Below are 72,089 nucleotides of genomic sequence, written 5' to 3' on the forward strand. Positions count from 1 at the left end.
GCAGTGTGCTAAAGCAGTGAGTAAAACAAACTTAGGGAGGAGGCTTCTGATGTTGACATGCATGAAACCAAGGCTTTTTCGATCACAGAAGTCAACAAATGAGGGTGCCTGGGGACACACAGGGCCTGGGTTTACCTCCACATCACCCGAGGAAGAGAGGAGGAGTAAGAGGTAAGCCCAGGCACTGAGTGATGATAAGAGAGGTTGTATCTCTGGATAAGCTGGTTATAATGGGTGAGGTCACTGCATGTGTGGGAGGCGGGACAAAGGAGGTATCAGAGGTATAATGAGTGGAACTAGGGGCTCCATTGTAAACTAAAACAATGATAACTAACCTAAACAACAGTATACAAGGCATATTGATATTTGAGAGAGACATGCAGCGAGGCATAAAGTAATCACGTGTTGATTAGGAGAGCTAGCTAAGACAACAATGGGTGAGCCAACAACAGCTAGTCAGCTAAAACAACAACAGGTAAAATGGCGATGAATGGGCAGAGAGGGTCGGTTTACTACACACAGGGCCTGAGTTCGCGGCTTGGGTCGACAGATAAACAAAAAAATAAACAGAATGGAGTACCGTGATTAATGGACAGTCCAGCAGGCATCAACTATGTAGCCAAGTGATCATAGGGTCCAGGGGGCAGCAGTAGATGGAACAGGGAAGCCGCGGAGTAGTCTCTACTACGCTAGCACGCGGGCAACACGGCGTTTAAAGTTAGTAGCCCGGGGCTAGTAGACATGTCTGCTCCGACGTCCGACGGAGGCCGGTTGAAGGCACAGCGGATGGAGACCAGTCGTAGTGGTGCGGCGGGGCGCCGTGCCGACTAACGATCCAAGCCAGATGGCGAAAGAGGTATTGTAGTTGTAGTACTTTTGTTTTCTAGCCGGGAGATGCGCCTGGCTCACTGCCAACTGGTGCTAGCTTCGGGGCAGGGTCGTTAGCTACTATAGCCACTCGGTAGCAGTGGTGATCCGGTGCCAAGGTCCAGAGCTTACGCCAAGGATCCGGTGGAGTAGTGTGTTCTAGCCGTGTTTGGGTGGAGTTCGGGTGAACAACTGAGTAGGCCGGGAGGTAGGCCTGAGGGATAGCTTCTGTACTGGGTAACTCGGTGGGTGCTAGCTAGCTGTGAAGATCAGGAGTAATGCTCCAGGGATTACTGCAGGAATCTGGCGTTGTAGTGGAGAGACAGTCTGTTACTGGTAGGCTGGCGAGTATTATCCAGGCTAAAAAAGGGCTGGTATCTGTGCAGAAGGTAAAGGCTGCTAGTAGTGGCTAACAATGACTAAATAGCATATAGCTAATTAGCTGGTTAGGTGGTTCTTGTTATAAGGTCTAAAAATTTAAAATAATAGCGGTTCCGTATCACATTGGGTGAGGCAGGTTACCAGAAGGTATAATTGAACTAAAATGGAGAAGAGATTGAAATTCAAATTGAAATATATACAAAAAATACAAAAGTACACGAGAGGACGAACAAAACACGTCTGCACTGCTACGCCATCTTGGAAAACCTCCCCCCACTGCTCAGGTTTGACTGGGCGGCCAGCTCGAGGAAGAGTCTTGGTGGTTCCAAACTTCTTCCATTTAAGATTGGTGGAGGCCACTGTGTTCTTGGGGACCTTCAATGCTGCAGAAATGTTTTTGTACCCTTCCTCAGATCTGTGCCTCAACACAATCCTGTCTCGGAGCTCTAAGGACATTTCTTCGACCTCATGATTTGGTTTTTGCTTTTCCAAATTATGTCCAATCAATTGAATGTTCCACAGGTGGACTACAATCAAGTTATATAAACATCTCAAGGATGATCGATGGGAGCAGAATGCACCTGAGCTCATTTTCCAGTCTCCTAGCAAAGGATCTGAAACATAAAACATAAATAAGTTATTTCTGTTTTTTCTTTTTAATACATTTGAAAAAATGTCTTAAAACCTGTTTTCGCTTTGTCATAATGAGGCATTGTGTGTAGATGAGGGGAAAAAAATATTTTAGCAATTTTAGAATAAGGCTGTAACATAACAAATTGGGGAAAATGTGAAGGGGTCTGAATACTTTCCGAATACACTGTATAAATTTGTGTGTGTGTGTGTGTGTGTGTGTGTGTGTGTGTGTGTGTGTGTGTGTGTGTGTGTGTGTGTGTGTGTGTGTGTGTGTATGTATTAGCATGAGTGTGTGTATTTAAATGAGTGTGTGTATTTAAATGAGCCTGTGTGTATGAGCATGACCATGTTTGTGTGTATTGTGGTGTTGCTGTTCTGGCAGGCAGCTGGGCTGGGCCTCTCTCTCCTGTCCTCCTGCTCTGTTATTTACCCCGTCATGTTGTGACCCGCTGGCCCACAGGGCGGGGCCGGCCAATGTGACATCTGCCTGCTAGGGGAGCTCCCATATGGAGCATCAAACCTCCCTCCCTCCATCCCTCCCTGACCCGCTGGCCCACAGGGCGGGGCCAACCAATGTGACATCTGCCTGTTTGCACAGAGATGGCGAGTAAGGGTAAGGGAGCTCCCATATGGAGCATCAAACCTCCCTCCATCCCTTTCTCCCAGTCCCCCCCCCCCACGTCACATCGCTGTACTCTCCTGCTGCATCTTTTGTCCCTTTGTGTTGCCACTGTCTGGCTCATTCCTACAGACCCTTTTGGAGATTGGGGGAGGGGTGTTTGTGTGCATGCGTGCATGCGTTTGGTGTTTGTGTGTGTGTGCGTGTGTACGTGCGTGTGTTTGGTGTGTTTGCATGTGTGTGCGCTCATGAAGGAGTGTGTGTGTGTGTGTGCTTCATGCAGAGAACAGAGTGTCTGATCTGGGGTGCATCCATGCAACAGGCTGCAGCAGGGCAGGGCCATAACATCAGACACCCCTCTTCCCTCTCTCTCTCCATCCATCCCTCCAAACCCAACCCCCTCCGGGTCTCCTCCCCTGATCTCCCAGCCTGTGAAGGGAATACCGCAGCAGGCTGGAGGGCTGGTGGACTGGAGAGGGTTGGAGAGAGCCTGATGGTATGGGGCTGTGGAGCTCCCTCCCAGTGAAGGGTCAAACCCCCCTCTCCCTACACATGTTCTGGGGTCTGTGGGGGTTTCTGTCTCCTGACCTGGCCCAGCTGGACACCCTGGATCTGTCTGTGTTTGCGTGCGTGCTTGGATGCATGAAATATGGGCTGCTGAACCCAAGGACACTCAGCTCGGCAACAACACAACATCAACACAGTTTGGAGTTTCTTCATGAGCTAGTCTCTCATTTCAGACTGTGTTCCAAGACCTGGTGCCAGGATTAGGTATAACATGTATTAGTCCTGATGCTGGATGCCAGGATTAGGTATAACATGTATTAGTCCTGATGCTGGATGCCAGGATTAGGTATAACATGTATTAGACCGACGCTGGATGCCAGGATTAGGTATAACATGTATTAGACCGATGCTGGATGCCAGGATTAGGTATAACATGTATTAGACCGATGCTGGATGCCAGGATTAGGTATAACATGTATTAGTCCTGATGCTGGATGCCAGGATTAGGTATAACATGTATTAGACCGACGCTGGATGCCAGGATTAGGTATAACATGTATTAGTCCGATGCTGGATGCCAGGATTAGGTATAACATGTATTAGTCCTGATGCTGGATGCCAGGATTAGGTATAACATGTATTAGTCCTGATGCTGGATGCCAGGATTAGGTATAACATGTATTAGACCGATGCTGGATGCCAGGATTAGGTATAACATGTATTAGACCGACGCTGGATGCCAGGATTAGGTATAACATGTATTAGTCCGATGCTGGATGCCAGGATTAGGTATAACATGTATTAGTCCTGATGCTGGATGCCAGGATTAGGTATAACATGTATTAGACCGATGCTGGATGCCAGGATTAGGTATAACATGTATTAGTCCTGATGCTGGATGCCCGGATTAGGTATAACATGTATTAGTCCTGATGCTGGATGCCAGGACTTGTTTTTTTAACAAACAACATAAAAGTATGCAATTTTTCTGCACCCTGCGATATATTGAACCACAATCTACGCCCGCCTTTCCTGCGTTGCGTGACATTCACAGCCTACCCTACCAATAAGTATGCACGTATAATACAGCGAAACACTGATTCTTTCTGTGTACTTTGTAAGCGTACACAATGACTGCTGCCCCACCACAACACATCAGCTTTAGGCAACAGCCTACAAGAAAGATCTCAATGTAGGTTAACGAGCTCCGTAGAGTTTAAATGGACCGCTTGCAACAACACTGATGAATAATATGGACGGTACTGTGTTGTCGTCTACTTCGTAAACTAATGCACACACTATTCAATTAAATGTGGATCGTCAGATAGTCATATTTTTTCATTTGTAATAATGTTGTATGGTGATATTATACATTTTGTATTGTAGATATGTAGTGGTGTAATATTGTTGTATGGTGATATTATACATTTTGTATTGTAGATATGTAGTGGTGTAATATTGTTGTATGGTGATATTATACATTTTGTATTGTAGATATGTAGTGGTGTAATAATGTTGTATGGTGATATTATACATTTTGTATTGTAGATATGTAGTGGTGTAATAATATTATGTAACATATTGTTGTATATGTTGTTCATTACTGTATGTAATGTAAGTGCCTTAATGTGTTTGGACCCTAGGAAGAGAAGCTGCTGCCTTGGCACAGCTAATGGGGATCCCTAATAAATACTAAGGGCTCCCGAGTGGCGCAGCGTCACTACACACCCCGGTTCGATACCAGGTTGTATCACAAACAGCCGTGATTGGGAGTCCCATAGGGTGGCGCACAATTGACCCAGCGTTATCCGGGTTAGGGTTTTGTCGGGTAGGCTGTCATTGTAAATAAGAATTTGTTCTTGGCTGACTTGCCTAGTTAAATAAAGGTTAAATAAAAAATACAAATATTTTCATCTCAGTATATATTGCATGTACATATATAGCTATCATATAGAGTTTAAATAATAATGAATAATGTGGATGATATTTTGTACTGTGTAGTTTATGACTATGTCATAAACACTAGGTATTAAATACAGATTACAGTTATAATTACAGACAGATATTGCATACTACTAGGCTACCCATTGTGTTGGTATGCGTCTCACCATTCTTGCACTTCTTTATGTGTGCGTGTGCGTGTGTGTGTGTGTGCGTGCGTGTGCACGCGTATGTGTGTGTTGGAGAGTAATCACAGAATATAAAGAGCTAGTTGTACAGAGTGAAACTGGGTTTGAAGTGAGAGGGGAGATGTTTTCTGTTTGGCTGGCCACACTGAATAGCCCTATTCACCAGGCCCTCTTACTGCAAGCTCCATTATCCCCATTGTCATCCCCCCTCAGTCCCCTGGCCCCCCTCCCCCTTAACACTGCTGGGGCAGGGTGAGGGGGGGGGAGCCTGAAGGAAAAGAGAGGGGAAGAGGGAGGGACAGAGAGGTTGAATGAGAGGATTGGGGGAGGTGTGGAGAAGGAGAAGAATGAGGATCCAAGAGAGGATAGAGGGGGAAGAGGGGTGAGAAGAAGCCTCCCCATCTCCTCTCGCCCTCCCCATCTTCTCCCTCCCTCCCCGTCTCCTCCCTCTCTCCCCATCTCCTCCCTCCCTCTTTCCCATCTCCTCCCTCCCTCCGCATCTTCCCTCCTCCCCTTCCCCCTTCTCCTCCCCCTCCCCATCTCCCCATCTCCTCCCTCCCTCCCCATCTCCTCATCTCCTCCCACCCCATCTCCTCCCTCCCTCTTTCCCATCTCCTCCCTCCCTCCGCATCTTCTCCTTCCCCTTCTCCTCCCTATCTCGTCCTCCCTCCCCATCTCCTCATCTCCTCCCACCCCATCCCCTCCCTCCCTCTTTCCCATCTCCTCCCTCCCTCCGCCCCATCTTCTCCTTCCCCTTCCTCCTCCCCCATATCTCGTCCTCCCTCCCCCCCATCTCCTCATCTCCTCCCCTTCCCCATCTCCTCCCTCCCTCCACATCTTCTCCCTCCCCCCATCTCCTCCCTATCTCGTCCTCCCCTCCCCATCTCCTCATCTCCTCCCACCCCATCCCCTCCCTCCCTCTCCATATCCTCCCTCCCCATCTCCACCCTCTCCATCTCCTCCCCCATCCCCATCCTCCCCCTCTCCATCTCCTCCTCCCTCCCCATCCTCCCCATCCCCTCCTTCCCAATCTCCCTCGCTTTAATAATTCCACATATATGTTTAGGCCAACTCATTTTCCTTCAACATGAAGGACATCAACCCTTATATTCCCCAGTTGTTTTCTGTGATTGTTATATATATGGCATCTAAAGCATTTACGTATGATAAAAGCCATGTAAACATACAGTAAAATAATTGTGTCACAAAATGTATTAGTTTGAATGCAAATCTAGTGTCCTTGTTTTCACAGACGGTTTTACAGAGACCACGGAGAGCAATAAAGCGTGACTGTAAACTCTGCCATCAGCCTGTGTTTCCCCCTGATAAACCCCAGACACAATTCACAATGAAGTAAATTAGGGTTTAAGAAGTGACGCTGTATCTGTTTTTTCTCAAGCAATATCCAGTGTCTCCCAGGCCGCCCTGCAGCTCTCGCAGTTCAAATATTGTGTGTGTATGTGCGTATGTGTGTGTGTATGTGCATGTGTGTGTGTGTGTGTGTGCGTGCGTGTGCATGTGTGTGTATGCATGTGCGTGTGCGTGTGTGTGCGTGTGTGTGTGTGTGTGTGTGTGTGTGTGTGTGTGTGTGTGTGTGTGTGTGTGTGTGTGTGTGTGTGTGTGTGTGTGTGTGTGTGTGTGTGTGTGTGTGTGTGTGTGTGTGTGTGTGTGTGTGTGTGTGTGTGTGTGTGTGTGGGAGAGTTAAATCATCAGACCTGTCAGACATCCTCAACACCACTATATGAAACTCAACAAGAAAGAACAACAGGACACAGTGGGGTAATGGGGCTATAAAGCCTATAATAGTACACAAAACCAGCACAGGCTAAATGATTTGCCATTGATTAGAGTACCCCACACCAGGGATATCTCTGAGGAGATGTGAGAGATGTGGCTTGCTGCTGGGACTGGGCAGACCATTGTGTTGTTCTTTCACAAGTACTAGTGTCAAAGAGCGTGTTCACACGCAAGCACACACACACACACAGTTGAGATGTAGAGCTCTGAGAAAAGGGGAGGAGGGGAGGAGAAATGGGAGAGGGGAGAGAATAAAAGAGGTCTGGTAGTTAGATATATAATCAGATAGTTAGTCATATAATCTGGTAGTTAGTTTGCCATATAATCTGGTAGTTCGTTAGCCGTGTAATCTGATAGTTAGTTAGTCATATAATCAGGTAGTGAGATGGCCATATAATTTGGTAGTTAGCCATATAATCTGGTAGTTAGTTAGCCATATAATCTAGCTAGCCATATTATCTGGTAGTTAGCCATATAATCTGGTAGTTAGTTAGCCATATAATCTGGTAGTTAGTTAGGAGAAAATGGGAGAGGGGAGGAGAAAAGGGGTGAGAGAATGAGTGGTAAAGCATCTGGTAGTTAATTAGCCATATCATCTGGTAGTTAATTAGCCATATAATCTGGTAGTTAGTTAGGAGAAAATGGGAGAGGGGAGGAGAAAAGGGGTGAGAGAATGAGTGGTAAAGCATCTGGTAGTTAATTAGCCATATAATCTAGTAGTTAATTAACCATATAATCTGGTAGTTAATTAGCCATATAATCTGGTAGTTAATTAGCCATATCATCTGGTAGTTAATTAGCCATATAATCTGGTAGTTAATTAGCCATATAATCTGGTAGTTAATTAGCCATATAATCTGGTAGTTAGTTAGCCATATAATCTGGTAGTAAGGAGAAATGGGAGATGGAATGAGAAAAGGGGAGAGAGAATCAGAGGTAAAGCATCTCATATTACATCTCTCCCTATCCATCCCAAGCTGCTTCCTCAGAGGATGTACAGACCAGCTGGCTGGAGTGTTTACGGACATATTACATCTCTCCCTATCCATCCCAAGCTGCTTCCTCAGAGGATGTACAGAGCTGGTGGCTGGAGTGTTTACGGACATATTACATCTCTCCCTATCCATCCCTAGCAGAGTCCTCAGAGGATGTACAGACCAGCTGGCTGGAGTGTTTACGGACATATTACATCTCTCCCTATCCATCCCAAGCTGCTTCCTCAGAGGATGTACAGAGCTGGTGGCTGGAGTGTTTACGGACATATTACATCTCTCCCTATCCATCCCAAGCTGCTTCCTCAGAGGATGTACAGAGCTGGTGGCTGGAGTGTTTACGGACATATTACATCTCTCCCTATCCATCCCTAGCAGACTCCTCAGAGGATGTACAGAGCTGGTGGCTGGAGTGTTTACGGACATATTACATCTCTCCCTATCCATCCTTAGCAGAGTCCTCAGAGGATGTACAGAGCAGCTGGCTGGAGTGTTTACGGACATATTACATCTCTCCCTATCCATCCCTAGCAGAGTCCTCAGAGCATGTACAGAGCAGCTGGCTGGAGTGTTTACGGACATATTACATCTCTCCCTATCCCAGTCTGCTGTCCCCACTTGCTTCAAGATGTCCACCATTGTTCCTGTACCCAAGAAAGAGAAGGTAGTGCTTTGAGAGGCTAGTTAAAGGATAATGTCACTTCCACCTTACCTGATACCCTAGACCAACTACAATTTGCATACAGCCCCAACAGATCCATGGAAGATGCAATCACCATTGTACTGCACACTACCCTATCCCATCTGGACAAGAGGAATATCTATGTAAGAATGCTGTTCATTGACTATAGCTCAGCTTTTAACACCATAGTACCCTCCAAGCTCATAACTAAGCTCGGGGCACTGGGTCTGAACCCTGCCCTGTGCAACTGGGTCCTGAACTTCCTGACGGGCTGACCCCCAGGTGGAGAAGGTAGGCAGCAACACCTCCGTCATGCTGATCCTCAACATGGTGGCCCCACAAGTCTGCGTGCTCAGCCCCCTCCTGTACTCCCTGTTAACCCTTGACGGGGTCGCCACGCACAACTCCAACACCATCATCAAGTTTGCTGATGACACAACAGTGCTCGGCCTGATTACCATCAACGATGAAACAGCTTACAGGGAGGAGGTGAGGGCCCTGGCGGAGTGGTGCCAGGACAACAACATCTCCTTCAACGTCAGCAAGACAAAGGAGCTGATTGTGGTTTACAGGAAACGGAGGGCCGAGCACGCCCCCATTCACATCGATGGGGCTGAAGTGGAGCGGGTCCAGAGTTTTGAGTTCTTCGGAGTCCACATCACTAAGGATCTACCATGGTCCAAACATATCAACACAGTTGTGAATAGTCGTCTACTATTTGACTGCAGTTTCCTTCCAGTTCCCAGACTGCATCAAATCGAACTTTATTTGTCACATGCGCCGAATACAATAGGTGTAGACCTTACCGTGAAATGCTGAATACAATAGGTGTAGACCTTACCGTAAAATGCTGAATACAATAGGTGTAGACCTTACCGTGAAATGCTGAATACAATAGGTGTAGACCTTACCGTGAAATGCTGAATACAATAGGTGTAGACCTTACCGTAAAATGCTGAATACAATAGGTGTAGACCTTACCGTGAAATGCTGAATACAATAGGTGTAGACCTTACCGTGAAATGCTGAATACAATAGGTGTAGACCTTACCGTGAAATGTTTACTGACGAGCTCTTAACCAACAATGCAGTTCAAGAAAGAGTTTAAGAAAATATTTACCAAATAATTAAAAGTAACCCAATAAAATAACAATAGCGAGGCTATATACAGGGGTTACCGTTACCGAGGTGGTAGCAGTCTTTTGGCTTGGGGATAGGAGTGGTTAAGGAGTCTTTTGGTCCTGAACTTGGCACTCCGGTGCCGCATATCGTGCGGTAGCAGAGAGAACAGTCTATGACTTGGGTCACTGCATATAGAGTAGAGCTCCAACAAACCCAAACCTGCTGGACTTAACCGACAACACTTATGTGATTCACTCAGTGCAGACTGTCAGACACTTAAGCCTCTGTGAGAAAGCAAGAGTGTGTGTGTGTGTGTGTGTGTGTGTGTGTGTGTGTGTGTGTGTGTGTGTGTGTGTGTGTGTGTGTGTGTGTGTGTGTGTGTGTGTGTGTGTGTGTGTGTGTGTGTGTGTGTGTGTGTGTGTGTGTGTGTCAGTCTCTCATTAGTAACAGTCTGCTGTAACAGAAAGGGATATTGCACTTCCTTTTCATTTGAAAGACTATACTGAAACGGTGTTAAAAAAAATAGGGCAAACTACAATTAAATAGCCAACTTCAATGCCAACTACACTGAAACTTCAACTACAATAGCAAACACTGAAATAGTGTTATAAAAGAGGCATATATCAGCATTGAGTGACTGTTTTCATTTCCTCACATGTAAAGGGGGTCGGTGCATTAACTCCTGGTTGAAAAGGCTGCAGGTCTATGTTTGCTCACTATGTACACTGAACAAAAATATAAATGCAACATGTAAAGTGTTGGTTCCATGTTTCATGAGCTGAAATAAAAAGATCTCAGAAATGTTCCATATGCACAAAACATATTATTTATCTCAAATTATGTGCACAAATTTGTTTACATCCCTTTTAATGATTATTTCTCTTTTGCCAAGATAATCCATTCCCCTGACAGGGGTGGCATGTTAAGAAGCTGATTTAACAGCATGATCATTACACAGGTGCACCTTGTGCTGGGGACATTAAAAGGCCACTCTAAAAAGTGCAGTTTTGTCACACAACACAATGCCACAGATATCTCAAGTTTTGAGGGAACGTGCAATTGTCATGCTGACTGCAGGAATGTCCACCAAAGCTGCCAGATAATTGAATGTTCATTTCTCTACCATAAGCCACCTCCAACGTTCTTTTATAGAATTTGGCAGTACATCCAACTGGCCTCACAGCCGCAGACCACGTACGTGTATAGCGTCATGTGGGCGAGCGATTTGCTGATGTCAATGTTGTGAACAGTGCCCCATTGTAGTGTTGGGGAATGGTATTGGCAGGCATAAGCTACGGACAACCAGCACAATAGCATTTTATCGATGGCAATTTGAATGCACAGAAATACCGTGACGAGATCCTGAGGCCCATTGTGAGATCCATTTATTTTAAGGTATCTGTGACCAACAGATGCATATCTGTATTCCCAGTCATGTGAGATCCATAGATCTATGATGAATTTATTCAATTTCCTCATATGAAATGTAACTCAGGAAATATTTTGCATGTTTCATTTATATTTTTTGTTCAGTATATGTTTATGTATGTGTGCTCTGTGTGAGTAGATCTCAGCAGCATATTTGGTCAGTCTGTAAGACTTCTCTCTCTCTCTCTCTGTCTCTCTCTCTGCCTCTCTCTGTCTCTCTGTGCATGTGTGTGTGCGTTTACGTACACTGAATGCATGCTTGCGTGAGAAAGTGAAAAATTCTAGGAAACTCACCGACTGATCACTTTTTGGTGAATATATCATTGTGTATGACTCTAAGAGGCAATGTGTATTGCATTTTATTTCTGTCTGAAAGTTCAACTGTATGGTCTACTGAGCCATGTGTACGTGCTACTATTTGTGTGAGAGTTGTCCGTGCTAAAGTCCCTAGCTGGCCCAGTGGTGTATTTGTTTGCCACCTCTCTCTCCGTCTGACCAGGTGGTGTGTGCTCTTGTACAGATGGTCCCTCCATGCTGTCAGTTCCCTTTTCCTCTCCGGATATTCCCAGCATTCTACGGCCAGCGGAACGCAGCGCAGAGAGCAGCCGGGAACTCTGGGAACAGGAGCAGGAAGCTAGCACCGATCCAGTCGTTACTTGGTTGGGCCAAGCAGAGCAGAGATTTAGGAGACGGCTGTCACTGTAAATGGAGCAACATCGCCCTCTGCTGGTTACTTATACACTGGTCATCAGATCCCACCATAATACACATTACAAGAAATACAGTATATTGTATATCTTCGGCTGAACAATAACTTTCCCTAATATATACCTTTATATTACATCTATGAATGGGTGTATCATCTGCATTCGGTTGGTGGCGGTTAACCAAACATACTATAAACTCAACAGCACAAAGTCAGGATCAAGTTTACATAAGACATGATGCCAAGCAGGTTCATCCATAATTTTATTGTGCTCTATGGTAATGTATGATATCCATAGTGTGTTACTGTTGATCAACATATTGATCTGATCTGTGCTGTACGTTCTGTGGTTGATCTGTGCTGTACGTTCTGTGGTTGATCTGTGCTGTACGTTCTGTGGTTGATCTGTGCTGTACGTTCTGTGTTCTCATCTCCTTTAGTTTGTTTTGAGGAACTCCCCTTCTCCTGTAATACAAAGGCACATTCACATCAGATAAGCAGACTAAAACCAGGTAAATAATGCCTTTTTGTGTGGTCACTAAAAATATGTTGAAAAACCCTAATTTCACAATCAGTACAACTTGACCATGTAATCCCAAAAGATATCAGAATGACATGGCAGTGTTGCCCTAGGCCTAGGGAAACAACCTTGTTATAACAGACAATATGTGTGTGTCTCTTACCTGGATCCTTCATCACCCCACAGTACTCCTCACACTCCCTCTTGGAGTAGAACTTGTTACTGTTGACCTGGCAATAGTCCTTTTTATTATCCAGACAAAGACCAGAGTTTGAGTGGAAGACCCAGATCTTGGGCTGTCCAGTGCAGGGCAGAGAATCCATGGGCAGTCTACAGGCAGCTGTAGAGAGACACACACACCAGACAGGACTAAAGACATGAGGGACAATCTTGTCTCACACATAGTCTATGGGCATGAATATCATGTTGGTTCTTGAAGTGGGTTGAGCATTGTCACATCATCAACTAGGTTAGAAGTCAAGCCTGTGTCTCCTACGCACCACAAGACTGTATAAGCCCACTGAGCTAAAGTGAAGGCATTAGCTCTGTGGAGCTAACGCAAGTTTCAAGCTCTTAGACAAGATGACCCGTAACACGAGTGTGGTTCACCAACAGAAAAAACACCAGTGTTACACTCTATCCACTCACCCTCATTGCGACAGCTCTGGAGACACTCCCTCTCGGTCACAAAGTTGTTCTGGTTGCCCATGCAGCCTCCGTAGGAGAACAGCTGACAGGCCATACTGGTAGAGTTGTAGAAGTACCTCTGCACCATCCCGAAACAGGGACCTGCGTCCGGCTCGGCGCTACAGGACTCTGAAGAGAGATGTATAGCGGTGCATTGTGTGTTTTAGCCATAGACATACAGTGGGGTCTGAAATGATTGACACCCTTGATAAAGATGAGCAAAAATAACTGTATAAAATAAATAATTCAAATACCGAGCTATACTGTATGCTACATTTCTTTGGTAAATTATATTATTTTATACATAATACAATTGCTCAGAGAAAGAGATTTACTAATAATAAGTAATAATTATTTTCTCAAAAATCTAGCGGTCAAAATTGACACCCCTTTCAATACCTCACCTAGCGAGGATAATGGCACCCACCACTGGTGTGCATGGCCAAATAACTATATTTTCATGTCATCTGACCAAGCACTGGTTTCAATCCAAATGCGAATGCACACGGATGACATAAAAATAGAGGTCTTTGGCCACGCACACCAGTGGTGGGTTTGGCATCGAAATGAGAACGCATGAGCAGAAAATAACTCCCACCTACTAAATAAATATGGTAATGGATATTTGATGTTAAGGGGCAATTTTGCTTTATTTAATTATTATCATTTTTTTTCTCCCCAATTGGTAGTTACAGTCTCATTGCTGCAACTCCCCGTACGGACTAGGGAGAGGCGAAGGTCGAGAGGCGAAGGTCGAGAGGCGAAGGTCGAGAGGCGAAGGTCGAGAGGCGAAGGTCGAGAGGCGAAGGTCGAGAGGCGAAGGTCGAGAGCCATGCGTCCTCAGAAACACAACCCAACCAAGCCACACTGCTTCTTGACAAAATGCCCACTTAACCCGGAAGCCAGCCATACCAATGTGCCGGAGGAAACACCGTACACCTGGTGACTGTGTCAGCGTGCAATGCGCCCGGCCCGCCACAGGAGTCGTTGCTGCGCATCGGGACAAGGACATCCCTGCCGGCCAAATCCTCCCCTAACCCGGACGACGCTGGGCCAATTGTGCGCCGCCCCATTGGCCTCCCGGTCGTGGGTGGCTGTGACAGAGCCTGGACTCAAACCAAGAATCTCTAGTGGTACAGCTTGCATTGTAATGCAGTGGCTTAGACCACTGAGCCACTAGGGAGGCCCGTTGGACCCTTGTTAAGGTCAACGGCATCATCAACTTTACTCAGTACCCAATAATATTTGCCCAAAACCTGGTTGCCTCTGCCAGGAGGTTGAAACTTGGCCTCAAGTGGATTTTCCTCAAGACAATAACCCCAAGCACACATCAAAATCCACCCTATCAGTCCCGAGACCCCATCAAAAATCACCTTTTTATTTATCTGACTTTCGTTGTTCTGCATGTCCAGATCTATTTAGCCTCACGATGAAGCGTTTTACCATTTTCCTTTCAGGACAACTGGGGCTACAAGTAGAACATGCATTTGACATGAACAGTTTGATCAATGAGTTTTCTTGACAAATGTTTAAGTCTGGCAAAGCAGAAACCTGATAAAAATGAATTTCTATGAATGGTGTAAGTACAGAAATTGTTTGCTTAGTGGGAAATGAATATCCAACTAGTCAGTGACAATTGTGTGGAGTTAATAGTTTGTGACAGCACCTATGTGAGCTTATAACAGTATTATAGACACTATGTCCTGGGATGTCCTATGACCTTCTCTGTAGAATAACCCTTTACAATAATTATAGACACTATGTCGGCAGGGTAGCCTAGTGGTTAGCGTGTTGGACTAGAAGGTTGCAACCAGAAGGTTGCAAGTTCAAATCCCCAAGCTGAGAAGGTACAAATCTGTCGTTCTGCCCCTGAACAGGCAGTTAACCCACTGTTCCTAGGCTGTCATTGAAAATAAGAATTTGTTCTTAACTGACTTGCCTGGTTAAATAAAGGTAAAAAAAATATCCTGGGATTTACTATGATCTTCTATGTAGAAGAACCCCTTACCTTCTAACGACGCTTGTGAGGTCATAGAGCAAAACATGTTACACGTGCATATTCATGAGACTTTTGTAGCTGAAAACATTCAGATTCTACAGAGGCTTTGGTAAAAAGACTAGGTTCCAGGCCCCTTCGGGATCCGGCCTTGTTCTGCAAACAACGCTCTAGCTCAGCCCCTGTTAATCACACAGACTAATGGTTGGTATCTACGAGTGCAGAAAAAATAGATTAATTGAATGGTATAAACAATTCTGTATGGAGGATTGGTCTAAGACCGCTCCCAGTGTGGTCTCCAACTCATAAAACATTTTAGAAAAAGGCTCATTGCCGTTATCCTCGCAAGGTGAGGTATTGAAAGGTATTGAAAACAGGAGTGTCAATAATTTTCACCCCCTACTTCTTAAGGATAGGGGGCACTATTTTCACGTCCGGATGAATAGTGTGTCCAAAGTAAACTGCCTGCTATTCCAGAAGCTAGGATTTGCATATAATTGGTAGATTTGGATAGAAAACACTCTAAAGTTTCTAAAACTGTTATAATTATGTCTGTGAGTAAAACAGAACTTATTTACGAAACCCAGAGGACAAACCATCCAGTATTTTTTGTTTTTAGGTCACTCTCTTTTCAACGGGTTTCTATGTGGATCTAGATTTCTAAGGCACTTGCTTGCAGTTCCTATCGCTTCCACTAGATGTCAACAGTCTTTAGAAATCGGTTAATGTTTTTCCTTTGAGAAATGAAGAAGAAGGAGCCATTTCCTATCCGGGTGGATAGCCAAGTGTACTGTTGTGTTTGGGGCGGGCGACCTGAAAGCTTTCTCTACTTTGTTTTCGTCCAGATACCCGCCAGCATCACCACCCTGGATGGTTCCGACCTTGAATATGTGGACATCTATAAGTACCTAGGTGTCTGGCTAGACTGTAAACACTCCTTCCAGACTCATATCAAACATCTCCAATCGAAAATCAAATCAAGAGTCGGCTTTCTATTCCGCAACAAAGCCTCCTTCACTCACGTCGCCAAACTTACCCTAGTAAAACTGACTATCCTACCGATCCTCGACTTTGGCGATGTCATCTACAAAATTGCTTCCAACACTCTACTCAGCAAACTGGATGCAGTTTATCACAGTTCCATCCGTTTTGTCACTAAAGCACCTTATACCACCCACTACTGCGACCTGTATGCTCTAGTCGGCTGGCCCTTGCTACATATTCGTCGCCAGACCCACTGGCTCCAGGTCATCTACAAGTCCATGCTAGGTAAAGCTCCGCCTTATCTCAGTTCACTGGTCACGATGGCAACACCCACCCGTAACACGCGCTCCAGCAGGTGTATCTCACTGATTATCCCTAAAGCCAACACCTCATTTGGCCGCCTTTCGTTACAGTTCTCTGCTGCCTGTGACTGGAACGAATTGCAAAAATCGCTGAAGTTGGAGACTTTTATCTCCCTCACCAACTTCAAACATCTGCTTTCTGAGCAGCTAACCGATCGCTGCCGCTATCTATCGGTAAATAGCCCACCCATTTTTACCTACCTCATCCCCATACTGTTTTAATTTATTTTATTTTATGCTCTTTTGCCCACCAATATCTCTACCTGTACATGACCATCTGATCATTTATCACTTCATTTATCACTCCAGTGTTAATCTGCAAAATTGTAATTATTTGCCTACCTCCTCATGCGTTTTGCACACAATGTATATAGACTCTCCTTTTTTCTACTGTATTATTGACTTGTTAATTGTTTACTCCATGTGTAACTCTGTGTTGTCTATTCACACTGCTATGCTTTATCTTGGCCAGGTCGCAGTTGCAAATGAGAACTTGTTCTCAACTAGCCTACCTGGTTAAATGAAGGTGAAATAAAAAATAAAAATAAAAAAATGTTGTGGAGTCAACAGAAGTCAGAAATAGCATTATAAATATTCACTTACCTTTGATGATCTTCATCAGAATGCACTCCCAGGAATCCCAGTTCTACAATAAATGTTTGTTTTGTTCGATAAAGTCCATAATTTATGTCCAAATACTTCCCTTTTGTTCGCACGTTTAGTATACACATCCAAACTCAGGAGGAGCGGGTACAGGCAAAAATTCTGACAAAAAGTCATATTATAGTTTGTAGAAACATGTCAAACAAAGTATAGAATCAATCTTTAGGATGTTTTTATCATAAATCTTCAGTAATGTTTCAACCGGTGAATTATTTTCTCTGTAGAAATGCAATGGAACGCAGTTATCTCTCGATAGGCAATGACTTGAAAAACTACAAACCTCAGATTTCCCACTTCCTGGTTGGATTTTTTTCCAGGTTTTTGCCTGCCATATGAGTTATGTTATACTCACAGACATCATTCAAACAGTTTTAGAAACTTCAGAGTGTTTTCTATTCAAATCTACTAATCTATTAATATGCATATTATAGCTTTTAGGCCTGGGTAGCAGGTAGTTTACTCTGGGCACCTTTTTATCCAAGCTACTCAATACTGCCACCCAGTCCCAAAGAAGTTAAACAAAATCTATTTTTCTGAGCAATTGTATTAGTATAAATAAAATAATTTCCCAATTTATTTGAGCATATGATATAGCTCAGTATTTTGAATTATTTATTTTATACAGTCATTTTTGCTTGTCATTATCAATAGTGGGAATAATTTCGGACTCCACCGTACACTGTAATTACATGTAATATACATGAGTGTTACTCAACTTCAATCCTCCAGTATCCCTAACAGTACACACTTCTATTGTAGGCCTGGACAAGAACACCTGATTCTTGAATGAGTTTAATTAGCTATGTTTGTCCGGAGCTACACCAAAAATGTGTTCTAGCAGCTTCTAGCCATTCAATGACTAGACCCACACAGAGCTGATGCTAAAACGTACCTTCAATGTAGAGGTCAAGGGCCTAGCAGGCCCACCATGCACTCTCACCTTCATTCCTGACCATCACGATTCCGGCACCAGAACCCTCCTCAGCGGGCAACTCAGGGAGGACTATGTTCCTCTTGGCTCTCTGGGGACAGACAGACAGGTGAGTACTCAGCAGGGTTGGTGTAAATTCCATTTGAATTCCAATCAATTCAGGAAGTATACTGAAATTCCAATTCCAATTATCTTCAATGCTTTTCATTGAGGAAAATGTTGATTTACTTTCTGTAATGCCTTTAACCAAAGCCACGTTTTGATATAATCCCAGACTCTGTCACACGGTACAACTTCAACATTGAATAATTTAATACAGGAAGTACCGGTGCTGTGATCTCAGGCTGAGGCTCTGATGCTACAGGCTCTGTTCCTGGTACACACTCCCCTGTGGACAGAGACAGGAGTTCAAAGGTCAAACAATGTCCAGACACATAGTGGATGTATTTGTGCATGTGTGTGCAGGGGCGGACTGGCTGGTCCATATTTTGCCCAGTGGGCCTGTTTAGCTTTGTTTTTTTATGCAAAATTATAAATATTCGGCAAATAATGGAGGCCTGAAGGAAAATGCCAAGGCCGATTTAGAAATGCCAAGGCCGAATTCTGGTCCCAGTCCGCCTCGGTGTGTGTGCCTCTACCTTTGTTCTGTTTGATGATGATTGTGTTGTCAGCCATGCCCTGCTCCCTCACCAGCCTCCTGAAGTCCTCCAGGATAGTGGGTGACAGTTCCATGGTGCGACCTGAAGGAGGCAGCATTTTAATGGACTTTTACTGCTTAATATAATTAACACTATAGCTGTGTCTGAGAGGCCTGGTCTCAGATCTGTTTGTGGACATGCCAACTCCTATAGTCATTATCATATTTGTGTTTGTGCTGCTCTATAGCCAAATCAATTGGTTTTGATTGACTGTATAGCCAAATCCTATGGCTGTTGTCGTGACAATCATAATTACAACCAAAGGAGTTGGCAAGACAGCACAAACAGATCTGGTACCAGGCTCCTGTCTCAGTGGTGTGAAGTTAAATAAAAGACACTGGAGTGAAACTCACTGTATAGCTTGGCAGACTTTGTGTTCTCGCCTTCTGTTTTTTGTTTACTGAACATGACGATGGCGTACTCATCATAGTTAGTGTCAACCACATAGGCATCAACATCAGCCCCCCACTCTGCATGAAAGAAACATGGACGTATATGGTAGGAGAGTACGAGCATAAATATAGTACACAATGCCCATTACCTCTCATCGTTGACCTCTCATCGATTACAAAAATACACAGGCTGTGTATGGAAACATTACTAGTTGTCACATCCTTGCTTCCTCCGTTACTAGCTGTCTTTGTTTCCTTAATTCCTCTCAAAGCGCATTGTAAGAGAGGATCCAAGGTACCTCCCTTGAACATTCTCCTCCAATTAGCTTTGAGAGGACTTAAGAGAACAAGGACAGGGAAGGTCAAGTTTTCAGACATGGTTGAGGAGAGGAAGTGACAAACAGACTTACTGGCGATGTGGTAGGTGAATCTTCCAGGTGTGTCGGTCAGCTTGTAATCACCAGAGATCTGCTGACATGTCCCGTGCCTGCACATGCACACACACACACGCACACGCACACGCACACACACACACACACACACACACACACACACACACACACACACACACACACACACACACACACACACACACACACACACACACAGCATATATTGAATTAAAGGCCAATGCAGACGTTTTAATCTCAATATCTGCTTAACAATTAAGTACCTTACTGTTTTTAATTCAAATCTAAAAAACTATTCCTCAAACAATAATTATGTAGTACTGTCTGGGAGTGGTCTGAGTGAGGGGCCTAATTGGAGGGATATGTAACCTGAAACCTAGCTGTTATTGGCAGAGATTTGGAACTCTTTGTTATGGGTCTAATAACTTATACTGCCTGGTGATGTCACCAGGCAAGCCTAAACTCCACCCATACAAAACCTGCTGATTAGAACGTCATGTGTAATTGCATTTTATTTAACCAACAACTATGTAATAACACTGATTTTTTACAAAAGAATCTCACTTTTACAGCGGTCGTCTCAAACAGAAGTTTGACTGCATTGGGTCTTTAAAGCTATGGTGAATCCAGTTCCATTATTAGGTACAGTTCAGAGACACGAACGTGTGTGTGTGTGTGTGTGTGTAACCTCACTTATTCATGCTCCTTGTCATGCTGACTTTGTCTTCGGTGCCGCTGGCCTGCAGCTCCAGGATTCCGATGGCCGCATCTCCCTTGTGGTGCTGCATCCAGGGCCAGGTGGACGCTACCGCAATATCATGCCACTTCCCCATGAACTGACCAATAGAGAGACAGATGGAAAGGGTTTAACAACCTGTAATACTGTACTGGGAACAGCAAGTATTTAGACACCTGAGGCGTATAAACACACTAAAATCACAAAATCTGCATAGCTTGACAACTCAACCGAATCAGTCTATTGGCCATTTGGCCATCAAGTAACGTTACGAAGAATTTTCAAACCAATTACTCTCCTGATTATGACTAATAGATCAGATAAGGCGAGAGACAGATCCATGGTCTGAGAAACAGAAGACACTCTGACCTTAGTCAGGTCGAAGTTCTCCTGTGTGGAGAAGAGAGGTTCGGGAAGCAAGGGCACGCCATGGAGGAGGCGAACGAGGCCCAAGAGGAGCGCGAGTACGACAACCTGCTGCATTCTGTCTTCCTGTCTCTGATACCAATCTCTGACTGAGGCTACCCTGAGCTCTTGGAACTGCTGGGAGAGCTAATCTCCCCACCCCTCCAACCTTTACCCCTCCAACCCTCAACCTCAACCCCCTCCACTGGATTAGGCTAGCAAGCCAATGGCCAATGACCATGTGTGTCTACCCCTTCCTGTACCCTCTCAAACTCCAGCAGAAAACAAACCGCAAACAGAGCAAAGTACTCCTTATCTCTCTGTTTGTCGCTGTAACATTGGACTTCTAATTTAAATTTAATAGGAAAAAATATCTAAAATTTAAGCACAACCGAGCAGTAGCATGCATAGCTAAAACAATATTGGCCCAATGATTCCCCCCCCCCCCACACACACACACACATTTCCTCGGGAGTTGCAGCGATGGGGCAAGACTGTAATTGCCCAATTGGATACCACGAAATTGGGGAGAAAAATAGGTACAAAATTAAATAAAGAATAAAAACATTTTAAAAACATGCCCTTTGGACCTACACTTGGCGCTCTGGTACCGCTTGCCTTGCGGTAGCAGAGAGAACAGTCTATGACTAGGGTGGCTGGAGTCTTTGACCATATTTTTGCACCTTCCTCTGACACCGCCTGGTATAGAGGTCCTGGATGGAGGGAAATCTGACCCCAGTGATGTACTGGACCGTACACACTACCCTCTGTAGTGCCTTGTGGTCAGAGGCCGAGCAGTTGCCATACCAGGCAGTGATGCAACCAGTCAGGATGCTCTTACCGGTGCAGGATCTGAGGACCCATGCCAAATCTTTTCAGTCTCCTGAGGGGGAATAGGCTTTGTTGTGCCCTCTTCACGACTGTCTTGGTGTGTTTGGACCATGATAGTTAGTTGGTGATGTGGACACCAAGGAACTTGAAGCTCTCAACCTGCTCCACTACAGCCCCATCGATGAGAATGGGGACGCACTCGGTCCTCCTTTTCCTGTAGTCCACAATCATATCCTTTGTCTTGATCACGTTCAGGGAGAGGTTGTTATCCTGGCACAACATGGCCAGATCTCTGACCTCCTCCCTATAGGCTCACTTATCGTTGTCGGTGTTGTCAGCAAACTTAATGATGATGTTGATGAGTCATGCCTGGCCATGCAATCATGGGCGAACAGGGGGCTAACACTGTCTTTTGGTGCCGGGAGACCAGTTTCAAACCTGGTTGTTCACACCTCCACCTGAACAGCAGAACAGATAGACTCACCATAGAGGGACACCTGTGTCTACAGGGGTTGAATGGGGGGAACCCGGATTCTGGGATTTCCTGGGATTTACCACCACAAACCACTTGCTTTTTCCGGGATAATTAACTGTGAGAACCCAGTAAATTATAATAACTTATTTAAATGAACAGCATGGCGTGAAATGGAACTGTTATATGTGATGTCTACATCTTCTCTACGGCCTCTGCATGATCAACGCTCAGAGTAGGGACAGGCAGCCCATCTCAGATTAGAGTGCAGTTCACAATGCATGTAGATCTATCATCTCATCATGGTAACTTTTTTACTTGTGACAAGTAAGCCTATATTTGCTGTAGTCTATAATATATAGACTGAATGCGTGTCTAATTGACCCATCTCCATCTGACTTTCGCAGGTCACCTGATGTTTTATTTATTTATTGCAGCTGAAGAGTTTTAAAGCAGCCTATCACTCGAACATCATTGTTTTAAATCATTGCACTCTCTTGCAGTCTTTCTCCATCAATTCCATAAAAATATATCCAAAATAGATAATCCTGTTCTAGATTGATATATAGCCCTACATATACAGTGCCTTGCGAAAGTATTCGGCCCCCTTGAACTTTGCGACCTTTTGCCACATTTCAGGCTTCAAACATAAAGATATAAAACTGTATTTTTTTGTGAAGAATCAACAACAAGTGGGACACAATCATGAAGTGGAACGACATTTATTGGATATTTCAAACTTTTTTAACAAATCAAAACTGAAAAATTGGGCGTGCAAAATTATTACTACTACAACTAACGACACCTGCCTCTGATTGAGAACCATACTAGGCCGAACACAGAAAACCAACCTAGAAACACAAAACATAGAATGCCCACCCAACTCACGTCCTGATCAACTAAAACAAACAAATAACACAAGAACTAGGGTCAGAACGTGACACTCAGGTAGCATCAGGTTTGAATGTTTTTAATCAAGCTCTAATCAAATCCATACATAGGCCTATTTATAAGCTTTATCGTGCTTTTGAATGACACTTCGGGTTTTGGTGGGGCATACCGGGTTACCCGGGAGAAAAGGGATTTATTCTCGGGATGGAACATTTTTGTAAAATACTGGGAAAATATTAAACACCCAGTGTGTACTCTCCGTCCATCTTCTTGTGCTTCAGGACCACTGCATATTCATTGTAGTTGGTTGGTCGCCTCTACCGTAATGTCCTTCACCTGGTTATAGTCTGGAAAGAACGATGATGTTCAAAGGACTTTTAATATTGTAATCCTTTGATTATCAACTAGATTCAACCACAGGATGATTTGGATGGGTGGATTGTCAGGGTGCCGGAACATAATGACAAATAATTTGTAGACTGCAAATCGACCGCAAGAAGCCCAAACAGATATAATATTTGACGAAAACATAATAATCTCAAACTTTGCTCATGTTTGTATACGGTCACATACACTCACCGGCCAGTTTATTAGGTACATCATTCTAGTACTGGGTCGAACCCCCCTTTGCCTCCAGAACAGCCTGAATTCTTCAGGGCATTCTACATGTTGGACCATGCTGACGTGATGGTATCATGCAGTTGCTGCAGATTGGACAGCAGTACATTCAGCCTGTTCTAGCTCATCCCAAAGATGCTCTATTGGGTTGAGGTCATGTTCCAGGCCATGTTTTTCCACTCCTCAATTGTACAGTGTTGGGGAATTCTCTCTCTCTTTCACTATGTTTAGAAACACAACAGTTCCCAGATGAAACCAAGATCACCAACTTTGAACAGATATGCTGGTTTGTTATGAAGATGCTGAGAGAAGGCTCTTCTCTTGTTAGGGCAAGCATAAAGCATATAACTTATCTTGCAAGAACAAGCAGAGGCCTTCTCTTAATAGAACAAGCAGAGGACTTCTCTCGTTAGGGCAAGCAGAGGATTTCTGTTGTTAGAACAAGCAGAGGATTTCTGTTGTTAGGGCAAGCAGAGGACTTCTCTCGTTAGGGCAAGCAGAGGACTTCTCTTAATAGAACAAGCAGAGGACTTCTCTCGTTAGGGCAAGCAGAGGACTTCTGTTGTTAGGGCAAGCAGAGGACTTCTCTCGTTAGGACAAGCAGAGGACTTCTCTCGTTAGGGCAAGCAGAGGACTTCTCTTGTTATGGCAAGCAGAGGACTTCTCTTAATAGAACAAGCAGAGGACTTCTCTCGTTAGGGCAAGCAGAGGACTTCTCTCGTTAGGGCAAGCAGAGGACTTCTGTTGTTAGGGCAAGCAGAGGACTTCTGTTGTTAGGGCAAGCAGAGGACTTCTGTTGTAAGGGCAAGCAGAGGACTTCTCTTGTTAGGGCAAGCAGAGGACTTCTCTTGTTAGGGCAAGCAGAGGACTTCTCTCGTTAGGGCAAGCAGAGGACTTCTGTTGTAAGGGCAAGCAGAGGCCTTCTGTTGTTAGGGCAAGCAGAGGCCTTCTGTTGTTAGGGCAAGCAGAGGCCTTCTCTTGTTAGGGCAAGCAGAGGACTTCTCTTGTTAGGGCAAGCAGAGGCCTTCTCTTGTTAGGGCAAGCAGAGAACTTCTCTTGTAAGGGCAAGCAGAGGACTTATTTTGTAAGGGCAGGCAGAGGACCTCTCTTGTAAGGGCAGGCAGTGGACCTCTCTTGTCAGGGCAGGAAGAGGACTAGAGCAGTGGAGGATCCTCAGAGGAGGAAGTGGAGGACCATCTTTATCAGTGGAGAAGGTGAAATAGATATTTTTTATGAAACTTTTTAGATAAAACTACACTAAATACAGTATATTCACATCATCAAATAATTGATTAAAACACACTGTTTTGCAATAGTCTACAGTAGCCTCAGTAGCACTCTGTTGGGTAGCACCATGGTGTAGCTGGAAGACAGCTAGTTTCCGTCCTCCTCTGGGTACATTGAATTCATTATAAAACTGAGAGAAAGCGAGCTTGCTATATTTTGTTCTATTAATTTTCACTTTTATCTTTCACTTAGCTAGCAAATGCAGCTAGCTAGTTTAGCCTACTCAAACACCATGCTCAAACAGAGAGGGATGCTATGTTAGCTAGCCAGCTATGGCTATCCAACACTGGAACTCTTCCAAGTCAAGGTAAGCTTTTGGTTTTATTAATTTATTGCCACCTTGGCTGCCGGTGTAACTGCTAAACTGCCTGCTGACTGTACACGGTACTGCATGATTGCAGTGGGTTTACTAACACGTTAGCTCTAGTAACTATGTTGACTGACGTTAGCGAATATGGGGAAAATGATGTAGTCTCTGTGTAGTGCTTAACGGTTATGATATCAAGGTTTGGCTTGGAAAGGTTTTTGCCTGGTCACAGACAGCTAATGTGCACTGAAGTCGACAAGTGAAGGGAAGATGTGAGAGGAGGAGATTGCGTAAATGCGAGAAGGATGAGAAAAGTGATCATGTTATTTTTATGTGGCTCCTATGAGGACCATCTTTATCAGTGTGTGATCAGGGTTCCATCTATGTGCGATCAGGGGTGCATTCATTCCGTCTATTCTGGTGAAAACATTTCTTAAGGGTAAGAAAATGGAATGAAACGAATAAATTGCAGGCAAAGGCTAGACAACCTAGCCAATGAATGAAAGTATACAGATTTAGCGAAAAAGGGAAAATTCAAGTATCATGTAGTAGCCTACATTGAACTGGGTGAACTGGGTGAATGGAATATGAATGACAATCATCCAATATGCTGTAATAGAAATAAGGCAATGCTCCCCCAAAAAATTGGATGAATTCACCATGTATCACTGTCTTTTCGTATGCGTAGAGCTTACTGTGGCATCATGACGATCTTCACACAAGGAGAAAGAACATATGATACAGTAGGAATATGCATCCATCTTAGTACATCCTCAATACCCTAACCAAGGTGGCTGTCCTTTAGTTAGGTTGCCTGGATGCCAATTCCCATTCTAGTGTTGTATATCATTCTGTTATCCTCTGGGCCGACTTGGTGAGGTTGACATTGACGTTAGTCTGTGGAGTCAGGAGATTGATGTTGTCATTGGTTTGTGGAGTCAGGAGGTTGACACTGACGTTGGTCTGTGGAGTCAGGAGATTGACGTTGCTTGTTGGTCTGTGGAGTCAGGATGTTGACATTGCCATTGGTTTGTGGAATCAGGATGTTAGCGTTGGTCTGTGGAGTCAGGATGCCCATGGATACTCTAAGCTTGTCTTTGTAGGGGGCGAAGACTGGGGAGTACACCAGGCTCACAATGTATCATTTCCCTGCATACACACAGAGGGACTCAATCAAGCCTACCAGAGTAACCCTATAAGAGTAACACCTAGCCAGTCATACCCCAGCCTCTTCCCTGCAAGCTGAACATAACATACAGACAGTAGGCTACACATAGAGTCAAACCTACACTTTAAATAGAGATCAAATCAGCAATTTGACTCTTTCAACAGTGTCAACAACAGGAAGAGTCTGTAAATCAGGCAGCAAGACATGTATCTCATAACGCAGTTGTATCTCCGTGGTTGTCCAGTGTGTGTCCCCCATGGGCGGAGGGAACTTGGCGTGCTAGTCATCCTATCAGTGTTGCAACCCTTTGACCCCTAGCACTGTTTGCTTTGGGCTCAGCCTCTGTCCTAATGCTACCCTGTCCCCACCATCACTGGGACACACCATTCCCTTCCCTATCAGACAGCCAATAACAAACAGAGTACTGAACATGTGGGGTAGGGTAACATGTCGATTACTAAGAACTTATTTAAATAAAAGACTCACAGACTACAGGTCAAAGTGACCAACTAATTCCTTGGAAAACTGCTTGTGTTTTGATATGAGTCAGAAGCATTTATTCTAGAGTCAAAATGTACTACAAAATGTAAGTAGGATAATTTTGGCCATAAAGTCAGTTTTGTCTAAAACAGAGTTTTCAAGCTCAGTGCGTCACAGCGAGTAGGTTGGGTTTGGATTACAATTATGTCAACAAATCATACCCCCTTTATGCCAAGTTCACATGCAAATCGCCCCTCTGTCCACTTCGCTTTCCTTCATTGAATTGGCCTCCGTTGTTTCATCGCCCCCAATGCGGTCAAAGGATCACGGCCATTTGAGACGGACCATGAAATACATGGTTCCAGCACGTTGCACAGCCAACAACCGTGGTTTACGTGGCCTTCCTGAAGGACACTATTGTGCAGAAAAGGTGGTTGGCAGCCTAGCGGTTAAGAACGTTGGGCCAGTAACTGAAAGGTTACAGGTTCAAATGTCTGAGCTGACTAGGTGAAAAATCTGTTTATGTGCCCTTGAGCAAGGTACTTAACCCTAATTGTTCCAGGGTCACTGTCAGAAATGGCTGATCCCTGGCCATGACCCCACTCTCTGAGGGTCTCTCGGGGGGAGTGGGATGACTAATTCCCCAGCCAAGAAGATGCCACTAACATAGTTATTTTGGCAAAGACCTCACCTCCAGCCTGCTCACTGATGGTCGTCGATGACAACAGAATTAGGTAGGTTTAGTCTGACCTGTTCAAACCTCAACGTGGTACCTGTTTGTTTGTCCGATATCACCTATCCATTACTGCCATTGGTAATAGAACAGTAACTGTGTGTTTTTACAGATGCAGAGTCCAGCAATAGCAACACCCTTTTGATTCCATGTGTCACTGATGAACTCTGCCTATTTTTACAGATGGACTACAGATGGTTTTGCTAGCCGGCGTCCTCAGTCACTTGATGGGTAGACCATAATAGGGTAGGTTTGATCTGACTTGTTCATACTTCAACATAGTACCTGTTTATGTGTCAGATATGACCTATCCTAACTGCCTTTGGTAATAGAACAGTGACTGTGTGTGTATGCATTCACAGAAACATGTTTAGAGCCAGCACATGGAGACAGACGGGCTTGATACTGATGTCTCTGAATGGAGAGAGACCTGGTACTCGGCCTTAAAATTTACTAGGCACAAATTTTACTTGTATTGTCTATTTGTATTATTGAATTGAATGTTATCAGTCAAAATGAGGAGGGAAAACCCTGTGTATTCTGCACCAGGATCAGGGAACTCTTGTTGTATATGAGGGGGACAGCTGCAGACAAGGTTCTGACAGATGGGTGTGTCTTGGTGGTGGCAAGGACACACCCAAAAAACACCTACCTCAAACCACACCCCCAACCCAACTCACATTTTGCTTCTGTTATGGTCACCAGCATTTCTTGAGGAGCCAAAAAAATGAGGCCAAATCAGCGGTTGCTGTTCCCCGTCAAAGTTACTCGCCACCTACTGCAAAACTACACGCCACCTACTGCAAAACTACACGCCACCTACTGACAACAGACTGACTGGCAGGCAAAGAGGGTTCCCTCTTAAAATGAAGTTAATCGTTTCCGCTCAAAGATCAGTTAACACTGATGGAGATACCCAGATGGTGTGATGTGAAATGCCTTGTTGAATCAGAGCAGGCCCTTCTCTGATGCACCCTGGGTAATGAAAGCAAGCAGATGAAAGAATGGAGAAAGCGGCATGATGACATGTATGAGTCTGGTCTCTCAACCTTCTGCAGGTCAATGTCTCTCTGAGGCTGTACTTCCTCACGGACACCCATCATCATGGCCACTGTCACCAAGGTGATCCTCATTGTTGCAGAGGAAGAGGAAGAAAAAAACTGAGAGGACGACAAGTACCCTGTTCTGGAACCACAATGAAGTCATAGTCATAGATTAAGAAACGTTTGTGCTTTTTTTTTAAACAATTATTCAATTCACTGTTTGTTTTTCTACCAACCAAGGAGTCATACACTGGGCAACATTGTCAGTCAGAAGAGCAACATGTCCTTTTACAATACAACAATACAACAATTTAAATAATTTTTATTAATATGGATTTGCCGTTGGCAATGTTTTTTTTTAAATGCATGATTTACAGCCAGCTAGTCTTTTAGATACAAGATGACATCAGTGTGTTGCAGACAACACACACCTCACACACCTCCTCCACACACACTCTGTATGACATACTAAGCATGGCAGCCTGTCCAACAAAGGAACACACACCTTCACTTCTCTGCCATTGCTCATTGTTCCTGAGTACCACAACAGAACAGAAAAACAAGACAAATTAAATGTGCATCATGTGGCCAGGTCAGTGAGAAGAACAGGTTATTATTATTACTGAACTGGAGTGATTCTTTCTGACCAGAGATACAGAATTATGGCCCAATCAATCATCAGTTAGATGTTTTGGTCCCCACACTACCCCATGATAGGTTTAGGTGTCTGATGCAGTGTCCTTGACAGATCAAAGGGCTAGAGTGCATTGCCAAAAAGGAGTAAAACACCCCACAAAAAACTAATTATTCAATGCAGGCTTCTAGTGCTATATCTTACTTCCTGTTTCTCGTAGCATCAGGCCTCACGATTAGCTCAAGCATACCATATAACTGATGTGAATGATGATCAAAAGCATGGTATAGACCATTACTTACTGACCCTTGGACTCTTCAATACAACACAGTGGATAAGCATACTGTTTCCATTCATCATTCTGTTTTATTCATTAGCCATAATCCCAGTACTATAGAAGAGCAATGCATTGATTTTACAAATACATCAGACATTCTTTAATAAACTTAGTTAGGGACATAATGGTTACTCTTATGGAATGAAGGTTCACTGGTATGGTAGCACTAGAGCAGTGGACACCAACCGGTCGATCGTGATGGACAATTCGATCTCCAAGGCATTTCTATTCGATCACCAAACATTTCTGTTAAAAACCCAACGATAAAGCCTTGCGTTCCTACTGTTTGGTTTTATTTAGTGCTGTTGGCGGGAGGTGCAGTTGATTCAGCAGCCCTGGCGCTGGGAAGGCCAGGTGTTTTTAACCACTTCATGTGTCTGAAGGTAATACTCCGCCTACCCGGTCGTCCCAGAGAGCAAATCAAGGGCACCTATAGGCCTACCACTGGTCAATCAGATAGCCCAGATCACCATGACTGCACAGTGATCTGAGCCATCTGTGAGATTTCAAAACCATGACCAGAGAGATGCAATTTGTTAAAACACACATGCAGCTGTACCGCAGCTGTAATGAATGAGTATAGCAAAGTGTTTCAATAAGTGTTTCAATAAGCTTGCGTTATTATTAGCAGCTTGTCTTTTTTAATATAAAGGAATATTTCACTTTCTCTGGTCATAGGAGTAACAACATGAATTGGTGCATGAGACAGAGATAATGCAGTGCTACTTGAGTTTCAGCTGGACTGTGTCACTCACCTCAGACTGACCATCAGATGCAGGTCATGAGCCTGAGCTGTGCCTCACAATGAATACAACAATTACCAGTGTGATCATATACCACATTTAAAAAATATATAATTTCAAAATGGTCTGAGAAGAACAACATTGGCAGGATAAGTCAAGCGTAGCCAATATACAGTGAGTGTCTTCGGCCCATAACCTACTGCACAAACCTCATTGCTACAGAACAGTTTTTAATTGGTTAATGTTGCATAGGCTTACATTTAAAAAATAAATATGAGCGGTAAATCTCAGCTTGCATTTTGAATCAGAAAGTGATCTTGACTCAGAAAAGGTTGGTGACCACTGTACTAGAGAATGATACAGGCCTCTAGTGGCCAAAAGGCCATGTTAGCATGGGCAGCGCCATTGAAGGCTTCCACAATTTGAAAGTAGTCAACTGGGTGGGACTTCAAACTTCATTGACTGATCCATCCTGGAGACCCTGTTGGAGTTATGTCCAACCGGGTCATCAGGAGGGATCGGCCAATCGTGAATAAGAAAATTGACTACTTCCTAATGGAGACTACTCCATGCTGCCATAGGCATTATAATGGCGCAGATACAAAGATGAGTCCTTTATCTATCTCTATGGGTAGCAGTAGGCAGCAGCAATGAGGATTTTTCTGGGAAACAAAGCCTCCCTGTGGTTAAAGATGTGACCAACACCCTGTCACTCTCTCACACTACTATAGCTCCCATTGGTTTGACAGACATAGGGGGTTGGTTTCCCTAAAAAGCATATTCAATGGAGACATGTTTCAGTCCAGGACTAAACTTAATCTGTGTCCAGAAAACCATCCCAAAGACACATAACCTCAGAGAGCCTGTGACAGAAGACAGTCTGTCTCTATTCAGTGTCATAAGATAGTGGGCTGGTGCCGTCATAGGTTTAGGTTCTGGTTACAGTCAAACAGGTAGACATATAAACTCACGGAAACCCTTCACTCACTTCCAGAACCCTGCGACATCAAAGCTTTGATTTCACACACAGAAAATAACTAACAAATGCAATGCATAGCCGCGACACAGTCAATGCACAATCAGATCAAGAATACTTTATAAAATAATAATTTAAAATTACAAAAAAGTGGGAATGGAAACATCTGGGGCAGAGAGGAGGTGAATCTCAATAGTCTAAAACAGATTCCTCTCCTCGTCTCCTCTGCTTCAACACAACAGCATAGGTGTAAACAATATGGCTATTTTTCACCTCCACTCCTTTCAGATCAGTGCAGATGGAGGAAAGGAGACAAGGAAAGGAAGCCACTTCAGAATATTGCCCAATGCCCATTTGGACTCCTGTGGGGCTGCCCAGTCAGGCGCCACCTTGTGGTCATACTATCATTTGACACCCCAGGATCACAAGAGTCAAAGCAGCATTCTCATATAACCCCAAAATGTATATACTCTTCTTTGCAACATTCCCCCCCCTTAATTAAACATTTTTCTTCCTCAAACATTTGACAAATGAAACGATCATCAAGGGGTAATAAATACACTGATACTGATGGGTGGAGCTGGAGAACTATGTTGTCACTTCCTCTTCCTCATCAGCGAGGTGTGCACGTGTAACACGACAAGAGACACACCAGACAAGGAGAATCATTGTGCCTCGGTCTCCACCTTCCATTTCACACAGACAGGATATTTGGTTGACGAAACCGGCTCATAATTTGTTTGTTTTGAGAGGACACGGTGACACATCACGTAGAGTACTGCCGACGGTACGAGAGCTGGGGAGGTGACTGTCGTTAGTCACACGCCATGTCCTCGGAGCGGCGGGAATAACATCATGACCGACCGAGAGGAATGTCTAGCCATAACAAGAGAAGCAAGGATCAAACAGAGGTGCCTGGGAAGGGTGAGCGTTTGAGGGACTGGGTGAGAGACTGGGTGAGAGGTTGGGAGACTAGGTGAGAGGTTGGGAGACATGCCTAACAGGAGTGACCATGGGTTAGGGTACAACAGAATTGGGGTGCTGAATAAAAGTGAATGGGAAATGTGGGTTAATACCTGATGATAGGGACAGAGGACAGACAAGGGAGCGATAGGAGAGTGAGGGAGTAGGGTGCTATGGGACTGTAGGGAGTGAAGTGTTAGGGTAGGGGGTGATGGGACTGAAGGGTTAGGGTAGGGGGTGATGGGACTCTAGGGAGTGAAGGGTTAGGGTAGGGGGTGATGGGACTGTAGGGAGTGAAGGGTTAAGGGGTGATGGGACTGTAGGGAGTGAAGGGTTAAGGGGTGATGGGACTGTAGGGAGTGAAGGGTTAGGGGGTGATGGGACTGTAGGGAGTGAAGGGTTAAGGGGTGATGGGACTGTAGGGAGTGAAGGGTTAGGGGTGATGGGACTGTAGGGAGTGAAGGGTTAGGGGTGATGGGACTGTAGGGAGTGAAGGGTTAGGGTAGGGGTGATGGGACTGTAGGGAGTGAAGGGTTAGGGTAGGGGGTGATGGGACTGTAGGGAGTGAAGGGTTAGGGTAGGGGGTGATGGGACTCTAGGGAGTGAAGGGTTAAGGGGTGATGGGACTGTAGGGAGTGAAGGGTTAGGGTAGGGGGTGATGGGACTCTAGGGAGTGAAGGGTTAAGGGGTGATGGGACTGTAGGGAGTGAAGGGTTAAGGGGTGATGGGACTGTAGGGAGTGAAGGGTTAAGGGGTGATGGGACTGTAGGGAGTGAAGGGTTAGGGTAGGGGGTGATGGGACTGTAGGGAGTGAAGGGTTAGGGTAAGGGGGTGATGGGACTGAAGGGTTAGGGTAGGGGGTGATGGGACTGTAGGGAGTGAAGGGTTAAGGGGTGATGGGACTGTAGGGAGTGAAGGGTTAAGGGGTGATGGGACTGTAGGGAGTGAAGGGTTAGGGTAGGGGGTGATGGGACTGTAGGGAGTGAAGGGTTAAGGGGTGATGGGACTGTAGGGAGTGAAGGGTTAAGGGGTGATGGGACTGTAGGGAGTGAAGGGTTAGGGGGTGATGGGACTGTAGGGAGTGAAGGGTTAGGGGGTGATGGGACTGTAGGGAGTGAAGGGTTAGGGTAGGGGGCGATGGGACTGTAGGGAGTGAAGGGTTAGGGTAGGGGGTGATGGGACTGTAGGGAGTGAAGGGTTAGGGTAGGGGGTGATGGGGACAGGGTCTGTGAATCTGAGGGTAAACTCACAGTAAAGGCACAGTACTCTGTTGATCATTCATGCTGCTGAGAAGATGAAGCAAGAAAGTAGAAGAACAAACAATAACGAAAATAAGAATATTTTCTCTTCTCCTCTCCTCTTCCCCCTTTGAGCAAGGGCCATCTTTAGATCAGGTCTCCCAAACCCTGTTCCTGGAGAGTTACCCTCCTGTAGGTTTTTGTTCCAACCCCAGTTTTAACTGACCTGATTCAGCTTATCAATTATTAGAATCAGGTGTGCTAGATTATGGTTGGAGTGAAACCCTACAGGACGGTAACTCTCCAGGAACAGGGTTGGAGAGGCCTGGTTTAGATCATTTGGCTTGCTGCACCAGAGTCAGTCTCCTTCTGTCCGTAGCACCAGAGTATTATCCTCAACAACACCTCAGAGACAGAGGAGGTTAGTGCTTCTCACTTCAGCACGCTCTCCGGCAAGCTTAAAAATGTCTACTGTGCCATACAAGACAAAGCCAATCCATTGGGCCCAACCTGCACAATGTTGACACAGACAAAAAAACAACAACGAATTTACCTAGAATCAGGACATTCTGAATCTTCTACCCAGAATCAGAACAGAACATTCTGAATCTGAATCTTCTACCCAGAATCAGAACAGAACATTCAGAACCAGGTTTGAAACTAAGAGTTATTGGTGCTCCAGCAGCTGGGAGTTGGTCTGTAGATTCTATAGTTGAAGACTAGGAGGACCACCCCTAGTGGGTGAGGTCAGGAGAAAGCCGAGCACAATTGTGGATATAGTAAAACATGATTAGAATTGGTATATTATCAGGAACTTGAACATACAATCATCCTTTTGTTTTCAAACGTGTAAAGACTATTCTACAAATTAAATATATTTGGTATAATGCAGACATTTCAATATATTAGAGAGCTTCTTCACAGCTGTACACTGCCACTGCTGGAGCCCTATTGCACTTAAATCCATCAGTTTCAGGTTAGCTGTACTGTATGTCTAACATGGATGTGCCGAGTCAACACCACTAAAACCAAATCGGCCATTTTGTGTCACAACAGAAGCCACTGGTCACTGACTGGGCAGTGTGCAGGTTGGACCTATGAGAGAATGACCTCAACATGAGACGGACAAACCGACAGACCAACAGGACTGTTTCCTTCAATCAATTCAAGTTCTTTCACTGTGTCAAGTTCCTATAGCTAGGACTCTTACATTTGGAGTAAGTTACTATGTTTTTGCATTCTGGACATGCCACACGCCCCTCTCAGCCAGCGAGCTGTGTCCTTCCAGCGAGCGTTCCTATAGCTCCAGGGCAGGTCAAGGTCAAGCTCTGGGAGGGAGGTGCCTTTAGAGGTCAAAGGTCACTCTAGGTCTATCGTGGGATATGGTGTCAGATTGGCTTGTCATATGACCTGGATGAGCCAGCTGCCCCTCACTGTGGTCACTGAAGTAATGAGGGGTGTGGGCTTAGAGAGCAGAGAGGTGGGTTGTAAGAGTTAAGAGTTTCTCTGGGGGAGGGAGAGTGACTTCAGGAATAGGGTGTGTGTGTGTGTGTGTGGATGGGGTGATTTCTTTTTTTTTGGGGGGGGGGGGGGTGGCAAGAGTGATCAGATCTCACAGTTACAGTTTCTGCTTCCCTGAGATGATGCTGCTGTAGAGCTCCTGATGCAGCTCCACATAGCGCCCCCTGGTGGGGTCCAGGAAGTACAGTTTGTCTGATACCATGCTGGGGTCAAAACCGTCCCGCCGCATGTCTGTCTTCTGGAACTTATAGGTGCCTGGAGGAGGAGCAAGGGGGAGGGGGGGGGGTTGAATTAGAGACTCAAGTAGAACAGCTAATACATGATCAGTTTTGTATTTTTAGTTCAATATGAATAAGATTATATGGACAGAAGGGACCTGATCCTAGATCCACAGTCCTACTTCATCACTTCTTGAATACAGTCCCTGACCTCCCCCTGAGGAGATGATACAACATACACTGAGTGTACAAAACATTAGGAACACCTGTTCTTTCCATGACAAACTGACTAGGTGACTCCAGGTGAAAGCGATGATCCCTTATTATTTATACATTTTTCGTATTTTTTTTACCCCAAATTTAACTCCTCTGAAACACGGCCCTGCCAAGCCACACTGCTTCTTGACACACTGCTCACTTAACCCGGAAGCCAGCCGTACCAATGTGACGGAGGAAACACCGTACAACTGGCGACCGTAGTCAGCCTGCATGCGCCGGGCCTGCCACAGGAGTCGCTAGAGCGCGATGGGACAAGGACATCCCGGCCGGCCAAACCCTCCCCTACCCCGGACAATGCTGGGCCAATTGTGCGCCGCCTCATGGGTCTCCCAGTCGCGCCACAGCCTGGGATCGAACCCGGGTCTGTAGTGACGCTGCACCACTTGGGAGGCCCCTTATAATCCCTTATTGATGTCACTTGTTAAATCCACTTCAAATCAGTGTAGATGAAGGGGAGGAGACAGGTTAAAGAAGGATTTTTAAGCCTTGAGACATGGATTGTGTATGTGTGCCATTGAGGGTGAATGGGCAAGACAAATGATTTAAGTGCCTTTTAACAGGGTATGATAGTAGGTACCAGGCGCACTGGTTTTGTGTCAAGAACTACAACGCTGCTGGGTTTTTCATGTTCAACAGTTTCCCGTGTGTATTAAGGTCCACCACCCAAAGGATATCCAGCCGACTTGACAACTGGAGTCAACATGGGCCAGCATCCCTGTGGAACGCTTTGATAACTTGTAGAGTCTGTTCCCAGACGAATTGAGGCTCTTCTGAGAGCAAAAGGGGGGGGGTGCAACTCAATATTAGGAAGGTGTTCCTAATGTTTTATATACTCAGTGTATAACATAAGTAACAGATACTGTATACATGACCAACTGCACCCACCTGTCTTGTTGACCTCTTTGAGGAAGCGTAGGAAGACGGGTCGTGCGTAGGGTGGCAGAGCTTTCTCTAGATCCTTCCCAAACTTCTCCAGGTCTGTAGATCTCTCTGGATCTGCTACGGCGGCCATCCCAGCCTTCCCCTCAGCCCCTGAGACATGCAAAGGAAACATTTGATTGTATAAAGCATCAGCCTGCTACAGGGGTCTGAGTTAAAAAGTCCCAGTCCCCTCTGCCCCAGACACATGCATCAGAAAACAGTGATTTCAGAAAGTATTCACACCGACTTTTTCCACATTTAGTTCTTTATTTCACCTTTAATTTAACCAGGTAGGCCAGCTGAGAACAAGTTCTCATTTACAACTGCGTCCTGGCCAAGATAAAGCAAAATGACAAAAACAACAGTTACATACAAACATACAGTCAATAATACAATATAAAAATCTATATACAGTGAATAAAAGTAGTGAGATTAGGGAGGTAAGGTGATAAATAGGCCATAGTGGCAAAATAATTACAATTTAGCATTAACACTGGAGTGATAGATGTGCAGATGAAAGTAGAAATACTGGTGTGCAAAAGAGCAAAAAAATAACAATATGGGGATGAGGTAGTTGGGTGGGCTATTTACAGATGGGCTGTGTACAGGTGCAGTGCTGCTCTGACAGCTGATGCTTATAGTTAGTGAGGGAGATATAAGCCTCCAGCTTGAACTTCTTCCACTTTCTAATAATTGCACCAACAGTTGTTGCCTTCTCACCAAGCTGCTTGCCTATTGTCCTGTAGCCCATCCCAGCCTTGTGCAGGTCTACAATTTTATCCCTGATGTCCTTACACAGCTCTGGTCTTGGCCATTGTGGAGAGGTTGGAGTCTATTTGGTTGAGTGTGTGGACAGGTGTCTTTTATACAGGTAACGAGTTCAAACAGGTGCAGTTAATACAGGTAATGAGTGGAGAACAGGAAGGCTTCTTAAAGAAAACCTAACAGGTCTGTGAGAGCCGGAATTCTTACTGGTTGGTAGGTGATCAAATACTTATGTCATGCAATACAATGCGATTTTCTGGATTTTTGTTTTAGATTCCATCTCTCACAGTGTACCTATGATAAAAATGACAGACCTCTACATGCTTTGTAAGTAGGAAAACCTGCAAAATCGGCAGTGTATCAAATACTTGTTCTCCCCACTGTAGATGGTCCAAATATTCAAGCTCTGTCAAGTTGGTTTTTGATCATTGCTAAACAGACTTGCCAGAGATTTTCAAACCAATTTAAGTAAAAACTATAACAAGGCCACTCCGGAAGATTCAATGTCATCTTGGTAAGCGACTCCAGTGTATATTTTGCCTTGTGTTTTAAGTAATTGTCCTACTGAAAGGTGAAGGTCTCTGTGTCTATTGGAAAGCAGACTGAACCAGGTTTACCTGTAGGATTTTGCCTGTGCTTTGCTCTATTCCATTTATTTTTTTATCTTAAACTCCCTACTCCTTGCCGATGGCAAGCATACCCATAACATGATGCAACCACCACCATGCTTGAAAATATGAAGAGTGGTACTCAGTGATGCGTTTGCCCCAAACATAACGTGTTGTATTCAGAACAAAAAGTTAATTTCTTTGCCACATTTCTTGCAGTTTTACTTTAGTGCCTTATTGTCAACAGGGCACATGTTTTGGAATATTTGTATTCTGTACAAGCTTCCTTTTGACTGTTATTTATGTTAGCATTGTGGAGTAACTACAATGTTGTTGATCCATCCTCAGTTATCTCCTATAACAGCAATTAAACTCTGTTTTAAAATCACTTATGGCTTTATGGTAGAGTCAAATTAACATGAAATGATCTGGCAACAGATCTGACTTTGCTGCAGTCAGTATGCAAATTGCAGGCTCCCTCAACTGCTCCCTCAACTTGAGACATCTTTGGCATTGTGTTGTGACAAAACTGCACATTTTAGAGTGCCCTTTTATTGTCCCGAGCCCAAGGTGCACTTGTGTAATGATCATGGTGTTTAATTAGCTTCTTGATATGCCACACCTGTCAGGTGGATGGATTATCTTGGCAAAGAATAAATGCTCACTAACAGGGGGGGTGTAAACAAATTTGTACACAATTTTTGTGCATATGGACAATTTCTGCGATGTTTTATTTCAGATCATGAAACCAACACTTTACATGTTGCGTTTATATTTTTGTTCAGTGTAAGGTGGTGGTATAGTCCCCTCAGCGCCTGATGCACCATAAAACATGTTAAGATTATTTTTATCACTGACAATTAATTGATGGTAACAGGCATCTGCATTCATCAAGTATTTCACAACTGCTGTAAGGACCAAGGAGCCTGTTGGAATTGCCTTGAAAACATGCTGCAGTGATGACGTCATGGGCCACACAGCCCAAACCCAGTTCGCTGCTGCTTAGTTCACATTACGACCAGCAGGCTACACAGTTCACAACATCCTTCAAATAGAAAGTGCAAAGCAAAGCACACACCTTTGATAATCCATTGAAATTCAGAGCACTATCCCCACTGGGCACACACTGGTTGAATCAACGTTGTTTTCACGTCCTTTCAATGAAATTACGTTGAACCAACACGGAACAGACGTTGAATAGACGTTCTTTTTAGGCACTTTCTTCTCCTCCTTTCACCAAAACTGGGGATCTGGGGTGGGTTTCCCTTAAGCTTTGTAGCTAACATGGTACTTTATCTATCTCGACCACGCCGTCCCACACCACTCGTAGAACAGCAAAACGCTTCATTTTGCGCATTTCGTTTGTTCACACAGAAGAAACATCAATGGTCACCCTCTCTTGGCTGTGCAGCGGAGTTGTCAGACAGAAAGTAGGTGCCAGGCTAGCTAAGAACCTTTCTTTGGGGAAACTATAATACTCTGTATGAGAACTGTTGTACCAGTTTGGGCAGTGGAGGCCCAGTTGTATGATTGGTTTTGGTGTCATGATAACAAAGACAATGTCCCCATTGTTGTAAATTGAAAATCAATACAGACAATGGTGGAAAAAGAGCTGTGTGGTGGTTTGGAGTGGTTACTGTACCTGGCACCTCCACTCCGTAGACTACCACGTCCATCATGTCGAGCAGACGGCTCAGGGTTCCCTCCACCTCTGTGGTCGACACGTTCTCTCCCTTCCAACGGAACGTGTCCCCTGTACGATCCTTAAAGTACATGTAGCCATACTGGTCCATGACTAGGACGTCGCCTGGAGAGAGAAAGCAAACAGATCAGTAACAAAGCTGTACGATCCTTAAAGTACATGTAGCCATACTGGTCCATGACTAGGAAAGACACCTGGAGAGAGAAAGCAAACAGATCAGTAACAAAGCTGTGCGTTTGTAAAAGTACATGTAACCATATGGGTCCATGATGAGGACCGCCATTTTTATTTAGCCAGGACAGTCCACTCAGTAACAAATACCACTTATCCAGACAGAGACTTGTGAAATGCAGTCATCTTTGACTGGGCCAAGGTTAACTTCTTCGATATAGGGGGCACTCTTAATTTTTGGATAAAAAAAAGGTTCCCATTTTAAACAAGATATTTTGTCACGAAAAGATGCTCGACTATGCATATAATTGACAGCTTTGGAAAGAAAACACTCTGACGTTTCCAAAACTGCAAAGATATTATCTGTGAGTGCCGCAGAACTGATGCTACAGGTGAAACCAAGATGAAATTTCAAACAGGAAATGGCCCAGATTCTGAAGGCGCTGTGTTCCAATGTCTCCTTATATGGCTGTGAATGCGCCAGGAATGAGCCTACACTTTCTGTCGTTTCCCCAAGGTGTCTGCAGCATTGTGATGTATTTGTAGGCATATCATTGGAAGATTGACCATAAGAGACTACATTTACCAGGTGCCCGCTTGGTGTCCTCCGTCAAAATTATTGCATAATCTCCAGCTGCGTGCATTTTTCCATTTTCTTCAGAGGAGAAACACAACTGCCACGAATGATTTATCATCGAATAGATATGTGAAAAACACCTTGAGGATTGATTCTAAACAACGTTTGCCATGTTTCTGTCAATATTATGGAGTTAATTTGGAAAAAAGTTTGGCGTTGTAATGACTGAATTTTCAGTTTTTTTTCTTAGCCAAACGTGATGAACAAAACGGAGCGATTTCTCCTACACAAATAATATTTTGGAAAAACGGAACATTTGCTATCTAGCTGAGACTCCTCATTGAAAACATCCGAAGTTCTTCAAAGGTAAATTATTTTATTTGAATGCTTTTCTTGTTTTTGTGAAAATGTTGCCTGCTGAATGCTAGGCTAATGCTATGCTAGCTATCAATACCTCTTACACAAATGCTTGTGTAGCGATGGTTGAAAAGCATATTTTGAAAATCTGAGATGACAGTGTTGTTAATTCGGAAAACGTTTGACGTTTTGGTGACTGAATTTTCGGTTCGGTAGCCAAATGTGATGTACAAAACGGAGCGATTTCTCCTACACAAAGATTCTTTCAGGAAAAACTGAACATTTGCTATGTAACTGAGAGTCTCCTCATTGAAAACATCCGAAGCTCTTCAAAGGTAAATTATTTTATTTATTTGGTTATCTGGTTTTTGTGAAAATGTTGCGTGCTAAATGCTACTCAAAATACTAAGCTAGCTTAGCATACTCTTACACAAATTAGTGATTTGCTATGGTTCAAAAGCATATTTTGAAAATCTGAGATGACAGTGTTGTTAAGAAAAGGCTAAGCTTGAGAGCAGGTGCATCATTTTCATTTTATTTGCGATTTTCAGAAATCGTTAACGTTGCGTTATGCTAATGAGCCTGAGGCTTTATTCACGATCCTGGATCCGGGGTGGGGAGTATCAAGAGGTTAACAAAAGGCTAAGCTTGTGAGTGAATATATTTCTTTCATTTATTTGAGATTTTCATGAATAGTTAACGTTGCATTATGCTAATGAGCTTGAAGCTATGATTACGCTCCCGGATACGGGATTGCTCAATGCTAGAGGTTAAGCTCTGTAGTAGATACCTCAACACCTCAGTCAGAATGTGTGCGTGAGGGAGAGAAAGACAGACAAATAAAGTCTCTCTCAGTCTATAAAGTTAAATAGCTTCTCACCTGAGAGATAGGCAGTGTCTCCCTTCTTGAAGACACTGTTAGCAGTCTTCTTGCTGTTGGCTCCTTCGTTCACGTAGCCGTCAAACCTTCTCAGGGGGTCTTTCTGATTGATCCTGCCTACCAACTGGCCGGGCTCACCTAGAGAGAGAGCGAGAGAGATAGATAAATTTGGATTTTTCCACAAGGACATATACAGGATACTACCCTCCACAACAACTTTCACTCCAAATCAAAACTCCAAACCTACAACATGATTTTGGACAAAATTACATGGAAGGATTCCTACTACCAAAGATTCTTATTCCCAAGGACTATACAGCAAGTGCCAACAACCAAGAAAAGAAGCACAACGGAAACCTGAAAACTCCATCCAACCTGGAACTGAGTGACTAATGTTTAGTCTGAAGCTACTTTTAAAGCCTAGACATTACGGCAGGGTAGCCTAGTGGTTAGAGCGTTGGACTAGTAACTGAAAGGTTGCAAGTTCAAACCCCCGAGCTGACAAGGTACAAATATGTCATTCTGCCCCTGAACAGGCAGTTAACCCACTGTTCCTAGGCCTTCATTGACAATAAGAGTTTGTTCTTAACTGACTTGCCTAGTTAAATAAAGGTAAAAAAAATAAAAGAATTACAAAAAGATGTATTGAATTTGAGCGCTCCCTCTACTCTACCGTGCCCTAATTGTATTACTGCTGATGATATCTGGAAATGTACAGGTACACATTGGCCCATCTACTGTTGTTTGTCCATGTTTTATGCTGCTACCATGTTGAAGTCATGTGGTGTTGAACAGATCCGTCTGCAACTTCAATTAGCAGTGAGGTTTGTGAGAGGTGTCAAAGCTTCACCCATCCAATTGCAGAGGCCTTTGAAGCCCCCTCCCTCTGTGCAGAGGTCATTACAATACAGTACCCCCTGGATGTAAAAAATGAGAAGCCATGGAAAGAGGACAAAATAAGCTCCTTATGGACCATAAAGAGACTTTTTGTTGACTGCTATAAAAATGGTCCCCTGATGCAGGCGCTGAACGTAAGCAACTTAATTTTCCACACAGACCATCCCCTGGCATGGCACAGAGCTATATTAACACACTACCCCTCTGTTAACAGGGGGGTGTTCACAAAGGGTAGAAACTCAGGAAAATATTAAATAATGACCGAGTCAGCCAATGTCAACCTGTACAAGTCTGGAACAGTATTGGTACAGGGCAATCCCAAAACAGTTTCAGCTGGACTTTCTCATAATCATAGAGGGAGTGCAGCAGGAGAAGCTCTCTTATGAGAAAGATACCGAGCGTGTCAGACCTCTTCATTACTCAACCCCACAGATGAGTAACCCCAAGAGGAAAGTTAACCTCCCAGCACAGAGCACTAGTCCCTCATTGAAATGAAGGATAAAATTCACCCAGCTAGAAGTAAGGCAGGTGGAGCTGGAACAGCAGGTGAAAACACTCCAGCCAACACAAAAGAATTTGTCCAGCTCAACAACATCCCCTCAACCAGAACTGGCGAGCCATGTCTGCACTCTGGACTGTGGTGAGACAACATTAACAGGAGAAAGAGCAGAACACTAGAGGAGAAGGTGGGAACGATGACGTGTGACAAAACAACCCATTAGAGACAGGCCACCCCCGCAGAGAAGTCAGCAGAACAGCCCCCCTCAGACCCTGACCATAGCCTCAACATCACAGCAGGATAGACAAATGAAGAAGCCCACACACACTCTGTGGCTTGTGTTCCTTATGGACTCGAATGGGAAATATATACAAGAAAATAAACTGTGGTGTCCAAACACCTAGCACGCCCTAGACCTTCTGTCTGAGGACCAACTAGGGTCACCCAGCCACATAATAATACACACATGCACAAACGACCTGAGAGCCGAGCAGGAAAGGGTGGCCACAGCACTCAAGGGAGTGATTGGAAAAGCTTATTCTACTTTTCTCAATGCACAAGTGGTTATCTCCACCCTGCAACCATAGGGCGGGTAAACACAAGTATTTCCCGTGACTGTGCCTCAAAACCAAATGTATACCTAACCCACCACTCCCCCCTGGACTTGAACTGCCTTTAAGACCAGGTCCATCTGTACAAGGCAGCAGAGCCCACCTTTGCCAGAACCCTAAAGGACATTGCCCTCAACCGCAGCCCCAACACCTCACACAGGAGCCACAGATCAACAGACCACCTGCCAAGACCACATCCAATCAGTACCCCCCTGCCCCCCAAACCAACCATGCCCCACCCCGTATAGGCCCCTTCAGATCAGACCTATGCCCCCACCTGCCCACCCCATACCCCCCACTCCCGCAAAGAGGGCCTAAATATGAAAAGTCACACATACGCCCAGGCCGTGAGCAGGCAAACAGGCCCACTCTTACACTAACATGTACCAGATGCTCATCAGCCTCTTCTCACACTTACTGGTCTGAGGCCAAACCACACAATTAACATTGGACACTTTTGGAACACAAAGCCTTCCATCTCATCCTGGAATATCCAAGGCCTGAGGTCATCTGCCTTTGGCCTAAAGAGCAGGAACCTGGACTTCACCAAAGAACTCAGAAATACAGACATTGTCATCCTACAATAAACATGGTATAGAGGAGATGGACCCACTGGTTGCCCTCTAGGTTACAGAGAGCTGGTAGTCCCATCCACCAAACTACCAGGTGTGAAACAGGGAAGGGACTCAGGGGGTATGCTAATTTAGTATAGAGCTGACCTAACTCACTCCATTAAATTAATCAAAACAGGAACATTTTACGTTTGGCTAGAAATGCAAAAGGAAATGGTCTTAACAGAGAAAAATGTCCTCCTGTGTGCTACCTACAGTGGGGAGAACAAGTATTTTATAACCTGCAAAATCGGCAGTGTTTCCTACTTAAAAAATTAGACATCTACATGCTTTGTATCATAGGTACACTTCAACTGTGAGAGACGGAATCTAAAACAAAAATCCAGAAAATCACATATGAGACCAATGTCATTGGTCTCATATATTAAAATAGCATACAAAAACAAATGGATAGCGTACAATCATAGATACAATTAGGCTACATAAGCCTACAAACGTTTAAAACAGCACAATCACAGTCATCACAAGAATGGCTTCAGATCAACGTCTACGTTGAGACCGAAGGGAACAAGAGTCTTTAAACTATCCCCAATATTGAATCTCCTCTCCCTGAAAATACTTTGTTAGTTACTTTTGATGTTGAGTCGTTATACACAAATATTCCACATGAGGGCGGTATTGAAGCCATGGAACATGTTCTTCTGCAACGTGACCCTAATGAACTACCTTCCAGTGCATGCATAACATTGGCTGAAATGGTACTCACACACAACTACTTCATGTTTCTAAATGATTTCTTTATTCAGACAAAGGGTACTTCTATGGGGTCCCCCATGGCTCCGAACTATGCTCATTTGTATGTGGGTTACATGGAGAAACAGTCTAAAAACAGTTTATTTTTTAAGTGTCCCACTCCATCTTTGCCAATCCATGTCAGTTAGTGCCATCTTTGCCCACAATGGAAATAACCTTTTAAGATGTATTTTGTTATCCTTGATGATTGTCTTCAATTGTATGTGGAGGCGTCACCAGCTGGCGCCCTTGTGTCTGTATTTAAATGTTAAAAACGAAATCATTAATCAAACCCTATCATTGAAGTCTCAAGGAATGACTAGTCATCTAGCTCTGAGTAGAACTGCTCTTTCACATTGTCAGGGCTTGGTTATTGTCAGGGCTTGGTAATGTAGGGCTTGGTTATTGTCAGGGCTTGGTAATGTAGGGCTTGGTTATTGTCAGGGCTTGGTTATTGTCAGGGCTTGGTAATGGTCAGGGCTTGGTTATTGTCAGGGCTTGGTAATGTAGGGCTTGGTTATTGTCAGGGCTTGGTTATTGTCAGGGCTTGGTTAGGGCTTGGTTATTGTCAGGGCTTGGTTATTGTCAGGGCTTGGTTATTGTCAGGGCTTGGTTATTGTCAGGGCTTGGTAATGTAGGGCTTGGTTATTGTCAGGGCTTGGTAATGTAGGGCTTGGTTATTGTCAGGGCTTGGTTATTGTCAGGGCTTGGTTATTGTCAGGGCTTGGTTATTGTCAGGGCTTGGTTATTGTCAGGGCTTGGTAATGTAGGGCTTGGTTATTTGTAATGTCAGGGCAGGGCTTGGTTAATTGTAGGGCTTGGTTATTGTCAGGGCTTGGTAAGGGCTTGTAATGGGGCTTGGTTATTGTCAGGGCTTGGTTAGGGCTTGGTAATGTAGGGCTTGGTTATTGTCAGGGCTTGGTAATGTAGGGCTTGGTTATTGTCAGGGCTTGGTAATGTAGGGCTTGGTTATTGTCAGGGCTTGGTAATGTAGGGCTTGGTTATTGTCAGGGCTTGGTAATGTAGGGCTTGGTTATTGTCAGGGCTTGGTTATTGTCAGGGCTTGGTTATTGTCAGGGCTTGGTTGTAGGGTCTTGTCAGGGCTTGGTGTATTGTCAGGGCTTGGTAATGTAGGGCTTGGTTATTGTCAGGGCTTGGTTATTGTCAGGGCTTGGTTATTGTCAGGGCTTGTCAGGGCTTGGTATGTCAGGGCTTGGTTATTGTCAGGGCTTGGTTATTGTCAGGGCTTGGTTATTGTCAGGGCTTTGTAGTATGGGGCTTGGTTATGTAGGGCTTGGTTATTGTCTTGTTATTGTCAGGGCTTGGTTGGTTATTGTCAGGGCTTGGTAATGTTAGGGCTTGGTTATTGTCAGGGCTTGGTAATGTATTGTCAGGGCTTGGTTATTGTCAGGGCTTGGTTATTGTCAGGGCTTGGTTATTGTCAGGGCTTAGTTATTGTCAGGGCTTGGTTATTGTCAGGGCTTGGTTATTGTCAGGGCTTGGTTATTGTCAGGGCTTTGTAATGTAGGGCTTGGTTATTGCCAGGGCTTGGTTATGTAGGTGCGTAGGCACTAATTATTGTGGCATGCCTGGTCTTGTTGAGAGGAATCCTGATTTTCACAAGGCTCATTTCTGCCAGAAGGTGTCATGCAGATGTGTGAAGGTTGGTCTACCCCATGTACTCTGTCCTTGTCGTTTTGTTTCCCTTTCCACCTATAGCCACCTACTGGCTCAATGATGGTGCCATCGTCAGCTAACCTCGTTTCACTCAGAGCTGCTATGTCAATCTCACATCTGCTCAGTTCCCTGGACAGCAAGGCAGCTTTTTTGGTGTTTTATTAGGATCCCCATTAGCTGTTGCAAAAGCAGCAGCTACTCTTCCTGGGGTCCAGGCACGCCGCTTTGCGTCGTGCCTAAGAACAGCCCTTAGCCAGGGTATATTGGCCATATACCACACCCCCTTGTGCCTCATGTGTTAATTAACCCATAGGTGGGGTAGTGGTTGACGGATGCCAGGGTGGGCCGGCACACCTCGTTTCTGGGGCCCACAACTGCTCAGAGATCTCCTGTAGTTTAGCCTGGAGTCTCTTGATACATGTTTCTTAGAGCCCCCAAAGACTAGGCCCGGCTCTGACTGCATGTGTAGGTACAGATGTGGGTAGACATGTGGGTACGGATGTGGGTAGGCAGGTGGGTACGATGTGGATAGGCAGACACACAAGAAACTGCGGACCCTCATGATGAGTTCAGATGTTTTTCTGGGGCGGCCCCCACCCACATCAAAGTTGCCCATCTCACCCATACCAGGCTTGCACAGCATTCAGAATGTCAGGGTTAAGGTCTGCTATACTAAAACCATCCAGGCCTGAGAGAGTAATACTATATAGCTATACTAGTAGTGACGTACCAGGCCCACAGGGAATGCAGACGCCATCGGGGCCTCTGATGAGCTCCATGGTCTCCTCATCTACCTTCACCAGTCTGATGGGGTAGATGAAGGGGAGGATCTGGCTGTTGAAACCACATGCTCCTGTCTGTAACAGAGACAATACCATACTGTTACCGTCAACCTATCTGAAACCACTGAACCTCTGTTCAGCTTTACAGCAACACACCATAGCTATGATTCAGCAAATCAATGGGAGAATGGAGACAGACAGCATGCAGTCCAAATTCAATACAAAGTGACAGAGGCCATCACTGACCACTATACCCTCATCTTTACTTTGAGGATGAAATACCATGTGTTTTTATGTGCATTGAGATGTGAAGTGAGAGCCATAATAAAGATCAACACTACACAGAAGATGTTCATTCCCTGGGACCACACACTATAGAAAAAGCAGGCCCTCAGAGCCAAAATGTCTGCCAATACCATAAAATAACTATGAGAGTATCATCATTTGCTTTCAGCTCTTTGCTGTGAGATCCAAAATGTCCTCCTAGCGCCTCACCATGTTGTCGAAGTTTCCCAGGCTACAGTTGCACTCTGTGGCTCCGTAGAACTCTGCTATCTGTGGTACGTTGAAGCGAGAGGTGAACTCTTCCCAGATGGACTGGCGCAGGCCGTTACCGAGCGCCATACGGACCTTGTGTTTACCCTCTATGTCCTTTACCGGCTGGTTCAACAGGTACCGGCAGATCTCCCCGATGTACTGGACAATCTGGAGATCAGAGAGACGAACAGTCAGTGAGTCAGTCACCAGCACAATGAGACGAGTGCAGATAAGTGAAGAACCCACACCAATCTACAGATCAAAATATTATTTTATTATTCCCCAAATCTTCTGAGTTTGTTGTCTTTGGGTACTTCTGTAGAACAACAGTCTTATAATGCTGTCTACACACATGACTTCCTGTTTATTTACATTTTACTACTTTGACCACCTGAACAGATTTTTCCCTAAACCCTAATGGTAAATCCAAAATATCCTTGAGCTATCGCTGTAGATAAACATCAACACAGTTGAACAGAGCAGTAACACAAAACATGCATCTTCTCTCTACTGGTCTCCTATTCTGTACATATGTGTCATACAGTCTCTGAGCTACTGGCAGTCAGCTAGCAGCGTGTCTCTGTCTCACCGTGCAGTTGTACTTGGCACAGTCGTCCCAGAACCGGGAGGCAGAGAACTTCTTCTTGATGACCACCGTCATGCCGTGGATCAGGCACTGCCCCACGCCAACAATGTTTCCTGGAGAAGACATGCACACGTGTTTCAGAAACAATTACAATGGACGGACCACACACACACACACACACACACACACACACACACACACACACACACACACACACACACACACACACACACACACACACACACACACACACACACACACACACACACACACACACACACACACACACACACACACACACACACACACACACACACACACACACACACACACACACACACACACGTTACCTGCGGAGTGGTAGAGTGGAAGGCAATCGTACAACACATCATCAGACGTCATACCGAAGCCGTAGTATACCAAGGCTGCCATGCGGTAGTACCTATCAAACACACAGGTGAGAGAAAGAGTGAATTAGAAGACGGGATAAGATGGGAAAGAGGGAGAAAAGAGAGCTCCAGAGAGTGAGAAAAGAGAGCTCCAGAGAATGAGAAAAGAAAGCTCCAGAGAGTGAGAAAAGAAAGCTCCAGAGAGTGAGAAAAGAGAGCTCCAGAGAGTGAGAAAAGAGAGCTCCAGAGAGTGAGAAAAGAGAGCTCCAGAGAGTGAGAAAAGAGAGCTCCAGAGAGTGAGCGAGAGAGAGCGAGTGAGCGAGAGAGAGCAAGAGCACGGGAGCTCCAGAAAGAAAGTGAGTGAGAGAGCGAGCTCCACAGAGAGCGAGAGAGAGCGAGCGCCACAGAGAGCGAGCGCCACAGAGCGAGCGCCACAGAGAGCGAGCGCCAAAGATCGAGAGAGAGCCACAGAGAGCGAGAGAGATAGCGAGCGCCACAGAGAGCGAGAGAGATAGCGAGCGCCACAGAGAGCGAGAGAGATAGCGAGCGCCACAGAGAGCGAGAGAGATAGCGAGCGCCACAGAGAGCGAGAGAGATAGCGAGCGCCACAGAGAGCGAGAGAGATAGCGAGCGCCACAGAGAGTGAGAGCCACAGAGAAGAGCGCCACAGAGAGCGAGAGAGCGAGCGCCACAGAGAGCGAGAGAGCGAGCGCCACAGAGAGCGAGAGAGCGAGCGCCACAGAGAGAGAGCGACAGAGAGCGAGCGAGCGCCACAGAGCGTGCGCCACACAGAGCGAGAGAGAGCGTGCCCCACAGAGAGCGAGAGAGAGCGTGCCCCACAGAGAGCGAGAGAGAGCGTGCCCCACAGAGAGCGAGAGAGAGCGTGCCCCACAGAGAGCGAGAGAGAGCGTGCCCCACAGAGAGCGAGAGAGAGCGTGCGCCACAGAGAGCGAGAGAGAGCGTGCCCCACAGAGAGCGAGAGAGAGCGTGCCCCACAGAGAGCGAGAGAGAGCGTGCCCCACAGAGAGCGAGAGCCACAGAGAACGAGAGAGAGCGTTCGCCACAGAGTGACAGAGAGCGAGAGAGAGCGTGCGCCACAGAGAGCGAGAGAGAGCGCGCCCCACAGAGAGCGAGAGAGAGCGCGCGCCACAGAGAGCGAGAGAGAGCGCGCGCCACAGAGAGCGAGAGAGAGCGCGCGCCACAGAGAGCGAGAGAGAGCCTGCGCCACAGAGAGCGAGAGAGAGCCTGCGCCACAGAGAGCGAGAGAGAGCCTGCGCCACAGAGAGCGAGAGAGAGCCTGCGCCACAGAGAGCGAGAGAGAGCCTGCGCCACAGAGAGCGAGAGCCTGACAGAGAGCGAGAGAGCTGCGCCACAGAGAGCGAGAGAGAGCCTGCGCCACAGAGAGCGAGAGAGAGCCTGCGCCACAGAGAGCGAGAGAGAGCGTGCGCCACAGAGAGCGAGAGAGAGCGTGCGCCACAGAGAGCGAGAGAGCGTGCGCCACAGAGAGCGAGAGAGCGTGCGCCACAGAGAGAGAGAGCGTGCGCCACCGAGAGAGAGAGAGAGCGTGCGCCACAGAGAGAGAGAGAGAGAGCGTGCGCCACAGAGAGCGAGAGCCACAGAGAGCGTGAGCCACAGAGAGCGTGAGCCACAGAGAGCGAGAGAGAGCGAGCGCCACAGAGAGCGAGAGAGAGCGAGCGCCACAGAGAGCGAGAGCCACAGAGAGCGAGAGAGAGCGTTCGCCACAGAGCGACAGAGAGCGAGAGAGAGCGTGCGCCACAGAGAGTGAGAGAGAGCGCGCCCCACAGAGAGCGAGAGAGAGCGTGCACCACAGAGAGCGAGCGCCACAGAGAGCGAGAGAGAGCGTGCGCCACAGAGAGCGAGAGAGAGCGTGCGCCACAGAGAGCGAGAGAGAGCGTGCGCCACAAAGAGTGTGCGCCACAGAGAGCGAGAGAGAGTGTGCGCCACAGAGAGCGAGCGCCACAGAGAGCGAGAGAGCGTGAGCCACAGAGAGCGTGCGAGAACGTGCGCCACAGAGAGCGCGAGCGCGACACAGAGAGAGAGAAAGATATATACATATATATATCTAAGATCCAGAGTGCATACCTGCTGTGCACCACGATGGCAGCTTTGGGCATCCCGGTGGTCCCAGATGTGTAGATGTAGAACAGACGATCTGGAAGACCGACATATGGGGAGAAATCAATAAAAACATACAACAGACCTACAATAGAAAACAGTGGAGAAAGCAGTAAAACTCGGGGCTTGATTGATCTTGCCTGGAATACTCCAGAAATTGCAAACACTGCACTTTAGACAGGTTCAATCAAACATTGCACTTTAGACAGGTTCAATCAAACACTGCACTTTAGACAGGTTCAATCAAACACTGCACTTTAGACAGGTTCAATCAAACACTGCAGTTTAGACAGGTTCAATCAAACACTGCACTTTAGACAGGTTCAATCAAACACTACACTTTAGACAGGTTCAATCAAACACTGCACTTTAGACAGGTTCAATCAAACACTACACTTTAGACAGGTTCAATCAAACACTGCACTTCAGACAGGTTCAATCAAACACTGCACTTCAGACAGGTTCAATCAAACGCTAAAACGTATTGGAAAGAAAAATACTAACCGAGTCCAGGTTTGGCTCCTTCTAAACTGACTGAGTGTGATTGGACAGATTGATTAACTGACCAGTGAAGCAGCGGTCTGGGCGGATGGGCAGGTGGGTCGGGGCGGCATCCAGTAGAGGCTCCAGGCACTCTGTCCCTGAGGGGACACGTTTGGGGTCCCAGTCCCCTGAACACAGCATCTGTACCGTCTTCCCCATGGAACTGTGGACCTCACACACAGCTGTAGGACAGAGGGAGGGAGGACGGGGAAGAGGGAGAGAAAGGGAGTGGGAGGTAGAGAGAGCAAGGGAGAGAAAGGGAGTGGGAGGTAGAGAGAGAACGAAAGGGGGCGATAGGGAGAGAGAGATGGAGAGTGAGACAAGACAGGAAAGTGATCTTAAAGTTAATGTCACAGAAACAGAGAATCAAATAAAACCCTTGGTTTCCCAGACTCAGACTAAGCCTGGTCCTAGACTAAAAAGAATGTAGTCCAGCACTAGTCCAAATCTACAGTATGTCCAGGAATGGGCCTTTAGCATGTACAATTTACTTAAATAAAGATTTATAGCCCCCTGTCCATCTCTCCATCCACTTCCTCCCTCCATCCGTCATTCAAACAATCCCTCCAGCCACCTGTCACTCAGCCACTCCCTCCATCCCACAGCCTCCCTCCCTCCCACCATCCATCCTCCCTCCCACCATCCATCCATCCTCCCTCCATCCATCCTCCATCCCACATCCTCCCTCCATCACCCATCCTCCCTCCATCACCCATCCTCCCTCCATCCCACATCCTCCCTCCATCACCCATCCTCCCTCCATCCTTCCTCAATCCTCCCTCCATCACCCATCCTCCCTCCATCACCCATCCTCCCTCCATCACCCATCCTCCACCCATCTTCCCTCCATCACCCATCCTCCCTCCATCACCCATCCTCCCTCCACCCTCCCTCCATCACCCATCCTCCCTCCATCACCCATCACCCATCCTCCCCCAATCCTTCCTCCATCCTCCCTCCCTCCCTCCATCCATCCTTCCTTCCTTCCTCCATCCATCCATCCTCCCTCCATCACCCATCCTCCCTCCATCACCCATCCTCCCTCCATCACCCATCCTCCCCCCATCACCCATACTGCCTCCATCACCCATCCTCCCTCCACTAACTCCCCTGGTCCTCACCCTCGGTCAGCTCGCTGCCGAACACCACAGCCTTAGCGTTTGAGATGGTGACGCAGTGCACCAGGGCCTCCAGCCGCAGGTTAAAGTTGATCAGAGCAGCCTCCACTCCTATCTTGGCCATGCCCAGCCAGAGGCCCACGTACTGGGACCGGTTCTCCATGAAGAGAGCCACCACATCCCCTTCCACGAAGCCCCTCTGGAGCAGCAGGTTGGCTACACGGTTGGAGTACTCATCCAGCTGCCGGAAGGACCACTTCTCGCCTGTGCCCTCGAAAATGAGCGCAGTCTTGTCCCCATGGCGACGCACCGTCTCGGCAAAGATTTTAGGGAGGGTGTTTCGTTCCTTCAGGTGACGATTGACGTTTGACTTCACCTTGAGGAGGACGCCTGCCGCACTGTGGAGGAGAGGGAGGTTAAAGAGGGGCTGAGAAACAACAACTCAGAACTAAGAGCCTAAAGAGAACACAACGTTAATATGAATGTAGAGACATGGTGGTAAACTAGCAGGACTTGCATGCCCTAATGAACACAACCCCGATGTTGTTCTGCATGGTTTTCCTGACTAAATAGCAGCTGGTGTGAAGTACACTGAGGAAGCAATAAACTACATTAAGCAATCTATCAATACATGTTTTGTTTCTGGGATCAAAGTTCAAATCCAGGAAAAGCTTCCAATTTACATTGAGAAACAAATACGCTGATAAAACTGTAGCTTGTAACTTTATAACTTTTATAATAATTTTATAACTGTGGCAATTCTTGAGCAAACAGACAATGTCCATTTAAAGACTCATTAGTTAGTGAAATAGCGGCTTTCAGTTGTAAAATATTGTAACACCAAGGTTTGTTTCGCTCTCCAGGACAAAGTCTAAATAAGCAATAAAACATCCTATTCATGAGGATCAGCTATAGATGACATTTTCAGAAAGCTGTACATGCCTCCTGCAAGTATTTTACTGTATGATTTGAGTGGGAGTAGTACTCTTTGTATTTTACTGTATGATTTGAGTGGGAGTAGTACTCTTTGTATTTTACTGTATGATTTGAGTGCGAGTAGTACTCTTTGTATTTTACTGTATATAAAAGTTATACCCTTTCTATTCATAAGCTATACAGGTCCATCGAGGTTTGAGGTTGTCCCTCTGAACGGGCAGGTTTAACTGAAACCATTCCTTTGGGGTGTGTCACTCAAGGGGTACGAGGCGTCTCTCCAACCAGTGACTAGTTCCTCTTTAGTTTTATTACTAAACTGTACAGTAGGGTAAAGGGAAACAGAGCCCCTCACATGAGTCTCACAATAACAGCCAATCGCCACTACTACTCTTTTAACACTATCGTGCGAATCCAAACTGCACTGTGCTGGCTCAAATATTTGATTTTCATTGCCCTATCCTGCCTGGTTTCAGCCACTATGGTGGACGGCTCACCAGAAACATTCCTTTTTCTATCTCACTTGCAATAATATTTTATTTTTATTTGACCAGGTAGGCCAGTTGAGAACAAGTTCTCATTTACAACTGCAACCTGGCCAAGATAAAGCAAAGCAGTTTGATACATTCAACACAGAGTGAACATGGAGTAAACAAACACAGTCAATAACACAATAGAAAAGTGTATATATACCGTGTGTGTAAATGAGGTAAGATTAGGGAGGTAAGGCAATAAATAGGCCGTAGTGGTGAAGTAATTACAATTTAGCAATTAAACACTGGAGTGATAGATGTGCTGAAGGTTAATGTGCAAGTAGTTGCACATTCAAGCAATAATAAATTATACGTTTGTCCCTAATGGAATAAACCTTGTCAGCCACACGGGTTTCATCATGGTCATAGATGAATCACATAATAAATAAATGAATTTATAGGTTGGTTTATTATGTGAGTCATCTATGACACTGATGAAACCCGTGTAGCCGACACAATTGTCCCTAATGGAATAAACCTTATCATGTCTAAGACCACTGCGCCACTCGCTCGAAGACACTGCATCTCACTGCAAGAGGTGTCACTACAGTCCCTGGTTTGAATCCAGGCTGTATCACATCCGGAAGTGATTGGGAGTCCCATAGGGCGGCGCACAATCGGCCCAGCGTCTTCCAGGTTTGGCCAGTGTTAGCTGTCATTGTAAATAAGAATTTGTTCTTAACTGATTTGCCTGGTTAAATAAAAGGTGAAATAATATATTTTGTTAATTGAAAGTGAGATAGGACATTACTTTACTTCTCTGACTAATCAGGTCGACACACCACAAACTTCACTCCAAGTAAGGGTTTTTCTGGTATTTTGGTAACAACCGATTCCCCTTCCCCAATCCAGACACTTCAGAACATTGAAGTGTCACTACACCAATCCAGACCTTTCGGATCAGAACATTGGGGAAGGGGAAGTACCTGTCACCATGGTGAACAGATCACAACACTAGCTAGCTTTGAATGTGAACTCGTAATACAGAGGAACCTCAGCACCTGTCTCTCATCTGTCTACTTTGTCTTTACTCTCCCCGCCACGTTTAGTCTCTTGTTTGTCCTTGAACATTCCTCCATACATGACTAACTCAACATTCCCTTCTGTAACACCCATGAGCTCTTGTCTCCTCTGTGGCACATTCCTCCTTGTCTTACAGGAATGTGCTGCTTTTCTTGTTGTAGACAATTAAACTCCTAACCATGGTGAAGGTATCTGTTGTCTGAATGTATTGGTTGTTTAACGCCATTAAAACCTTGTTTCTGTAAACGTGCTTCTGACTTGCAGACAGGTGTAGACAGGTGTAGACAGGTGTAGACAGGTGTAGACAGGTCCACACTGACACAAACCCAACATCCCACACTATACTTCCACTCACTGTAAATCTCTTCTGATGGTTTTGGCGAAAATGAGTACGAACTTCCAGCCTCCAGAGCCCAGGTAGAAGATGAGGATGGAGGGGAGGACCTGGAACCAGGGCAGGCCCACCAAGAGACGGAGCAGGAAGAGGAGGACGGTGCAGCAAGCCAGGCGCATCATCCTGGAGAGGAAGGAAAACAAGTCACCGTTAATGTCATCATGTTACATCCATTTTCTGGATTTAGAACAACAAGAGTCTCGATCAATGGTTCCATATTTCTGAAAAAGAGTTAGTCAATTTGGCTTTTGCAAAGGACACCTTGCTTCCTTGTCTCCCTCCCACGAAACAAACGTTAACAAGCCGTTCTAAAGCTTGAAAAACTAGAATTATAATTGACAAAACACGTTCACTTTTTTTCCTCTCTCTTCTGTTCTAGCACAGAGGTTGCACTCACAGTGAACCTGTGGTGTGTGGTGTGTGGTCTTCTCTACTTCCTAAGTTGAAAGTAGTCATAGTGCTCTCTGGATAGGAGTGCCTACTGAATTACTAGCTAATATATAAAATATACCCTTACAATAGATCTACAGCCTACAGTCTGACCTTTTTGCACAAGATGAGTGTCACCACCAGGTACGGTAATTAATTTAACCTTTTACTGCAGTGGGCTAAATTAGGGCCATACAGAGTGATTCTTGGTCATCTTAAACAAATCTACTTTGAAACAAAAGTATCCACCTCACACACATTGTTGTGGGCTTAAAAAAAGGCACTTGTACCATGTCAGATGTAGAGTTGAAATGTATTACATGTTGAGTTTCCATCCCAATTATACACTTTATAGACATTACAGAAGACTGAACTATAACAAAACTGTTTGACATAGAAAGACAGGATTTTCATTAAAAAAGTAATTATGAAAAATATTAATAACTTTCCACCCAAGAGGCCAGAGAGTGTGCTATTGGTCATTGACTGCAGGAAAGGGCTACAGAGGGTGACCAAAAACACAACCTTTGCTACCTCCAAGCCTTTCCTGAGCAGGAATCACATCTAGTTGTGGAAGATTAGTTCTGTTCATCCAGGGTTTTCTCCATCAGGGGAGAGAGGCCTCACTTTCTCTGTTCTAAATCTCTACAGTGGTTCCTTCTTCACCCCCCCCCTTAAAAGGTGTTCCTATTTATTTATCACTTCCAGATTTAGACCACTACATTCAATTATGGACAGGCCCTATGCGTGTCTGTCTCTGCAAGGTCCAGTTTGTGACGGTCCTGACAAAAGAAGTCTTCCTGGCCATGTACAAGGACAGCACCACAATCGATGTAAAAACTAGGCCAAAGGTACAAGGTATATGTTGGTATCAAGGAATTATAAAATTGGCTTTGGACCAATAGCGTCATGTCGGTATGCAGCACCGGAGATAAATGTTGTTTATTATGGTTCTTGTCTGGACATCCTGTCCATTTACAGCACAAGCTTGGGCTCACAGATTACATTAAAATTGACGATTTACTGTCGGACACAGAGACTAGAGCCAGCACATATCACGAGGACACATGCGTTAACAATAGTTGGTACCTGTGTCAACAAGATCACATACTTTTTGTTTACGAGATATATATTTCCGTTACGAAGGGGGAGCAGGATGAGTTATGATCCCGTGCGTCAAAGTGCTCATCATCAAGACTCACTCTGCGGCACGAGGGATATTACATGCTCTGGCCAACATGGCAATACATACATTTATAATGTAGCTTGGGCTATGGCCTTCATAGAGGGTGAAACATTGCTGCGATTAAATAATATTACTATTTCCTTGGCTATAAATCATCATCATCATCATCATCCAACATCAGAAAAGGTGAATGTTTAACAACTTGATCTATAAACTATATTGTTTAACGCACCGTAGCGTTGTAGAAGCAGCAGTACTGCGGTAGTGGAGAGAGGCGTGCTCACTGCTGATGGGAAATTCATCAGATAAAAAAGCTCGAGCCCATCACCAGCAGCTACGCCATGTGCGCGAGCCTACCAAATAGAACCTAATCAGAACCGTTACATCTCCATTCGATCGAACGTACCCGTTGTCCATTTATGATAAGATGATAAGTGGAGCGCAACGAACGGCACACTAGTTTGGAGTGGTGGCTATCGTGCAGACTCTAAATGTATTGTGTCAACGCTGCTGACTGTATCCCGTTTTCCGCAAACTGCACTCTTGGAGCTGATCGCTGTATAACATTAGGGTAGGCCTACATAAGTGAAGATAAATGGTCCAAAAGAATCAAACCTGGTCCATTCAAACACAGGCTTCCTTCCATATATACACTGGCAAGGTTGATAAAGGACAGTTGGGTGAAGCCTGAGCTATTCAGATTTCACTAGGCTAGGCTACTAAATAGGCTAATAATGGATCCAGAAACCCAGACCACTGAATGATATAGAAATTACAAGCGTTATGAGGCCTACCTTGTTTCACGTCCCCCACAAACACAGTAATGTGCGTATTACACCGGACGTGGAACTCGTTTTGTACAATTCCACCTTGATTGGTTTAGCAAAACCTTCCACCGCTCTGGCGTCTACTTGCACATTGACAGACACAAGGGTCTCAGATAACAGCGCATTGCCCCCCCCTCCGGCGTATTTATATCAAATTTGCCTGCCCCCTTGATTCGACTTTGCCTCTATAGAAATCATCCGCTCATTCCTATCGCCAGTACAATTTTTTTCAGTTTCATTGTAGCAATAAACTCGCTCGCCACAGTAATTCGAATGACCTTATCATTTTCTTAGTTGAGCCGTCCTCCGTATCCACCGGTATTATGTGTAAGCAGCGTAGATTGACTAGCGCTAGGACCAATCAAATTACCCATAGTTTATAATTGCTTCCCATAGAGGTGGAGCCTGCTACAGCAAAACTTTCACAATCAAGGAAATGCGGCCCTTCTTTCGACGAGTGAGTGCACGCCTCATTCCAGCCGGTTGTGACACCGACACGGGCCTGCTGTGGGACTGTGTGACGCGTATTAAACCCACATAGCTACAAATCGTATGGGTGGGGGAGACTTGCGTATACAGTCATACCACCACCACTCGAGGAGCCGCTGGTGAACGTTGGAACTGTACCAGACCTGCGCATAACGGCAGTTCTATTCTTCCTATAATAAAACACAGGCCTCCACTAGAGCGCAACGACGCAGCATTGGCACAATTTGGATGCTCGGATATGGACCGAGGTGCAGAGTTCAGAAAGGCATACTTTTTTACACCATAACCACATCCTTCTATTGCAGTACAGTAAGTCACTGCAGACAACTGGAAAAAGACTACAGAAAGCCCTTTTGACTAGTGTTATACACTTCTTATTCAATGAGGGTGCCTCGCTGTTGCCTGCCATATCCTGTTTCTACAGCATGACAACATGTACAGTATAAATCTGTCCAGGACAGTGCAGGGTCAGAGGACACTATTCTTTTTGAGAAATGCAGAAGATCAGATAACAAGAGAAGACACCAGTAGGCCTAGCCTACGAATCATTGAATCATCTGGGAGGTGCAGCAGCACTTCTAACAGTCACCAAGTGCCCAAGACAAAAACGTTATCAGTGTTTTCCACATAGATTAGGGGGAAACGCCTCATTCTCATTTGGTGACCTTCACAACTTTCTCCTACAATAGGAGCCAATGTGACTGTGGACTAGCAATAAAGTAGACAACCTCTAAAGACACTGCACTCTGAGAAAAAAGGGTTTCTAAAGGGCTCTTCGGCTGCCCCATAGGATAAACTTCTTTGGTTCTAGGAAGAACCCTTTTGTGTTCCATGTAGAACCCTCTATGGAAAAAAGTGTTCTACATGGAATCCAAAAGGGTTCTTTAAAGAGTTATCCTATGTGGACAGCCGAAGAACCCTTTTAAGTCCTAGATATCACCTTTTTACTAAGAGTGTGTAGATAGACCAGAGGACATGTCATTTTCTCTGCACCCATGACATAATTTGCAGACAAAAATAAAAACATCTGATAATACAAATGTAGGAATATTTATATACTGCAAACGTATTATCTTTTTATTGGATTTTTTAACCTTCAAGAATAACTTAATTAGAAAATAACACATTTATACTCAAATTATGTTTTTATAAAACTGTTTTATACTCAAATAATGTTGTTATGAAGCTGTTTTATACTAAAATGACGTGTTTTGTTATTAGGCCTATGCTTATATTGGACACAAACTTTCTAGCACTAAACTTGGAAACAGAGCAGAGCTTAATTTTCACCGAAACTTCAGAGGCAGGTTTTTATATTTACATACTAAATGTGGGCGTACCTAAACACAAAGGAATTAAATGCATAATCCTCTTATATCAGTGCCATGTAGGAGAGCAAGTTTAAAACAAAGATTCCTCCATTAAGTTTTCTTAATTCTGCATAAACACTTCCTCCAGTCCTCCAGTCTGACATAAAGCAGGTTTCTTATATAAGTAAGTGTTATATACATTTATACATTGAAGGGTTTTTGTTAATTTTTTACTATTTGCTACATTGTATAATAATAGTGAAGACATCAAAACTAGGAAATAACACATATGTAATAATGTAATAACTAAAAAAGTGTTAAACAAATCAAAATATATTTTATATTTGAGATTCTTCAAATAGCCACCCTTTGCCTAGGTGACAGCGTTGCACACTCTTGGCATTCTCTCAATCAGCTTCACCTGGAATGCTTTTCCAACAGTCTTGAAGGAGTTCCCACATATGCTGAGCATTTGGTGGTTGCTTTTCCTTCACTCTGCGGTCCGACTCAGCCCAAACCATCTCAATTTGGTTGAGGTTGGGGGATTGTGGAGGCCAGGTCATCTGATGCAGCACTCCATCACTCTCCTTATTGGTCAAATAGCCCTTACACAGCCTGGAGGTGTGTTAGGTCATTGTCCTGTTGAAAAACAAATGATAGTCCCACTAAGCCCAAACCAGATGGGATGGTGTATCGCTGTAGAATGCGGTGGTAGCCTTGCTGGTTAAGTGTGCCTTGAATTATATATAAATAACACAGTGTCACCAGTAAACCACCCCCACATCCTAACACCTCCTCCTCCATGCTTCACAGTGAGAAATACACATGCAGAGATCATCCTTTCACCGACACCGCATCTCACAAAGACATGGCGGTTGGAACCAAAAATCAGACCAAAGAACACATTTCCACCGGTCTAATGTCCATTGCTCGTGTTTCTTGGCTTAAGCAAGTCTCTTCTTCTTATTGGTGTCCTTTAGTAGTGGTTTCTTTGCAGCAATTCGACCATGAAGGCCTGATTCACACAGTCTCCTCTGAAAAGTTGATGATGAGATGTGTCTGTTACTGTGAAGCATACTGTGAAGCATTTACAGTTGAAGTCAGAAGTTTACATACACCTTAGACAACTACATTTAAGCTCAGTTTTTCACAATTCCTGACATTTAATCCTTGTAAAAATTCCCTGTCTTAGGTCAGTTAGGATCACCACTTTATTTTAAGAATGTGAAATGTCAGAATAATAGTAGAGAGAAATAATTATTTCAGCTTTTATTTCTTTCATCACATTCCCAGTGGGTCAGACGTGTACATACACTCAATTAGTATTTGGTAGCATTTCCTTTAAATGGTTTAACTTGGATCAAATATTTTGGGAAACCTTCCACAAGCTTCCCAAAATAAGTTGGGTGAATGTTGGCCCTTTCCTCCTGACAGAGCTGGTGTAACTGAGTCAGGTTTGTAGGCCTCCTTGCTCGCATAAGCTTTTTCAGTTCTGCCCCAAAATTTTCTATGGGATTGCGGTCAGGGCTCTGTGATGGCCACTCCAATACCTTGACTTTGTTGTCCTTAAGCTATTTTGCCACAACTTTGGAAGTATGTTTGGGGTCATTGTCCATTTGGAAGACCCATTTGCAACCAAGATTTAACTTCCTGACTGATGTTTTGAGATGTTGCTTCAATATATCCACATCATTTTCCTACCTCATGATGCCATCTATTTTATGAAGTGCACCAGTCCCTCCTGCAGCAAAGCACCCCCACAACATGATGCTGCCACCCCCGTGCTTCACGGTTGGGATGGTGTTCTTTGGCTTGCAGGCCTCCCCCTTTTCCCTCCAAACATAAGGATGGTCATTATGGCCAAACAGTTCTATTTTTGTTTCATCAGACCAGAGGACATTTCTCCAAAAAGTACGATCTTTGTCCCCATGTGCAGTTGCAAACCGTAGTCTGGCTTTTTAATGGCGGTTTTGGAGCAGTGGCTTCTTCCTTGCTGAGCGGCCTTTCAGGTTATGGTGATATAGGACTCGTTTTACTGTGGATATGGATACTTTTGTACCTGATTCCTCCAGCATCTTCACAAGGTCCTTTGCTGTTGTTCTGGGATTGATTTGCACTTTTCGCACCAAAGTACGTTAATCTCTAGGAGACAGAACGAGTCTCCTTCCTGAGCAGTATGACGGCTGCGTGGTCCCATGGTGTTTATACTCGCATACTATTGTTTGTACAGATGAACATGGTACCTTCAGGCGTTTGGAAATTGCTCCCAAGAATGAACCAGACTTGTGGAGGTCTACAATTTTATTTCTGAGGTCTTGGCTGATTTCTTTTGATTTTCCCCCAATGTCAAGAAAAGAGGCACTGAGTTTGAAGGTAGATACATCCACAGGTTCACCTCCAATTGACTCAAATTATGTCAATTAGCCTATCAGAAGCTTCTAAAACCATGACATAATTTTCTGGAATTTTCCAAGCTGTTTAAAGGCACAGTCAACTTAGTGTAGGTAAACTTCTGACCCACTGGAATTGTGATACAGTGAATTATAAGTTAAATAACCTAATAGTCCTAACTGACTTGCCAAAACTATAGTTTGTTAACAAGAAATTTGTGGAGTGGTTGAAAAACGAGTTTTAATGATTCCAACCTAAGTGTATGTAAACTTCTGACTTCAACTGTATTTGGGGTGCAATTTCTGAGGCTGGTAACTCTTTAGAGTTCATATTGCAGAATCCTCTGCAGCTGAGGTTACTCCGGGTCTCCCTTTCCTGTGGCTGTCCTCATGAGAGCCAGTTTCATCATAGCGCTTGATGGCTTTGCGACTGCACTTGAAGAAACTTTAAAGGTTCTTGAAATTTTCAATATTGACCGACCATGTGTTAAAGTAATGACGGACTGTAATTTCTCTTTGCTTAGTTGAGCTTTTCTTGCCATAATATGGACTTGGTCTTTTACCAAATAGGGCTATCTTCTGTATACCCCCCCCCCACCATGTCACAACACAACTGGTTGGTTCAATCACTACAAATGAACTTTTAACAAGGCACACCTGTTAAATGAAATGCATTCCAGGTGACTACCTCATGAAGCTGGTTGAGAGAATGCCAAGAGTGTGAAAAGCTGTCATCAAGGCAAAGGGTGGCAACTTTGAAGAATCTAAAATATGTTTTGATTTGTTTAACACTTTTTTAGTTACTACATGATTCCATGTGTGTTATTTCATAGTTTTGATGTCTTCACTATTTTTCTCCAATGTAGAAAATAGTAAAAATAAAGAAGAACCTGGAATGAGTAGGCATGTCCAAACTTTTGACTGGTACTGTATGTAAATGAGATATTCCTGTATTTCATTTTCAATACATTTGGTAAAATTTTAAAAATACATGTTTTCACTTTGTCATGGGGTATTGTGTGTGTAGATGGGTGAGAGTTTTTGTTGTTGATTTAATACATTTTGAATTCAGGCTGTAACAACAAAATGTGGAATAAGTCAAGGGGTATGAATACTTTCTGAAGGCTCTCTAAATACTTTATCTGTGCTTGATTGAGCTTGCCTGGCAAACAGAATAGTCCGTAAACCCTGTCATATGACACTCCAGGCAGGAAAAAAGAAAATGCTTGAAGTATTTGAAAGATTTAGAATAGTATTTGAACCCAAGCCTGTAACATACACAGAGGCATAGTTGTCTTCCCAGCCAGACTGACCGACCGACCCAGGGCCAGAACGACATCCGCTGTCGACTCTGTCCGCTATGACCTCTACGACTGCCTGCAACAGGCCACCCCTACCACTAACCCCCAGACAGCTCATTCATCCCACAGTCAAAGAGCAGAGTAGAATAGCTTAGGACACGCTGAAAGGCTCTCTCTGTGAAGAGGGAAACGGCACCACTGCTGCTTCACACTGCGGTGTAGAAGGATGGTATTATCATACTCTTGACATTGCTGTACTGTCTGTCTGAGGGGTACTGTGCTGTGGCTAGCTGGGAAAGAAAGACAGTCGACTCTTTAAGAAGCAATTACATATAAACTATCAGGAAGAAACGGTTGACTTTCTTTCACCAGTAACATCAACTGGGGAAAAACAGTTGACTTCTAATATTCAATATGAACTAATAACCAACCTGAGACAAAGATAGATGTGACAGATCTGCTGTGATTACAACACCCTCCATGTGAACCTTAACACACTTCCTCAGTGCCAGCAGACAGTTTCTAACAGTTTCTAACAGTCATTCAACAATATTTTGCAAATACTTGTCCCTGAATAAGACAAGACTCCACTGCAGAATTACTAAAGTAGCATAGAGTTGAATGATTTGAAATGAGATCCACTGGGGACTTACTAGAGTAGCATAGAGTTGAATGATTTGAAATGATATCCACTGGGGACTTACTAGAGTAGAATAGAGTTGAATGATTTGAAATTAGATCCACTGGGGACTTACTAGAGTAGAATAGAGTTGAATGATTTTAAATGATATCTACATGGGAATTACTAAAGTAGCATAGAGTTGAATGATTTGAAATTAGATCCACTGGGGACTTACTATAGTAGAATAGATTTGAATGATTTGAAATTAGAACCCAATCATTGGCTAATTTACATGCTCTTTAAGAACTGTGGCAATTCTACTAGATGGAAATGATATATACTTTGACCAAAGCTGATAAGATTACGACAGAGTAGTTAGTACCTAGTGTGTATGTGCGTGAGAGAGATTAAGATAGCGAGATGGGGATTTGTGTGTACCGTGAATGTCTGTGTGTGTGTGTGTGTGTGTGTGTGTGTGTGTGTGTGTGTGTGTGTGTGTGTGTGTGTGTGTGTGTGTGTGTGTGTGTGTGTGTGTGTGTGTGTGTGTGTGTGTGTGTGTGTGTGTGCGTAGGCCTTTCCTATCCTGTCTACTAGTGACTGTCCGATGTCTGTGACGATGTTGTCCTCATGCAGCAGGTCAATGTGCTGCTCCAACTCAACAACTGTGATCCCACTATAGACACACAGACAGTTCTTCCCTCACACATGGTTTCACCTATACTGCCAAGTATATGGTTGGTAATAACAGATAACAGTATGAAAACTAAGTGTTAATGTTATCAACAATATTGGACACTATCAGATAAAACACACATACGTCTTCACACACTAACTACTCTGCCAAAATCTATATCAGTTTTGATAGAAGTATAATATTTTCCTACCATTCAGTAGAGTAGTAATAGTGAAGGATATCTGAATGAATGACCATGATCTAATGTCAACTCTATTCTACTAATTCTCTGCTTGTACGCACTCTTTCTCCAGCAGTGTCTGAGTTGAACTCTGCACGTCTCCTCTTCAGGGTTGACATGGCCAGTACTTGAGGTCTGGACATGGGAAAGACACAAGGACTAGGATGTGTGTGTGTGTGTGTGTGTGTGTGTGTGTGTGTGTGTGTGTGTGTGTGTGTGTGTGTGTGTGTGTGTGTGTGTGTGTGTGTGTGTGTGTGTGTGTGTGTGTGAGTGATATGCAAAAGCGATTCTACATCAGTAGACTTACAGGTGACTTGGAGCTGGAACGGATGTTTAAGTATCCCGAGTCAAATCAAATCAAATCAAATCATATTTTATTGGTCACATACACATGGTTAGCAGATGTTAATGTAGTGAAATGCTTGTGCTTCTAGTTCCGACCGTGCAGTAATATCTAACAAGTAGTCTCACAAATTCACAACTACCTTATACACACAAGTGTAAGGGAATGAATAAGAACATGTACATATAGATATATGGGTGAGTGATGGCCGGACGGCAAAGACAAGATGCAGTAGATGGTATAGAACAGTATATACATATGTTATGAGTAATGTAGGATATGTAAACATTATTAAAGTGGAATTATGGAAGGTGACTAGTGATACCTTTATTATGTCCATTTATTAAAGAGGCCAGAGATTTGAGTCAGTATGTTGACAGCAGCCACTCAATGTTAGTGATGGCTGTTTAACAGTCTGATGGCCTTGAGATAGAAGCTGTTTTTCAGTCTCTCGGTCCCTGCTTTGATGCACCTGTACTGACCTTGCCTGGGTGGTGATAGCGGGGTGGACAGGCAGTTGGCTCGGGTGGTTGCTGTCCTTGATGATCTTTTTGGCCTTCCTGTGACATCGGGTCCTGTAGGTGTCCTGGAGGGCAGGTAGTTTGCCCCTGGTGATGCATTGTACAGACCGCACCATCCTCTGGAGAGACTTGCGGTTGAGGGCGGTGCAGTTGCCGTACCAGGTGGTGATACAGCCCGATAGGATGCTCTCGATTGTGCATCTGTAATATCCTATTCAGTGAAATCCGTGGCCTATAACTTATATGGAATATTTCCACATGCCACATCTCAGGCTGTATAATAATCTGGTCTGGATATCAGGCATCTAGACCTAGAGATAAGGCAGGTAGATTACTTTCAAGATATCATCACCAAGTTGTGTTAGAGGTTATGATATGATACGCTTGAAATAAACCTAGATTAAAAAACTTAGATATTGAATGGTGCCACACTTTGGACTTTGCCACAAATTAACAGGCAGAAGGTGCACTTTAATTAAGGTACCTTACTGCACTAGTAACCTCTGCCAGTTAAGTTATGGCAGAGCAAAGTCCATAGTACCTTGATGAAAGTGCACCAATACCAAAGATGTGCTCATTGTTCTATCTATGCTAGTATCCTCTGACAGTTTTCAAACCCATAACCATTTTGTTGATAATGTTTCAATAATGCTACATTACCGCCACCTAGCGGCAAGGATGATGTGGCATGACAACAACCTTCCAGCTAACTAAATGAAAAATAACGATGTTAGTTATATACAGCTGAAAGAACAAGCTTGAATTTGGAGCAATTACAACACGGTGTCACCCCAAGCTACAACAGAGGTAGTTATGAACCTGCCCAGTGCACAACTCATTAGTAATTTTGTGGAACACAGTTTGAGTTTTTTGAGCTGAGCGTGGTAACAGAGAACAAAGTTTCCAATCTACTATGCTTAATGAGCACAATAATGTTATATGCTGAATGTCCCCCCTAGGACCCACATAAGGGTACAGGAGTTCAGGGAGGTGGGCTTGTTGCCGTTGGAGTTCAGAGTGAACCAGCTTAAATGTAATCATATGTTTGACATCTTAAATGATCGTGAAAAAACACAATGATATGGTCTATAACCAACACAGTCACAATAGGAGAGCTAGTGTTATGTCTTGTAAAACCCCAAGAGTAAACAGAACTGCGAGGAGCACGTTTTTCCATACAGGCATTTGTCTATGGAATAGCCTTCCCTTGGAGATCAAGCAAAGAAAAAGTAAAAAAATATATTTTTTAAAGCTTTAAAAAGCAGGCAAAGTTTTTCATTTGGACAAGGTTGTCGAAGTAAAAGAAACCACTCCACTGCCCCTTGTGGCCCCTACTGCTGGTCAGGTGGATTTATTTGAAGGATCGGTATGATGTGCAATTAGTAGATTGTTCAAATGTCGGGCGGCAGGGTAGCCTAGTGGTTAGAGCGGTGGACTAGTAACCGAAAGGTTGCAAGTTTGGATCCCCGAGCTGACAAGGTACAAATCTGTCGTTCTGCCCCTGAACAGGCAGTTGACACACTGTTCCTAGGCCGTCATTGAAAATAAGAATTTTTTCTTAACTGACTTGCCTAGTAAAATAAATAAAAAATGTGTTTTAATGTGAAATGAATATGGTTGATCTTTAAGGTTCGGGAGAAGTGCAGTGAATAGTGCCACAATATAAATGAATGTATTTATGATTGTTTGTAATTTTGTCTTGTCTTTTAATCAATATGTGTTATTGTTTTTACCGTGGAGGACCACTTTGGAAACAAGCGTTTCAATTAACACCTTCAAGTGATGTTCTCTGGGTCCACATGGTACATTTAGTTGTATATGTCTGCTACCCAAAATAAATTAAATTCGCATATTTTATGAGCCCCTTTAACTGTGGAAAAGCCCTGCCCCTTTGGTGTTGACGCTTTACATCTGGGACATGGCCACAGATTCCAGTACAGCGTTCTGTCTCCATACCACTCGAAGTACAGTATTAGCCACATAAAAGGCAAATTAAGCGTATCTGAGAAAGACGTAAACTATATTTCGTGGGGTGTTTGTCTCCATTTCCCTGTAGTTTTCTAATTTTCTCGTTCCCGCGCTCAGAAAACGTGCAACGCTACACGCACGCCATTGTTATTGGTCCTCAGTATGTTATGGGTCGAGGTATCATTAGGACTGCCGAAACTTCGTTTGATCGCGTGATTTTTCAAATTGTATGTTTCAAATGCGAAATCCCACTGATTTCAGATTATTTATTCTATTCCAAATTGCTTTCTTACACCGACCGTTCATGTAGCGGCTCTTGAACGGTAGCACAGCAGGTAGTGTTAGGAAAAGTGTTTATTTCCAGATAGTGTATTTGATGTGTTTATTTCCAGCTAGTGTATTTGATGGGTTTCGTTTCTGTTAACTCGCTTGGCTGGCTAGTTCAGTAGCTACTGGCTGGCGAACGAGCTGAGACCGAGAAGAGAGAAAGTTTTTCTGACTGAAGCACATATCTTCTGTCAGTGACACAGTGCCCCCCTGCGGACAGAAGTTGAACTTCACTGAAACATTATAATTCACCCTGTTCAAAATTAGCAATGTTGAGGTGGTAGAACTGACTAAATTATTACCTTTTCCATTCTACAAAAAAAAGACAACAAAAAAGTCAGAGTCTCAGGAACTAGATCCAGGGAATGTGGTCAATTTCTGGGGAAACATTATTTTCACAATCGTTTTATGTGAAATCACACTTTCTGCACATTGTTGTTCAAACGACTCGTTTTATTTAGTAAAGTATAAGCTTCTGTCTTAAGCATCCTAAATAATGCCATAGATTCACCTTAACCCCCCCCCCCCCAAAAGGAAGCATGATGGAAGGTGCAAACCTGTTTGGTAAATGAGGCAGCAGTCCAAACACACTCTACCCCCTCAGCCCTAAATTCAAGGTGACACTTCTGATGACGTCTGACGAATATACACTTGCAGGGGGAGGTAGGAATGGTTTTAAATGAACCGCCCTTACCCGGAATTTCTGCCGCCGGTGGCTTGTGGGTGCTTTATATGAGCTACAGTCAATTATGGTTGTATGTATACTTACGTTAAATATAATTATTAATATATGTCTACTATATGATAGCAAATGAACTAGCTAAATAACGTTAACCTGCCGAGCTGGAACTTCTGAAGAAGGAAAATGTTTTATTTCTACAATTTCCAAAAGCTAACCAATCAAAAACATAATTTCTTTTACGAGACATGTTTGTCCCGTCATGTGCATTAGTAGCACACTTTCTATTTGATTTACATTCGTTTTAACTCCATATATTGATGTTGATGTTTTACTTTTTTGGCTGACTTTTCCTAACGTATGTACAATCGTCGCGAATTGAATTATGGGGATTTGCGGGCCCCAAATGGAACATAATTGTACACTCGCAAACGCAACTAAAAACGAGGGCTGAGGGGCTTACTTGGGCAATCTGTGGGGCGGCAGTTAGCCTAGTGCTTAGAGCGTTGGACCAGTAACCGAAAGGTTGCTAGATCGAGTCTGTGGTTCTGCCCCTGAACAAGGCAGTTAATTGGCCCAACGCCCAATGCCATATCTATACAATTAACCATTTTCCCATAACGTTATCAAACCAATTATTAAGAAGGAATATCATAGTAAGTTGTAACGAAGTTAGAAGCAACATTTGTGTTTCCTCAAAATAATAATTATTGTAAGTTGTTATAAAGGAATTTGAATATGTGGCAAGAGAAAAGATAATTTGTCCTAATTAAACTCGCCAGGTCATTTTCCGTCAATGGATGTCAATTTAATTAGTTTGACTGCTATGATTTAAGCAATAAGGCACACATACCACAATATACCCCGGGGGTTTGTGGTATATGGCCAATATAGCACAGCTAACGGCTGTATCCAGGCGCTCTGCTTTGCATCCTAGTTAAGAACAGCCCTTAGCTGTGGTGTATTGGCCATATACCACAAACCCTTACCACAAACTGCTTACCACTGTAATTAGAACAGTAAAAAGTAATGTTTTGTCATACCTGTGGTATATGGTCAGAAATACCACGGCGTTCAGCCTTTCAGCCTGTTTTAATAACATTGGCAGTTCAAAATAAATAAATAAAATCAGCACTCAGGGCTTGAAACAGGTTTATAAATGTCAATAAATCCCCTTTGCGCATGTGCATAACTTTAGATATATCCGACAGGAGAGTTTGAGTGATAAGCATTGGACAGAGGACCTCAATCTCTGAGCAAGAAACACTTGGATGAACATAAAAAAAAACAAATGTCAGGCTATTTTCTGGCAATTGTGCTGTTATTATGCACCAGATGTTAAGACAACAAACCGTTATAAATGGCCCATTTGCGAGATTGACTTGTCATTTCAATAGGCATAGGCTGTTACAGACTCAAATCTGGGTTTGTGATTGTAATTATATTTTACCATAGTTTTCTTAGCTAAAGGCAGGTAGTCTATAGCCCCTGATAGTTCTACATCTCATGTCAGATAGTTTACACCAGCATAGAGAAGATGTGTGTCCCCCACCTCACTCACTCAGCAACATCCTGCCTCAGTGCCTAACAGTCAGCAGCAGGTCACAGTGAAATATATATATTTGAAGAGAAACGCCATGGAACTTAGAAATGGCCCAAAAACCGCAACCAATACATTTCCACCCACAACATCGTTTGTGAAAATAACCCAATTTGTCCGGAAAATCGCGAACATGGCAACACTGACTAAAGCCGTGTTCACGTTGGCAGTTTGAAGTAACTCAAATCCTATTTATTTCCTTATCCGATTCGAAACAGGTTCTTTTTCCTGCAGTCTGAACAACCGAAAAGCAAATGGAATAGGATTCTTTAAGCCACATTTCAAACCACCTTTGTTGGGGTTTGAAGTCAGATACCAATCATTTTGGCCATGTGACTGATGTCTGAAGTGTTAAATCTGATTTACTTGCCCTCAAGTGTTTTTTAGACTTTCAGTATTTGGCTTAACTTGCTAGCTACTACGCTGTTGACAGTGGTAGCTAATTAGCTTGTTAATTAATTACAGACAGATGGAGTGAATGTTCTAGAAAGCTGAACAGCTAGCTATAGGACTCATTTTGAATGTTGGATCACCTTATTCTTTGAGGTTTTTAAAGGTGTTCTTTACCCTATCATCTTGAACATTCAAAGCAACTGGGGAACATCCATTGCAGGCATTGTTGTCACCTTAGCTTGCTATGGAATGGTATTAAACATATGTAAACCACATGTTTGACTCCGTTCCACTGATTCCAATCCAGCCATTACAATGAGCCTGTCCTCCTATAGCTTATCCCACCAGCCTCCACTGCTACATAACTTCTTGAGTGATAGGAAGCACAAGCACCACCAACAATCAGCCTGCACCACTGCACACACTTATTGTTACTATGACAACTAGCGTAGCCTTGTCAAATGTCTGTTGTCTGAATACACACACATCCGATTTGGTCACTTGTAACTTGCTGTTTGACATTCAGTAGTTCAAAACGGATTTGAAAAACTAAATGATTTGAGAATTAAGGCCTGCGGTGTGAACAAAGCTTCCGCGCAACGGAGATTTTATTAATATTGTAGAAAAACACGTATAAAACGAACATCAAACGCTGCTTTTTATTGCTGACCAGTAGATGTCACTAATGTGCATTGTGTTAAACCCGTTTTCCGGCACAATTTGGTGAAAGCCCCAAGACCTCAGAAAGCCTCGGTTTCCCTTCACTAGGTGTGATGGTACTATTAGACCACTAGGCAGCGGCATTAACCAATCTATTTCACCAGTAGACAGCCAGCAGTCAGAAGGGCTCAAGCACAAATCTTTAAAAAAACAGTCATACCCTTGTTTAATTATGAAAATCTGAATTTTATAAAGAGTTGGGTGATATTGAATGAGATGTGTTGCTGATATTTTTTATAACAACAATTTATGCACTGTAATATAGCAGGTGTTTTACCTCACAGCACAAACTGCTTGGTACCCAAGATGAAACTGTTGAATATAAGCTGTTGATAAATGCTGATGCTGTGTTGATGTTGCTAAATGGACACATCTGAACAGTGAACAGAGTTTCTTCTATAACCCACCAGGTGCCATACGACTTACAAGTTTGCCGGATTCATAAAATCATTTACATTTTTTTGTTTAACCTTAATTTAAGGCAAGTCAGTTAAGAACAAATTCTTATGTACAATGACGGCCTGCACCGGCCAAACCCGGACGACACTGAGCCAATTGTGAGCCGCCCCATGGGACTCCCAATCACGGCTGGTTGTGATACAGCCTGGATTCAAACCAGGGTGTTTGTAGTGACGCCTCTAGCACTGAGATGCAGAGCCTTAGACCGCTGCAACACTCGGG

At 44.3% G+C, this 72,089-nt stretch overlaps 2 protein-coding genes and 1 long non-coding RNA gene across 5 annotated transcripts; 1 reads left to right on the plus strand and 2 right to left on the minus strand.

Moving 5' to 3' along the window:
• Nucleotides 1-12,109: 12,109 nt before the first annotated feature.
• Nucleotides 12,110-20,792, minus strand: LOC135548136 (protein AMBP-like). Of its 2 annotated transcripts, XM_064977426.1 has the most exons (10): nt 20,612-20,791; nt 20,200-20,342; nt 19,507-19,583; nt 19,058-19,174; nt 18,645-18,746; nt 18,333-18,394; nt 18,016-18,097; nt 13,032-13,199; nt 12,547-12,723; nt 12,110-12,328 (listed from the first exon to the last, which is right to left on the minus strand). In XM_064977426.1, the coding sequence occupies exons 1-10, from the start codon at nt 20,723-20,725 to the stop codon at nt 12,300-12,302; spliced, it is 1,071 nt and encodes a 356-aa protein (XP_064833498.1). In that variant the 5' UTR covers nt 20,726-20,791; the 3' UTR covers nt 12,110-12,299. The 2 variants fall into 2 exon arrangements, with proteins under 2 accessions (XP_064833498.1, XP_064833499.1); XM_064977427.1 differs by lacking the exon at nt 19,058-19,174 and having other exon boundaries at nt 20,612-20,792.
• Nucleotides 13,705-14,411, plus strand: LOC135548137 (uncharacterized). Its single transcript, XR_010456779.1, has 2 exons — nt 13,705-13,808; nt 13,865-14,411. It is a non-coding gene; the product is annotated as an uncharacterized LOC135548137 (long non-coding RNA).
• Nucleotides 20,793-28,782: 7,990 nt separating the features above from the next.
• LOC135548138 (long-chain fatty acid transport protein 4-like) lies at nt 28,783-58,169 on the minus strand. 2 transcript variants are annotated; one of them, XM_064977428.1, is made up of 13 exons: nt 57,799-58,167; nt 55,351-55,512; nt 52,510-52,904; nt 51,412-51,570; nt 50,813-50,882; nt 48,671-48,762; nt 48,324-48,433; nt 47,693-47,902; nt 47,146-47,272; nt 41,368-41,505; nt 39,323-39,487; nt 36,272-36,418; nt 28,783-35,144 (listed from the first exon to the last, which is right to left on the minus strand). In XM_064977428.1, the coding sequence occupies exons 2-13, from the start codon at nt 55,509-55,511 to the stop codon at nt 34,987-34,989; spliced, it is 1,932 nt and encodes a 643-aa protein (XP_064833500.1). In that variant the 5' UTR covers nt 55,512; nt 57,799-58,167; the 3' UTR covers nt 28,783-34,986. The 2 variants fall into 2 exon arrangements, with proteins under 2 accessions (XP_064833500.1, XP_064833501.1); XM_064977429.1 differs by lacking the exon at nt 28,783-35,144 and adding an exon at nt 35,241-35,324 and having other exon boundaries at nt 57,799-58,169.
• Nucleotides 58,170-72,089: the final 13,920 nt, after the last annotated feature.

This window comes from Oncorhynchus masou, chromosome 11 (genome assembly GCF_036934945.1).
Source record: "Oncorhynchus masou masou isolate Uvic2021 chromosome 11, UVic_Omas_1.1, whole genome shotgun sequence".
Taxonomy (NCBI): Eukaryota; Metazoa; Chordata; class Actinopteri; order Salmoniformes; family Salmonidae; genus Oncorhynchus; species Oncorhynchus masou.

What these genes read in the sequence shown, in the direction of transcription:
- LOC135548136 (XM_064977426.1), bottom strand. Translation starts at nt 20,725, where the DNA reads ATGCAGCAGGTTGTCGTACTCGCGCTCCTCTTGGGCCTCGTTCGCCTC. An exon ending in ATTCACCTACCACATCGCCA is followed by an intron (nt 19,175 to 19,506) that starts GTAAGTCTGTTT and finishes TCTTTCATGCAG; the next exon opens with AGTGGGGGGCTGATGTTGAT. An exon ending in AAAGTCTGCCAAGCTATACA is followed by an intron (nt 18,747 to 19,057) that starts GTGAGTTTCACT and finishes TGCCTCCTTCAG; the next exon opens with GTCGCACCATGGAACTGTCA.
- LOC135548138 (XM_064977428.1), bottom strand. Translation starts at nt 55,511, where the DNA reads ATGATGCGCCTGGCTTGCTGCACCGTCCTCCTCTTCCTGCTCCGTCTC. An exon ending in CGGCAGCGAGCTGACCGAGG is followed by an intron (nt 51,571 to 52,509) that starts GTGAGGACCAGG and finishes TCTGTCCTACAG; the next exon opens with CTGTGTGTGAGGTCCACAGT. An exon ending in AGACACTGCCTATCTCTCAG is followed by an intron (nt 39,488 to 41,367) that starts GTGAGAAGCTAT and finishes TTCTCTCTCCAG; the next exon opens with GCGACGTCCTAGTCATGGAC.